General features: G+C 46.0%; 2 long non-coding RNA genes across 4 annotated transcripts; both read left to right on the plus strand.

Moving 5' to 3' along the window:
• The first annotated feature begins 3,155 nt into the window (after positions 1-3,155).
• Positions 3,156-5,317, plus strand: LOC111938302 (uncharacterized). Of its 2 annotated transcripts, none has more exons than XR_002868926.2 (4): positions 3,156-3,191; positions 4,365-4,485; positions 4,865-4,984; positions 5,150-5,317. It is a non-coding gene; the product is annotated as an uncharacterized LOC111938302 (long non-coding RNA). The 2 variants fall into 2 exon arrangements; XR_002868927.2 differs by lacking the exon at positions 3,156-3,191 and adding an exon at positions 3,219-3,303.
• A 14,193-nt stretch (positions 5,318-19,510) lies between these two features.
• LOC111938070 (uncharacterized) lies at positions 19,511-28,422 on the plus strand. Of its 2 annotated transcripts, XR_002868868.2 has the most exons (6): positions 19,513-19,649; positions 19,775-19,915; positions 24,653-24,894; positions 26,340-26,813; positions 27,506-27,611; positions 27,701-28,422. It is a non-coding gene; the product is annotated as an uncharacterized LOC111938070 (long non-coding RNA). The 2 variants fall into 2 exon arrangements; XR_002868869.2 differs by lacking the exon at positions 24,653-24,894 and having other exon boundaries at positions 19,511-19,649.
• The last annotated feature ends 36,670 nt before the right edge of the window (positions 28,423-65,092 follow it).

Below are 65,092 nucleotides of genomic sequence, written 5' to 3' on the forward strand. Positions count from 1 at the left end.
CCGATCCTGCAAACTGCTGCTCGCGTTCCTCTTCCGCTCGAGGATTTTTCAAAGACCAGGCTTCCCACAGCTGATTTACAGCGCTTTTTAGAGCAAAGGGGCGATTCCAGAGAAGCCACCAATTATGTTGATGAAGAGCCTGACAGTAAACAGTGTCTTTTCTCCCTCTAAAAGAAAAAGACACGGAGGGAATTCAGCATCTTCCCAACATCAAAGCTAATAACAGAAGTGAAGTGAGACTCTGACCTTTAACAGCCTGCCTGTTAGTGTGGATTATATCATGTCAGCAGCCATCTGCAATATAAACTATACCTGGCTTTGATGAGACCTCTTATAGACCTTTAAAGGGGTGGAAATACTGCACAGCTTTCTGCAGAGAGGAAACCACTGGAATACCAAGGCTTTAGCTCTGCGGCACATGGGATGAGGGTGTCCTGCCAAACTGCAGGGTCGGCAGGGCTGCTGGGATCCTCACGCAAATCTGGCTGGGATGCTGGAGCCACAGCAGGTCGTGGCTATGTTTGCCAGTCCCAAGGCTCAGATATCATGGAGTTTTTGGGACTCTATCACCTCCTGGGACTTTTCCTGAGAGCAGAATGAGGTTGTGTCCCTGCTCTCATCTGGAGAGGTTGGATATCTGGAGATTGTAAGGATTTGTCAACTCTCTTGACAATAAGCCAGCAGCCTTCATGCCTATTTTAATTTTTTTGTTTGTTTGTTTTTTATTTTTTTAATTTCCACCCAAAATTCCACCCTTCAGATGCTTTGGGGATGGGCAGGCACCCATCCCCAAATTCAGAGATTCAGCATCCATCTCCCTGCAGTGTTGCCTCTGACTCCATCAGGTGCTGCAGTGAACCTCAAGTTCAAACCCAACTTTTGGCCCCACCCTGCGTTTTCTGGGGGCTGATTTGTGACCCTGGCAGCTCAGGGCTCAGTGATGGGGCACCCTGGCACTGCTCTAGTGCAGCAAACAGGGTGTAAAAGGTCTGAATTGAAACCTGGGGGTACATAAGGGCAGGGATTGCAGGAGATGATGGCAGGAACTTGCCTTTCACACAGAAGCATCTCAGTGCTTTGGAAGGTGATAGCCATTGCTCCCCAAAGAGGATTCAGAAATAACAGGTCTGATGGAGCCACAGAACATCACTGGGAAGATGATCTAATTTCCTAACATGTTGAAATATCTCACCAACTTCTCAGGGGACTTATCCCTAGAAAGGAAGTTTTCTTAGCCATATCAGGGAGAAAAGAAAAATGGAGGAATGAAAAAAGTCATCATTACTCTGACACCTGGAGATAACATTCAAAGCTAAGTGCTGGGCAGGATAACTCTGCTCCTAAACAAAGCTGATTTATTGGGAAAACTCATCCGTTTACAGTTCATAAGTTAAGGGCTCGGGTTGTGTGCACAGAGGTGCTGCAGTCATCAAGGAATAGGGTAATACTGTTTTATGGAAATGTCTAAGGCTTCCTCTCCACGGGGCCCTGGCCATTGCTGTTATGAAATACACAATGCTTTAGCATCTCGAGGTCCTACACATTGAGCCATAAAGACAAACATGAGTGATCTTGTATCTTCTGGGGTTTTATGGCATTATAAAATATGTTTTATGTTCCAATCAGCAGCGACAATTTATGAACAGAGAGGCTCGAAAAGATGTAACATCAGACTATGTATTTTAATATAGTTTGAGAGAACTGTAATGCCTTGAATGACATTTGCTCTCAGCACACATGGAAAATGAATAGTAATGCAGTGGAGATTGATGGTTTATTTCATCACGGAGGGTCTTCTGTGCAAAGAGTTTTATGAACGTTATAGACAAGGAATAGTTGGCTTAAGGAAGAGGATTTATCGGCTGTGTGGCCACCTTCTCCTGAAGTGCTCGCATTTTCTCAGTGTCTTGTCTGTGAAATTTGTTAGCATCACTTCCAGGAGGTTTGAGTTGTTTTTTTTTTCCTGCTTGTGAGAATTCAAATTAGAGCTGGAGCTAGACACCAAGCGTTTTTATTAATGCTTCATTTTATTTATACAATGTATCAGTTATAAGAAGGTGTTATGGTGTAACGCTAAAATGATCTATTTTATATGCAACTCCTCTGGGGAATGAAAATAAAGCTGCTCAGAAGTGGAAGAAAGGCAGGCTTCAGACAAGAGTTAGAACATGCTCCTGTGGAGTATTGGTCACATTTAAACATCCTGTTCTTAAGATTATGCTGAGAATTTATTGCTAGTGCTGGATTTTTGTGAGTTCAGCATGTTTCGGTAAAAAAAACCCTTCAACTCTTCTGTTGTAATTCATCTTTGGTTATGCATTGCTGCAAAGGATGATATCCAAAAGGATGAGCAGGCTGGCAGTGGCTTGGAGGATTGACTCTGCCAATAGAAAGCAGCTGTTGAGCCTGCAGTGACCAGCCTGTTCCTCTGCTCCTGTGCCCAAAATCTGGGATTTTTTACCCAGGTGTGGGGAAATTTTTCCATCTCACACCAGTTCATCTTTTTCCTGCCATTTACTTGTGCCCAAACCACTAGCCAACACCATTTCCAAGAACCCTGTGACAAAAAAATGTCATCCCCAGTCTCATATGAAATTGCATCCTTTAGCAGGGAAAATTTGGAAAATGTGTTTCTTTAAAGCCTCTTTGTGAGAAAGCAGGGAGAAAGACGACAGCACTGAGCTTTTGGGGATCCTCTGACAGGACCAGCTGTGATTTGTGGAATGCTGGGCACTGCAGATATAACTTTTTAGCCTGCAGTGAAGCAGAGGAGAAGGTGACTGGTTTCCATGGAGGAGAGAGTGTTTGGATGCTGGTGAGCCATTGCATGGGCAGGGATGGAGGGAACAGTGTGGTTTTTTTCTCCTCCTCCTCAAGCTGTTGGAACAACAAGCTGAAGATGGCCAGGACCTGTCCCATCACAAACCCACCCTGGTTGTCACCCCTGATGCATTTATATGAAACATCCAGCACCAATTGCAGATCAGTTCTTCCAAATGACTGGGAAATTGTGTCAGGAATCAATGAAGAGAATCTCAGCCCTGTGGTAAGGGCAGCATTTCAGGCATGGAGAGATTTTAGGCAACAATGGGCTGGGTCAGCAACATCTCACAGGAGAAAACATCCATGAGACACTGGAGAGCTGAGATGTCACAGTGAGATCCCAGTGTCCCCTCAAGGCAATGCCAGAGGTGAACATTTCACTCCCTAATGTCCCCCTTATTGTACCTCCTGGTTTATTTTTACTCTCAGGGTTTTATTAATGCTGTTGACTGTCCTGTGCTTAGTACCTGCCCATCCACAGTAATTAAGCATTAGCTAAAATCTGCTCATTGAAAACCATAAGAGAGCTTTATTATAGGGCAGGAAAAGGCTTCATTGATTTAGAGGACAGTTCAGGTGGTAATTTCCATGCCACCTTAAAAATCACTGCAAAGTGATCTCTAGAAAGTAATAAACAAGATGCAAAATCACTGTGATAACATAAATCACCTTGAACTCATTTGATAAGGACCGTGCCAGGGATCCATCCAAGGGAATTGCTTTGTAATGCAGTAGCAATGTCCCATTATTTTAAAGTGTTACTAAAGTTAAAGGGGAAATGGGGCTCTTTACAGGATATGTGGGATTTTATTAAGCTCTTGTGTGTGGAGAAGAATGGGAGTGCATGGATGGATGCAGCAGTGATGACATCTGCCAAGGGTGATCAGTTTATCCTTCCAAACCTCTGTCACCCGAGTCCCCCCATACAACAGCCTGTCCTTAAAACCAGGGCAGGAGAAGCTGAACCAGAGAAAATATTCCTGGACAACAACCTTGTGGCTCCAGAGCCCAGGGAAAGGTGGAAGCACCTCCTTTCCTGGCCTTGGGTGCTCACAGTGCAGCCCCAGATCCCGGGATGTCATGAGGAGTTAGGAGCAGAGGAGATGGATTAGGCTCTTCTGGCTGGCATGCCATGAATTATGTGTTAGCTCTACATCCAGCCATTCATTAGAGATTTACCAGCTGCTTTTTGCCTAAATATTTGCTTAAAACCCTCTGCATATTTCATTCCATAGATTATTTTTTCCTACCAGTTATGAATCAGGGCTAAAAGCGTTTTAGAAAGAAAACACACTTTACTGAAGTCAGATATTGCATTCAGTCAAAATACATGAGAAACTTAAAACCAGTTGGAAATATGAAAAGGGTTGTTCCAAATTTTGACTGGGACCAGTGACTGGGACAGAATCGGTTTGGACAGATACAGACAGAGTAAAGATGAGCTTATTTCTGCAATTTTCAGGCTCTTCTATTCCAGCCCAATAAGTAAGAAAAATTTTAATTATAATATTTATTTTCACCGTGTTATTTTTTATTTTCAGTGGCCTAAGCCAATTTTTCTGCCATTCCTCCACAAGGATTTAGTAAATTGTGCTGTCAGTCTGGGAACCCTTCTGCAGCAGCCTTGGACTCTCAGTTGATGCACATCTTCTCTTGAAAAGGGTCTGTTGAAGGCAGTTGTATTGACCTAAATTGTGGTTGCAATCACTGTAATCAGGGATATGGAAAGGCTGCTCCGTTTTATATATCTATTTAATTTTGTTTCTGTTATAAACTCAAAATTACAAATTTGAACTGAAGTTATTAATTCTGCCCAGTAGTGGCAAACAAACTTGTAAGAGGTTGAAAAACCTGTGCATCTGTCTCAACTCTCCTTGGAAATTTCTGAAAAGAGCAAAGTCTGCAGCCTTGTTTAGTTTAATCTGGTTTAAAATTATTTCAGGATAATTAGATGAATAAATAATTTTAGAAGGTTGGTTTTTGGTTTTTTTGTTTTGTTTTTTTTTTTAGTATGGCCTGAATTTTTATTCCATTCCTGCAGAATGAAAAGAGATGGAGACAGCTCAAAGAAACTCCAAATTCCCAATAAAAACTTCCAGAATTTGCATCCAAAGTCAGGCCTGGTTTCCAGACTCGGTGAGGAACCAGACTTTTCTCTCGTGTAAGTCAACACACCCATCAGGCAGGGAAGCTGGATGAATTGATTTATGGAGCAATGCCAATGCTCCCAGAGTAAGGGAACTGGTACCAGCGTGTGCTGCAGGAGCTTTCCCAGCTCAAACCAGCTGCAAATCTGCTCTAAGTGATTTTCTTTTTTTTCTTACAGGTCCTTAATCCACTGGGTTAAAGCTTTACAGTGAACAGAGTACTGAGCAGGACAGAGCAGCACTTCAGATTGCAGCTGCTAAAGGCAGCCATCCCACTCATCTCAGTGTTTGAAATAAATCCTTACATGGGGATCTGAAAGAGCTGGACTCACTCCCCAAAGCATTAATGGGTGTTAAGTGGTGTGCTGAGATAAGAGTACATCCCATTGTTAGGAGTGACCGATAGAGCTCAGGGGTCAAGTGAAATTGGGCTTATCAGCTGGCAATTCAGCCTTTTTTCTTCCTGTGTTTGCTATCTAGAATTTTCTTTTGGGGGAGAAAAAGGGGGGAAAAAAAAAAGGAAAAGGAAAGTGTAAAGCAGCTCATATTTTAATCAGGAGTCAAGGAGAAGATTCTTCAGGGCAGATGGAAGACAGACACAGCACTTTGTGTGGAAAAGCAGGGAGGTGCCTTCCCTGCATGGTGAAATCCTTGGGACCATGGAATATCCCATGGAAGGCAGACTCCTTTCATGAAAACAACAGTGCAGGAGAAATCCTTTTTCCATTAAACACGAGCAGACAGCAGTCTCCTCATTACTCTGTTTAGTGCACAGGAGCTGGCACCTGAAGCTGCCAGCTTTCCTGGTGCCTCCTGGATGGCTGAACCTCCCAAGGATGCTGTGGTCAGGCTCTGGATATGGCTTCAGCTCTGGAAAAGCAAGGACACTGCAGCAATCCAGAGAAAAGCTCCACTTTTCCACACTTTGCTGGGCTCAAAGCGTTTTGTAGCCGTAGCCAACCTGTTTTGGAGTGAACTGGGTGGGATCAAGTCCCCAGATCTGGAATGGACTCGCTGTTCTTGGCACAGCAAAGTCCATTCTTGCCACCTGGGATATTTGCCCAAGATTTGAATCAAAGGCTGATGTAACCAGAGAGAGAGAGAGAGAGAGATGACATTCCTATGGACTGGGATAGGTCCCAGCACATCCATTTCATGAGTCTGGCTTTCAGAGTGAGCAGTGGGAATGGTCTGGGTCTGCCTTACCCAAGGGCACCTTCACTGCTGTTTCAGGAGCACCTTACCACTGAGGTGACATCAGAAAAAAGGAAATATCTATAAATTCTGCTTTTGTAGAAAGGGACCAACTTTTTTTTAATATGAGGAACTTGACATCACAAATGAAACCAGCAGCTGAACTCTTTATTGTGGTTCTCATGACAAAAGCATGAGGGGTTTTGATCACTGTGAAATGGTTCAGACTGTTGGGCTGTACACAAACTCTTTTAAATAATCCTCCCTGGTTTCCCAAGCTTTGCAGTTCTGAAACCTAAATCAGCAGTTAGCTGGCTGGGAAAATTCTCAATCCCACTGAGGTCAAGGGATGCTGTGCACTCACCTTCAACAGTACCAGGATCTCACCTCCTTATATTCTACTCTGTTTCCCTGCTGGTTGCCAAACCAGAAGGTTCCTAGATTTGTCATGACCACAAAAGTGCATTTTAACATGAGTGGTCTAATTCCACACTACCAGAGCTGAGTTTTGAGCTGTAAATGCAACCCTCTGAGCTCTTGACTCTGACCCACTTTCTGCTTAGAGCACAGCAGGAAGGCAACAGCTCCATTCCTCTCTCACTGGAATCAGATGGATCCCTAAAATATATTATTGGAAGGCTAGAACAATTAATTGTGTTCTTCCCTGAGCATTAAAATACAACATCCATATACAGTGGCAAAGAACAGGTCTCTCCAACACAGTGTGTTAAAAAAAATTTGATTATAAATCTGAAAGGAGCCCAGGATTTCCCTGCATCTCTCTAATTTCAGCAGTGAGGGAACCCTGGAGTGTTGCAAAGCTGGGTAGGGAGGCTTTTACTGAGCTATCAAGTCTGAGAGCAGGAATAAAAATGTATATTTTCCTTCCTTCTGATTAATAGTTCCAGTCAACAGCAGCTAACTTATTCCTATTGACAGATCTATGAAATACTTGCAGAATCAACAGCCATAAAGTGGATGGCAAAGCACTGGCACCATAAAGCCGTAACATCCGTGTCTATTGCAATCAAGGCTTTTAAAACCTAATTACTTCTGTGTGACATCAGTCATACATTTTCATGTGAAATTACAGTGGCATGCAAGTGCCCAGCAAAATAAAAGAAAACAAATGATGTCCTATAATAACAGAGAAGTGAACTGTCATTTTTAATCTGGCATGAAAGCTCCAACTGATGAAGCTTAATACAACTTGTTAAAACACCTAACAAGTGAGGAAGTGATTAAGTATTGTCCTTTTGCCTCTGGGAAATGGGATCTGCTCTCAGCAAGCACAGAGTGACTGAGATAGCCCTTTGGAGCTGATTGAGCTGCACATAAAGTAACTTCTAATGATCTCAGTCCACTTTGAGCCATAAAGATTTAGAAGGGACAATATTTTAGAAATGATCAAGTTCCACTCTTTTTATTAGCGAGGATAAAACACCTTTGTGGAGGAAATTAAACAGAATAAATTGCTGAAGCCTTCTGCAGCTTCCCTCATTTAGTGGTGTCAGAAGAGCACAGCAGACACCATCCTAGAGCAGGAGCTCTTGCACAGCAGAGGGCACTGAGGAGGGAAACTGCCTTTTGCTTCCAAAGAGCTTCCAGGCTGGGAAAAAGCCTTTGTGTGGTAAAATCCTTTGGAACAACTCCACTCATCTGATGATTTTAGGGAAGGGAGTGAAGACACCTGGCAGCCTCCAGCTCCATCACTTCCCGTGTCTCCATCCCTGTGGGGAAATGAGGGACTGGGGAACAGCAGTGGGGTTTGGGGCTGGGCAGGGCAGACAGAGCCTGTGCCTGCCCAGGATCCCTCTGCAGCCCTGCTGATGGAGCAGCATCCTTTGGAGCAGCAGGGATGCTCTGCTCTGCTCTCCAAATTCCTGTGTTTCTGCCAAGTCACCTCCAGCCCTAATCCCTCCTCAGGGACAAACCTGCTGAAGTTCTCAGCTCCTGCAATGGACCATGGCAGAACCCGCTACAGTTTGTGCTTCTGGCTTTTATTAAGGACAAGTTTTTCAGGAGATGTTTCTTTTATGGTGCTTAAATTAAGTTTTCAAGGTTAATTGTCCAATTTGATGACTTTGGTTCAATAAATAATTCAGAGACAGTTTACGTCCTCCCATGTAAAGATGCCTACTGAGGTTACAGTCTCAGCCAGGCACTTCCTCTGATGTGCTATTAGCTAATGTGCTGGAGGTTTTTCCACTTCAGTTTGGAAGCATTTATGCTCTTTGAGAGGAAATTTGAATGGAACTGAAGTTCAGTGGAAGGGACCATAGTGAAGACAGCCAAAGTCACCAAGTTATCAATAAAGTCATTGCCAATGTCCATTGTCCGGCGATTTTCCTGTTGTCATCCACCAAACAACAATAGCACAGCAATAATTTTAGGTCTCAATAACAACTTCAGTTCAGCAGGTCAAATTGAGAAGTCTTTACCTGCTCCTTGGGGACTCATCCTGGAGCAGCTAATTCAGACAAACCTTTTCTCTGAGGCTCTGAGATGATAGAGGTACCATTAGAAGTTTCCCTGCTAAACTGCCGTGTGGGATAGATGAAGTTGCTTCTCTTAGTCACATTTTTATAGCTCTCTTGCAAACAATCTACAAGACTGGTTTTCCTATTGGCTGTGTGTAATGGGATCATAACCCTACTGCGAGTCCCAGGTATCAATACAAAAAAATACCCTGTAAATCATAAATATTCCTGTAGTGTGTTAGTGTGAGTAGGGCTGGCAAATCTCAAGGGAGGGTTGCTGGGAATGGCGTTTGCTCCTACCCCAGGGACCTGGAACTGACAAAACAGAGGGATTCTGCTTTTGTTACCAACATTGGAGGAATCTTGGGGGACCAATAAGTTAATATCCCTGCCATGCTACCAATAAATAAAGCAAAAGATTTGCAGTGCTTACTAAATACCATCTTCTCCCTGTTAGTCAGACTCCACAGGGAGTTAACAGCATCAGATTTTCAGCAAGCCCACGTCCCTATAGGTGTCTATAGGTGCTTGGCATCCTCCAAACCCGCTGTCCCCCTCCAGCAGCAGAGCAGGGCTGTGGCACCACGCTCCCCAAAGCGTCAGTGGGATTCAGGTGAGAGCTGGAGCAGCCCTGCTGCTGACACTGCAATGCAGCTCCAATGCAGAGCTCCTGGCAGAGGGACATTGATTCAATGGTACACTTGCTGTCCTTTAAAGAAAGGTCACATTGCAGGGCTGGCTCTGCCTGTGTGTACCCAGAGAGGATGGCTGGACCAGGAATTGAGTTAGAGCGAGATGCTGGCCCGGTGCTTGTGCCAGGGCTGGGGACATGTGCTGGGATGGAGCCCGTGGTCCATCCACCCTGTGCTGAGGATGCAGAGCTCTCCCAGCTACCCAGCCAGAGGGCACAGGTTTGCCCTCACTCTGTGAGGACTGGGGGCTCAGCACAGCACAATCTGCTACCTAGAGGATGCTATCTCCACAGCTGTTTAGTCACCCCACCACTTATTTTTGATCTACTCATGGAGTAAAAATATAATCTGAATTTCAACTGCTAGAGCAAATTGTGGCTACAAATATTCTCACTTTAAAAAAAAGAAAGAAAGAAAAGCATCTATTGGCAACCTGGCTCAGAGCTGAGCAGGGCTTGCAGAGCAGCAGACTGTGAGGTTTGTTACCGGCAATGTATTCAGAAGGCATCTGATCAAAGCTATAAAAGGGGTAAAAAAAAAATCATCAAGGCAACATTGTAAAAGATGATAGTTGTTAAATCTAATTTCAATACTCTGTGTGCATAACCTCTAACTCGGAGGCATCTAAGCATTCCAGACATGGCCGGTGCATTGTAATTTTTGCATCGTTTCACATTACTCACAAGGTGCATTAGATGGACACTGAAGGATGAATTATTCTTTTCAGCAAAACATTTTTGTGGAGTAAGTAAATTTATCTTGCGGGGAGAGTAAAAGGAAGAAATATGGCATTAAAATGTGCAGATCTGAGTTGAACACATCTCTCTTTTACAGGGAAACCATGATTTAAGTGCACTCTATTACTAATGTTTAATAAAAGCCATAATTCAGAATGTCAGGCTGAGGCTGTGTGCATTGAAACTATGATTTGGGGAAAAAATGACACGGCCATTTTTCAGTACAGTAGCTCTTCTTTAAGCCATTTGTCTGCAGGCCTAAATTAGCTTTGAAGTGTACTTTATCTTTTCCAAAAAAGGCATTGATACAGCGATTATGCTTTATCAATTAATTTTACACACAGCCCCAGAGAGGACAGAGGTTCTTGGGGCTGGGTGCCTGTCCCCTCCCCATCCCAGTGCAGGGTCACATCACCTGCATCCTGCATCACCCTGCGCTTCCAGGGACCCTGGGGCAGTCTGTGAGTGCACAGGCTGAACCTCCACCTTTCTGTGAGATATTCTGCCCAAATATTTGCCTCTCAGTGGGTGTCTCCCAGTGTTCCCAAGGTGGAGACCCCCTTTGCTGTCTGTAGAGTTGGCAGCAGACTGTCCATTGACTAATGACTGCCTAATGAATTGACTAATGGAAGATGGCTCTTCCTTTGACTTCCCAGACCTGCAGCTGATGACCATTGTTCTGAAAAATGTGAAGATTTTGGTGCAAAGTAAACCCCCAACAGCAGCTGAGAAACTGCAGAGCAGCAATGCTGAGCTCAGAGCTGCACTGTGGTGTTGCAGCAGCTTGGTGGGACACCAGCTTGGGAACACAACTGGAGTGCTCTCTTCTCCAACCACACCACAGCCAGGGAGTGGCCAGTTCAGCTGGAGGTCCTCCTGCAGCTCCATCAGACCCTCACTGATGTCTGCATGTCCCCCTGCAGGGGTCAGTCAGGGTTATCAGGGCCTCAGGGATCATCAGATGATTGTCAGGTGGGAGTTTGTCGCACCCAAGCTGCAAACAGGCTGGGAAAGTCAAACTGGAGCCCCAGGTGTTCATGGATGAGTTAAAAACATTCTGGATTTTGTTCTGCTTTCTTTTCTTCTACTTTCCCTCAATGACAACCTTTTCTAGATTAAATAAAGTAATAAACCAGCAGCTTGTCTGATGCCTGCTCTGCACCATCACGTGTGCAGCTGTCACTGAGCCTGCCCAGCTCCTGCTTCTTGATGCTTTGCTGAAACCCAGTGCCTTAACCAGGCTGGGGACAGCTCTCTCTTGCTGCCTGTGACATCCCCAAGGGCACCCCGTGCTGTCCAGCACAGCCCTCCTGGGGCACTGTACCAGCTCTGCAGATGGCCACAGACTCATCTGTGTTTTCATCTGAAAGTCACACCATGAGGAAAAAATCAAGTTCCCCTTCCCTCTCCTCCATTTTCCTTTTCCCAGGGTTCAGGGTGCTGGGTGCCTTGGGGTGAGCAGGCAGACCCTGAGGGGTTCTTGTGCATCTGCTCAGGCTGCTGTGACCCCAGGGGGCTCCTTGCAACTGCTCCATCCTTGGGAGTGTTGTAAACCAGCATCAGGCTCCAAAGAACTTCCCAAAGTCATGCCCACAGGTCAGTAATACCTGCATTTAAACCAACCCAGAGCAGAACACAGGGCTGGTTTACACCAGTGGAAGATCTGGGCCATTAAATATCACTTTCATTTACAATCTGACCTGCAGCCGGGACATTTATTAGAACAAACCAATTCCCCTCGGGGCAGGCAAAGCCTCAGAGCTGGATGCTGAGCCTGGCCCTTGCTGTCTCCCGGGGAAACACTACCTGTGCTCCCAGGCACCCCAGCGCCCGCAATTAAACTCTCCTTAAACTTTAAAGGCACACTTAAATGTCTGTTTATGGCCCCATTACTTTCTCTTTATAGCCCGAGGTGAAGGCTGGAATCCTGTCTGAGACGTCTTAAAGGTTATACGTACAATTAGCTGGTTCTCATCACGTCCTTTAATATTTCACTTCATAAGCCCAAAGAAAGCCCGGTGGATCAGCTGGTGGCCACAGGGAGCGAGGGGACCAGGGACTGTCACCCCTCCCGGACACCGAGAGGTGGCTCAGCTACAGAGAAAATGATGCTGGCTGAGAGCTGGAGCTGCCTCATCGGAATTTCAGCCGGGATTCAGGCTCCCCTCTGCCGCTCCCTGACCTGCCTGTGATGTTGGGGCAGAGTCATTAATGACAGATGTGTAAACTTTGCATGGAGGGATGCCAATATTTTGCATACTTACACAGTGCTGCCATAAATATTAATGCGGTGCTAATATGGGAAGTTCCACCAGCTGTGTCCATTCTCGGGGGATACTTCAACTATTTATATTCGGGGTAATGAGCAAGCTGTTATTATATAATCAGGCTGTTGGAGAAGGCTTTGGAATAAAAGTCTCACTGAGAATTAACCAACAGCAGGAGCGTGTTTGGAGCCACGAGACAGCAGAGATTGAATGATGGAAGGTTTGACAGGGCAGAGGCAGGACAGGAGAAAGACAGGACAGGAGGAGAAAGGTGCTGAGACTGAAGCTCCCGAGGAATTAATGCCAATTGAGACGAGGGGTTTTTTGCACCCAAACACCAAAATTCTCTGCCTGCAAAGTAATCCAAATTTCTTGTGTGAAAGATTAAGTCACCAAAGGAGGCAAAAATGAGCAATGTTTGCTCAGTGCTGAAAACCACAAGCAAGAACAAACTTTGTTACGGTCTCCTCTCTACAAGCACAACCTGCTTGCTTTAATCAGAGCTGGAATGATGCTGCTTTCATCTGACTCGAGAATCAGCCTCTCCTCTCATACTGAAGTTGGATTTGTGTTGATTTTATTACTGTTTTGGACTCCCATAACACAAATGACTGATGAGCCAAATCTGTGCCGCATCCCTGGATGTATTAGGCTCCTATTGTCTTTTTTGCATCAAATCTATGCTTTTTATAAGGCAGACTTCTTCTTCTTTAAAAAAAAAAATAAATCTGGAGAACCGTTTGGAAGTGATTTAAATCCTCTCCCCCCCTTTTTTGGGGAATGATGAATATTTAATTGAGTTGAAGGTGGATAAATGATCATTTTCTTCATCCTATATGGTAGTGAGTAGTAAATTACTTTACCGGGAAACCCAGTTATAATTGCAAAATTGATAACAGAGGTGTGAAAATTTACACCTGTGATAATAAAGACTAGCTTCCCATCGTACATCGAGATTATATCTTGTGAGTTATCTCTTGTGCATGATCTAAATATTTCATATAACCCAGCAATCAGAGCCTTCAGCTCGCCAAGTAAGAAATAACCTCCTTTTATATTTCATATGCATATATATATATATATGTATGTATTACAAATAACAGCACGTTCTGCATGCACCTACACACCTGCACAGCAGTGCTCCAAGGGTGGCTGTTCGTGTTCCTGAAAACTGATGGAGAAACCCAACATTGTGCTGCAATGCAGGGTTTGGAGGCAGCATGGCAGCGAGGGGTGGGCAGAGCATCACAACCTTGGGCAGACCCAGATTAAAAATTGCTATTTGGCATCCTCCAGCTCTGGCTGGACCCCGGTGAGCTGCTGAACAAGAGGAATCTGCCTCCTCCTGTCCATCCTACCAGCTTTTCCTCAGGAAAGTGCTGAGTAAAGGGAAGCATAAAACTCATGGTCAGTTTTGGCAGGGGCGGCTGCGCTGGGGCAGAATGAGGATCCCCGAGTGCTCTGGGGTCCTACTCAGGGCTCAAGACCCCTCAGGGGCTGGCATGGTGCCACCACATGCTAAAGAGATGATATTCTGCTGGTAATTAAGCACTGCAATCAGTGGAGCTCTCAGCAGAGCCCGCTGAAATGAACCCTGTGCAGATTGAAATTAATACCGAGCATCCTAATGGGCAGGAGTGCACTCGCCAGGATTAACCTACGAGGAAATCAAACCCTTTAGAGAAAGCTTTTGGCAGCAGGAATCGCCCCCTTAATATCCAGCAAAAGTCTCAGTGTTAATTCTGAATTAATCCATAATTTGGGAAGAATTTCTCAAGGTCAAGGCTTTTTATTTTTTTTTTTTTTTTTTTCCCTTTTGCTAAATCTGGGTGCATTGGATGCAGAAAGGCTTGGACATTTCTGGGGATTTCCATGGATTTGGGGTTTGGAACAAGTCTGTGGCTGGTGACAGGTACAGTCATTAAAACATAGGGATTAGAGCCTTCAGCCTGAATCTGAGTCTAATCCATTACCCTGTTCACAGGGAATCACTAGGAGCGGGAGCTAATTCCCTCCATTTAGGCTAAAAGAGATGGTCACTTTTTAAAAATTTGGTCTGGTTAACAGTGTTATATCCAAGATCTCTGTTAAAGAGGTGCCAAAGCCATAAAACACATAAATTACCTCTTTCTCCTCATTTTAGCATGTCATTTCATAGATATAGATAGGCTTTTATACAGATATATATTTTATTATGCACTGTGTGTCTTTAGATATCATTACTTTTATCTTGGCCAGTTTATTAAAGATAATTATATGGAAGTTCCCATGCCTTCTCCAAGATTGCAGTTGGCTGAGCTGGATGTGAACATTATGCTAACAAGAACATATTTTGCCGTACATGAGACAATCTTTTTTGGGCAGGAAGAAGTGAATCATTCTCCTTCTCTTTTTCTGCCTTCCAATATTTTTCTTGAAGCTCATTTCAGTAGCAAGACATCTCCAGCTTCCCCTAGACTAAAGCAAGAGACAAGATGCAAGAGCCATTGATTCACCTTAGGGAATACTTTGGAGAGATCAAAAAGTGCTTGTGTGCAAGCTGTTTCCTGTGGGAGGAGCATGGCAGTACAATCAATCCATGAATGCATTGTAAAATCAATGCTCTGTATAATTAGGGCACTTCAAGGGTAAAAAAAAAAAAAAAAAGAAAAAAAAAAGTAAAAAAAAAAAAGAAGGGGAATAAAAGGGAAAATTGAAAAGGGAAGATCTTCAGTGTCTACCAGGACCCTTGAAGGCTGGAGGAGTCACAAGCACCTGAACAAACAGATTTTAAGCCTTTTTTCAGAGGCAGTGAGGGAAGATCTTGGGGGATTGATGCAAAAACCTTTTGTCTTGGTGCTGGCTGTGAAATGCCAAGAGCCTTGGGAAGATGATCACAAGTGAGACAACCTCCTCGGACCTGGGGCTTCAACACCCTGACCACCACTTGAAGCTGCCAGTGAGAAACCTTTGTGATGGCAAACCCCTTTGGCAGCAGCCAAAAATGATCCGGGAGGAAAAAAGAGTCCAGAAAGCACCTTGGCTGTGGGTGGGGTGGCCAGGATCAAACCTTCCCCTGCAAATTCAGCCCTCCCCTCTGCACTGGTGGTGGTGATGGTGGAGATCCTCTCTGTCCCACCTCCACACCCAGCAGTGCAGAAAGGCTCTGACCTCAGAAGATTCCTTTGGCATTTAAATATTTTCAACTGTTTCTCAGAGACCAAATGCTCGTAATTCCCAGCTAAACACAAATGTTAACTATAGATCATGAAATACAGTAGGGTATAAATAGTTCTCTTTTATAAGGCACTAAATTGTAAGTAGAGACAATTAAGTTAGAAGACAAAAATTCCTTTAAATTAGCAGTCACTTTTGCAAGCTCTTGGCAAAAGCAATAATGTGTTTCTGCTTGAAAAAAATCACTTTTTAGGGTATGTAGAGGCTGTTGCAGACTGCTGACCCTGCTGGAGCCCACTGTAACTCTTAACTAAGCTTGGCTTGATAAATAAGTATTTTAAATTTAAAGTCTAAGCCACCCTTTAGCCTGATTTTTAGTTATTCAACACTAAAAGATCTCTGAAGATCCAACTCATCCCCAAAGATCCTCTCCAGAAATCACACTCCCAAGCAGGGGGGCAAAAAACAAACAAACACTCTGCCTGGAATGGCCACAGTGCTGGTTAATGTTCCTCAGATGGGTCATTAGGTCTTTTATGGATTGTCAGCATGGAGAACTGATCCTGGTTCCAGGGCAAAGAAAACTACATCATATTAAAATACATGGCTCTTGTGGGACACAGCACTTTCACAGGGCTGCCTGCGAGTTTGGCAAGAGCCTGAAGTTGAGAAAGACAGATAACCCTGCAAATCAGAAAAGGCAGATTTTCATCAACAGAAAATTACAGATCCCTGCTGAGAACTCGCATCATTATCTATCAAGAAATAAATTGGTCTGAGTTCCTCTTAACTGGCTCATCTGCCGGGATGTCGTGGTGGGAAGGACCTTTGTCTCCTGAGCAGCCACCGGTTCACCGGCTGCTTTAATTGCTTGTAGGAATAACTATTGATGGACCCGTGGTAAAGGCGCTAATGCCCCAGCCTCAAAGAAAAGGGTTTTTTTTAAAGAATTCACCGGCCTGGAATGCTTTGGTGACACAGGTGGGAGGGAGAGGCTCTTTCAGGGAAGAGCGGCAAAGACTATCCCAGTCCTCATCCATATGAAAACAGCTCCAGGAGCAGTGCTGCATCTCAGAGCTTCGTTTTCAGAGGAGGATGAGGAACATCCTCAGGGCTGTGAGAAACACCGCAGGGCTGCGGGCCAGCTTCGCTGCAGCTGCTTTCAGCCTTTAAATCCAGTCTTTGGGAAATGCAGGGATCTATTCCAAATAGAACACCCAGGAATGTGGAATGCAGGTGTCCCTAACCCTTTAGGATACTCAAGGCGTGCTGGATGTCTGACAGAAGGACAAAGTTTGTTGGCCATCACCCAGCTGACAGCTCATGGGCAAGGGCAACCCTTCCGAAACAGGGCTCCATTGGCAGGAGAAAGCTGGCACGCCAGAAGGATTAATTATGCCCCAAAATAAATGTAAGGGTTCGTCTGGAGAGAAGTACCACCGGCAGGATTTCTGGCACCGAGCTGTGCGCGCACGGGCCGGGGGGAACGGGGAGGAGACGGGAAACATCGCCTCTCTTAAAGCTCGGCATCCTCCGTCCTTGTGTCCGGGGCGGGCACGCGTGGAGAGGAGCCTTTTCCAGGAGAGGGCACTCGTGGGAAACAGCAGCTCCAGCCGCTCCGGCCCCGGGCAGCGGGAGCGCTTCCCCGGCATCCCGCATCCCTCCGAGCCCGGCGGCGGCACCTCCCTTCCCCGCCCCGCCCGAGCCTCCGGCTCAGAGCCCCTCCATCCCCCGCATCCCTCTGCTCCGGGCTGAGCGGGATCCTCCTCCCCCTGCATCCCTCTGCTCCAGAATGACCGGGATCCTCCTCCCCCCGCATCCCTCTGCTCCAGAATGACCGGGATCCTCCTCCCCCTGCATCCCTCTGCTCCGGGCTGAGCGGGATCCTCCTCCCCCTGCATCCCTCTGCTCCAGAGTGACCGGGATCCTCCTCCCCCCGCATCCCTCTGCTCCAGAATGAGCGGGATCCTCCTCCCCTGCATCCCTCTGCTCCGGGCTGAGCGGGATCCTCCTCCCCCCGCATCCCTCTGCTCCAGAGTGACCGGGATCCTCCTCCCCCTGCATCCCTCTGCTCCAGAGTGACCGGGATCCTCCTCCCCCCCATCCCTCCGCCACCGGGAAGGGGAATCTCCCGGTCCCCGCCTCCTTCCGGGATCCCCCCGGTTCCCCGCATCCCTCTGCCACCGGCTGGGCGGCCGAGCGATTCATCAGGAGAACATGAATCCTCGCTGATCCATTTGGATCCTCTCCCATTCCCCGTCCGCGCTGGGAGGATGCCGCTGTGTGCTTCAACAGCTATCAGCACTGAAAAAGAAAAAAAAAAAAAAAAAAGAAAAATAGGAAAAAAAGGAAAAAAAGGAAAAAAAAAACCCCGATGTACAGGGGAAAAAAAAAAAAAAAGAAAAGCCCTTAGGCCAGTGGTGCACTACGTGAGAGGGAAACATCTTGTATGCTAATTGGCTTTAGGTACTTACAGCAAGATTGAGACTTGTAGCATTGCCACAGATTGTTGGAAATTCCTCCGATAAGCTGACAGATGAATGTGTCTCCCTCATGGAGAGGTGAGAGAGCAGCAAAATACTTCCAAGAGCACAGGCAGTGAAGCAGAGATATTTCTGGCATGTCAACACGCCGGGGCGGTGAGAACGCTGACCACTCGCTGCGGGAAGGATGGGGGGAGAGAGGGAAGAGAAGGGGGGGAGCAGCGGGCAGGCACAAAATGCTGATCTGCTGGCCACGTCCTGCCACCTGCACGCTGAGAAGCAGCTTTTTGTGTGAAGAGCTCCATCAACTTGAATTACCGCTTGTAAAGCAAGGTGGGAGCGAGCAGGAGTAAGACAGCCAGAATCCGGCCCGCAGGGTTTCGTGCTCCTGGCCAGGAGAGGTGTAGGCTGAGATTAGTGTCCCAGCACAGCTTATTGCTGGGACCTGTTTAACCTTAAACCGTGTTTATTTCTTTGGCTGAGATTTTGAGGGGTTTTTGTCACAAGTTTCAGAATTAACCATTCCTTTTAGCCACGGGCAGGGTTCATTCCCCCTGGGTTCCTGATGTTTGGGTGATGCTGGAGGAGCATCACCCAGGCAGAGTTATGCTGAGGTTTCCCCACAAGCACCCACCCTTCAGACAAACCTTCACCTCCTCTCTGTGCTGTAAAAAATGAGGGAAAAAAAATAGCCTTGAGGCCCAGGGGCATCATGCATCTTGCACCACAGCCCTACACAGCAGCACAGTCACAATCTGGTCCTGAAAATGCACCAGACCCCATGGTTCATTGTGTTTATTCCAAAACACAGGGAATGAAGCCCACAGGAGTGCCAGGCTGGTGTCACACAGGCAGGGTACCCCATGCCTCTGTCCCACTCCTGCTGCCTTCAGCTGCCCCACCAGTTCCCGTTCTCCCTCTGCCTGCAATATGTGAAAAGTAGTTTCTAGTGGTTGAGATGGGAGTTGCTGTTCAAGGCTTTTTGCAGGATATTTGGAACTGTTTCTGAAGATTTTAAATTGTCTCCTTGGGTATCTTTGAGTGTGGACCCTTTGCTGAAGCAGTGTCCACTCCTGGCCACGGGCCGTGCCTGATGCTGGCTGTGGCTCCCTCCTCCCCATCTGGGCCAGACTGAGCCCTGGTTATTGCTCAGGTCAAACAATGCTGCTTCTTCTCTCCATCTACCTGAAAGCGTTTGCACAGGTGATTTCCTGTCAGTTCTGAGTGTACAAGGAGCAGAAATGATCCTGTGGCAGTTTGCAGATCCCCCAGCTTTTAGACTGGGGTTCAATTTTTCAGTCTTTGAGACAATTCTGCCTCTGACCTTGAGCAAGGTCACTTTCAGCTTCTGTGCCTCAGTTCTCCCAGCAATAAAATAGGCTTAATAGCATTTCCTTTCTCCAAATTTAAGTTTTCCTCACCATGTCCTGCCCACAACTGCACACTGTGAATCCAACGGGACCCCTAATTTAATAAGCACAAGGGAGCCTATTATTATAACCTTCATGCCACAGCTCTGTCTTTATCTCTGCCTGCTATTTGCTGTAGGAAATATCACTGCTTTCTCATTCCAATTGCCATTAGCAATTGCAGCAGCTGCGGTACAGGACCCAGGGATTTTCAGCTGAAGTCTAAATGCAGTTGACAACTGTATGAATCTCAGAGCCAGGGTAAGTAGCTAATGCAAATATCAACATTGTAGTAAGAAACACTCAGGAGCAGTAAGTGACTGATAGAAAAGTGATTATATGGACTTTATGTTGAAAAGTAAATATTTACTCTTCACCATTGACAGATGCTTCAAGCACCATAGATCTAAAAAAGACATTGATTTGCTCTCCTCCAGCCTCTCTTATCTCCTACTTATGAAAATATCTGGTGAATAGTACATCATCTGCTTGCTCCACAGCCTAAGTGCCTCAGAGCAGCCACTCAGGTAATTTATTTGGCACCCAACAGTGCAATAGTTAATTGTAGTGCTTGTGGAATTGCGTGTGGGCTCTGCTGTAGGCTCCTGAAATGCAGTCACCCATTGCTGCTCCTGCTTCCCTGATTCAGAGCTTGGACTCTGGGCCAGCTCCTGCCCTCCTCGGCAGCCACCCAGGCATTAAAAATAAGGACAAAAAAAAAAAAAACACCAGAAAAGAAAAAGGTTTCGTTCTGCAAGAGATTTTATTCCTTGAAGAAGAAGTAGGAAAGAGAATGACCTCAGAAAATGCGGCTGTGCTCTTTAAGAACCGGCTGGCCGTCGGTGGCTCCCTGTGCCGCTCTCCTCTTTGCCCTCCTGGAATTGCCTTGAAATAACTTAAATGAAGTTGAGCCACTTGGAGGCTGTCAGGTTTGTTGGACCTCCTTGGCAATCAATTTAACCTCCTGGAATAACTTTTTTCTGCCGCCTGAAGTTGCTGAGTCAGTGATGGGTGTCTGGGGGCTGCCTGCAAGGCTGCTGCTGGTCCCTCTTCCCCGGGGAGCCACCCAGGAACATGCCTGTGGGCAGATAAGGTGCTGTCCCTCTGATTTGCTATTTTTGGAAGGGACACTTATGGATGGTGTGTTTTACAATGACCTGTGTGTGACTGTGCTTTCACCAGCTGGGGGTGGCACCTTTTTGAGGACAGCTGTGGCTGTGTACACCGAGTGCAAACTGCCTCAGTCTTCCTGCTCCATCCTTTGGGATGCTTCAGCATCCCTTCCCCCTTGGGTGGAGCAGGCATTTCAGCCTCCCATTGGCTCTAAAGGAGAGAAACACACTCTGCTCTCTCACTTTTGTCCCGTTTTGGGGTTTGCCTGTCTTTAGAAGAACCCTTGTAGCCGAAGGTGGCCTTGGTTGACATTGGCAGGGCGCGTCCATGAGTGCATCCCTCCCGCCCCTTGGAGCTTCACTGCACTTCACACTGCAGCGGCTTTCTCTTTACAGTTGATAATTACTCACCTCAGAAATAAATAATCTCAAAGTGGAGGGTACAGAGAATTGTTGACAGAAGAGGAGAACTAAAAACTTTGCCTGTTTCTCTTGCGGAGCCTCTGCATTGGCCGGAGGGATCTGCCCAAGCTGCTCCCTGAATGTTGTGCTCAGTAATTACTGACTGCATAAACATTTCTCTTTTATTTAATTTTGCCTGATGATAATTAGGTGTGAGAGCCTTGTTTAGCAGCCTCTCAGTGCTTCCTGCTCCCAGTTGTTTTCCAGCCTGGAACAGAGGATGGAACCTGCCTCGTAAGGATGTTACCCGGTAAGATGCCATCCAGCACGAGCCCGATACCCTGGGAAAAGCAACCCAGCCTGAAAAATCCTCTAGATGAATCCCAAAAGCCAGCTGCAGTGTAAGGCTGCCTTCCAGGGCTGTCACCAGAAAAGCGTTCAAAAGAAGAGGAATAAGAAACACATTTGCCAAGTTCATAAAACTGTGACCTTGAGACAAAGGTCACCAAAGCATCACTGGCTTTCGGTGGGTCGTGGCACAAGGGGACAACCACAGGACCTGGAAAGGGACCTTTGGTGACAACAGACATTTCAAGGAGAGATTTACTGATAACAGGGAGTTAGAGCACTCAAAGAGTGTTTGCAGTGCTTGGATTCTGCTTTTGCTTTCTTAGAGCCTCTGAAGCCAGTGAAGTAAATGAAGTTAAAGGTGTTCTGCTGCCGTGTGGGTGCCTCAGTGCATCCCTGTCCTGCAGTGGGTTGGGGCTGGCTCTCCACATGTCCTGCACCCACATAATCTGCAGGCTGCCTGTCCCTATTGCTCTCCTCCTCCATCAAGTCCCTCTGCCTGCAAAATAACTCTGGAGACTTTGATTAGATTGTTCCTGTGAAGGAGACAGGTGAGAAGGAAGCCCCCTCTCACAAAGCCAGTCTTTTTTTCCCTCTTTTTTGTGCAGGTGCTCTGGTGCCTGCAATCCTGCTGGAAGTCTATGGGCCAGGACCAACACGTGTGTAAAGTTCCATTGCCACCAGAGCAGAGGTGTGTGGATGGAGAATATTTTCTTCACACATTTAACATTCAGGTTTCTTTTATTTCTTTTTTTCCCCCACTCTTTGTGTGCTGCCAGCAGCTCAGAGAGCTGCTGCCTGCAGCCTTAGGTGTGCATTAGCTTCCATTTGATTGCTTTACAGCAACTCTTCTTATCTTTGAAAATTAACCATTTCATAAGCAGAGAGGAGGTGTCTCACAGCATGAGCGTAATGCACCAGGCATTGCACCAAAGACTGCAGAGTGCACCACTCTTTCAGTCAGTGCTGAAGCTTTGACACCTAAGAGAAAAAGTATATTCCAGCCCTGTCAGATGTACAGAGCAATTATGCAAAACTGTCTTTAAGAAGATATCATTCTTAGGATTTTTTTTTTTTTGTAACAAGCAGTATTTCACAAAAATCCTCACCTTTTCTTACTTATAGAATTCAGTGCCACTTACAGTAAATTATATTTGTGAGGTTTCATTATCACATCTATGTAAATTCTACTGATAAAGTATCCTCAGACTTTAAGATGGAAAATGATTTTGTCAAGATAGGGTATAAGATAAAACAAAGGAAAGTAAGCAAGGTGGTTCCTTTTTTCTGCATTGACTGCATGGATGTTAATGAGAGTCATCTCCATGTACAGGTCTAGCATCTGGTTGCTATATTTATTTTAATTGTGTGGTTGCTTTTTTTTTCAGGGAGAAATCCAAATCCCATATGTGCTCTCTTATGACACAAACCCCTGAAAAATCAGAACAAATCTATAGATGTAACATCCATGTGCTTTTTAATTGCTCTCTTCTCACTAACTAAATATTGTGGGATGTTTTAGGGTGAGATGTGAACTTCCCAGCTTCATCTCTTTTCCACTCGTGTGTTGTCCTAGCTGCCTGCTGCTGACTCCTTGTAGGTCATTTCCAGCAACATAAGCAAGACAAGCAAACAGCAAAATTGCAAGATGCAAATGCCCTTCTTTTTTGGCTCTGAGTCAAAAAATAATAAGTTGACAATAACCCTGCCAGAATATGCAGCAAGGGTGACTGCATATTTCTTCCTGTTAGCGTGACAGTACAAGGGAGCTGGTGACCAGGAAGAGACGAGCTTGTGCTGCCCTGGTCGCTGCAGCATGCACCTTGTCTCAGGTTTTAAAGGTTTTTCTGGGGAAAGAATAAAGAATTCCACTCAACCAGCAGCTCATTTCCACTTCAGCAGAAAAAGCATGGGGGGGGAAAAAAGAAAGAGGAAGGAAAAAAGCAGGTGACTTAGTTATGTTAAAATAATACTAAATGAAGCACAGCTTGTTTTATAAAAGCTGCTGTGGGTGTAGGGAAGAAATGCTTCTCTGAGTGATGCTCGTGGTGGAGATGGGAGGGCAGGTGGGAACCCACAGGGATGGAGCTGGGAGCCTGAACCTGCACTGAGCTCTGAAAGGAGCCTGAACCTGCTCTGCCAATCCCCAGCCCTGCACTGAGCTCTGAAATACCACCCTGTCACCTCATGGGCTCCCAAACAAGTGGAGCCCTCTGTTTTAAAATATTTAAGAATTTGCATCAGCATCTTTGAGGTTAAAGGGTTTGAGGTGGCTCCTCTGGTGTCCTCCCTTCTGTCCAGGGAGCCACAGCCTCCCACCCCTGCCTGTGCCCTGGCACAGGTCACAGAGCCTGTGTGACCCTCAGCAGTGCTGATGGGAAACCCTCATGCTGGGGATAAACTAAACAATTGCAGGAGCTCCTGATCCCTTTGGAGGTCAAGATTTGGAGCTCAGCAACTCTCTCAAGAGCTTGAGTTGAAAGAATCAGGGTGCTGCTGAGATATTGCACGCAAGAGGAAGAAGCAGTGAAGTCTGGCCATGGAGGGATGCTCATCTTTCAGAATTACTTTTTCTCCCAGCTAAGCCTATCTCTGTTTAGCTGAGGTTCAGCTCCAGCACCAGAGGCTCTTCATCTCCAGCCAGGAGAAGACAGTGGAGGAGAATCCTGCAGTGAGCAGCACTTTGGGAGTTTGTGATAGATGCCATCTACCTCATTACTGAGCAATGGAACTTTTTTGTTCCCTCTCTTCTATTGATTTTTATGTCTCCAAAGCATGCTGGCAAACTCTGAAATGAGTATCTGTCAGAGGAGGACTGCTGCTGCTGATCTGCATCTTTGAAGTGAATGTCCATGGATCAAACCCTGGATCAGGTCCTGCTGCAGGAAAGGAGGGCTTCCCCTGGGCTGAGAGCTCCAAAGGTTTGTCCTTCCAGTGCACCTGCCTGAGAGAAGCCTGGATACCGACAGATCCAGTGCACCAGAACCTCTCTGCTGGGAAAAGGCAGCATTTTGGCCAATATCCATGCAACTCAGCACAGAACTTCCCAAATCAGCTTGGCTTGGAGTGTGAGGCTCCATCAGTGGGGGCTTCTCTCTGCCCTCCAGCCTGGAGAAGTGCTGAGCCTGGCAGCTGCTTCCATGGGCTGGGCACTGGAGGGTTCCCCACATCTCCACGACACTCTTTGGTGTGCTGCCACCCTGCCTGCAACACCAGAGTAAATATCTGCATTATTTGTTTCCTGTTTGTATGTAGCCCTCAAGCGAGGAAGCTTTTGCCCTGCAGTCCCTACACATATATCCGTGAACTTCACAAGTAGTTAATATTTTATGCATAATTCATAAAATTATACTACATTTTCTGGGAGTAATTAGCTGACTCTGTACCTCTAATGAACTGCAGGTTCAGCTATGACAAATACGTGGGGCGACTCTGAGGGATAGTAACACGCAGGCGCCTTTAAGCAAAGTTCAAGCAGCTCCTAAATTAACCGGAGCGAATCCCCGAAGATGCAGTATTTATGCACTGAAGCAGGAAGGGAGGGCTCTCATCTCACCACTCTCATCAGCCATCACAGCCCAGGAAGCAAGAGAGAGAAAATAAGAGTTATTTACCTTTTGCTAATTGGGAGCTGGGCAGCTCAGGTGAGACTTTCCTCCTTTTCCTTTATTTGGTTGATTGCGTGGAGTTGTCATGGAAGTGATCCCCAGTGTGGAAATGGATGTAATTGGCACTAAGATTTTCAGGCTTAAATTGCAAATTTTTTCTCAAAATTCTGTTCTCAGTTGGAGGAAAGTGAAATCCATTTGAGCTGTTCTGGTTCTTAAAATAGAAACTGAGCAATTTAATCAAAATTCTTATTTCCAGAGCATCAGCTCTGCCTCTGTGGATGCAGGGCTGCCTTTTCCCAGGGCTCAGCCCCAGCCCATTTAGGGCTGCCCACTGAGGCAAAGACAGCTCTGCTTTTGCCATACACCCACATTTCCCACTTTTTTGTGCTGTGTGAGCAGTGGAATTGGAGACACAGGACACAGCCTTTTCCTCTCAGGTCTGCAGCCTCTCAAGTCTGAGTTACTGGAGCAGCTCCAGCACCCAGCCACTCCCTGGGACCCCTGCTCCTCTGGCATCCCCTGATGGCATTAAACACAGCACAGTGACCCCAAAGCAGGAGAGCACCTCCTGCTGCCCTGCCCAGCCTGGCAGCTCCGCCTGACCCAGCAGCAGAGCCACGACTGGGTGGCACCACTTGGGATGCCAGCAGCACCCCCAGGACACACACTTCTCCTCCCAGCTCCCACTGCTCCTGCTCATGGCAGTGGGCAGAAGGAAGCTGCTCACTGATGGTGACCTCAGAAACCTGGACATCTAATACACTGCTACCAGCAGTCTCAAATATTAAATTTTCCCTCCACAGTGTGCTCCCTAAAAGGGAGAGCCCATCCTGCCACAGCCATTCCCACTGCTGGGAGACACGGATCCACTGCCAGGAACTGACTTTAAGTGCAGGGCTGCAAACTGGTAAATGTATTAACTTCAGGTGCCTCTCTGACATTTTTAAAAAAAAATTAAATTTTCAGCTCTGTTGTAGGTACAAAGGGAGGCACAGAGAAGAGCTGCACGTGTCAGGGGGTGAGCACATCAAGGCAGACGATGGTGACACCTGTCTGGTTGAGTTTAGGCTGACAAAATTCAGCAGAGAGACCTCCGTGGAGGGAAGAGGATGCTCGGGAGAAGCAGTGCTGCAGGGCCCTCCTCAGAAGCAGACCTCATTTTTTTTAATTAGGTTATAACTTAATTATGGATGCAAGGCTCTTCATTCCTGACAAGTTTTCCATAATCTTAACTTGATCTCATGTCAGAAGGGTCCCATACTCTGATAACCAAGCCCAGCTAAGAGTTTAACTAGAATAATAGCTGATTAAAAGGGGTTAATAGATACACCTCAAACAGAAGTAAATTAACGGGAGACGCTGTCTCTTGGCTAATGGGATCAGAACAGTATTTGTTTAGTTTATGAATGATTAATCTCCCTCTCTCGGCATTCCTGGGATGCTAATTGCACTTAGGGAGCCCGTGTTTGTTTTTACAGGAGTTGGAGGTGGCAGAAGGAAGGCGATGGTTGGCCCAAAGGGGAGTTCATTCACCCGGGTAATGGGCTCTTGGCACAGCCACGGGCAATACGGGAAAGCCACGCTCTGGGATTGGAGATATTGTTAAAGTCGAATTAAAGATGGTATTGAAGTCACTTTGGTGTGTTTTATGAGAAAACCTGTGGGGTTCACAAAGGCACCGAGTGCCGAGGCTCGTCTCCCCCTCCCGCCCGGGGAATTTCCACCACAGAAATGCTCGGATTTTTCCCTGTGGAAATTCTCCAAAGGGATCACAGCAAAGCTAAAAGAAAAGGCCAAAGGAGGGAAACCACTTCTCGTGGCAACTTTTGCATTTGACAGTTCAAAGCAGGAGAGCAGCAGCATTTGTCAGGAGCGCTGGGAGGGAAGCAGTAATTGCCTGGAAGCAGCCACAGATGCAGGGCTCACTCCAGCTGCTGCTGCATCGCTAAGAGGTAACCAAATCATTTTCCTCTCTACACACTTGTCAGCATTTTAATCCTCCATTATCTTTGTACCTAACAACACAAATGTGCTACCTCAGCCGTACTGTGAATTTACTAGCAAACAAACCATTTCAAACCAAAAAAAAAAAAGAAAAGAAAAGAAAAAAAAAAGAAAAGGGTTTTCATCCCAGGCTCAGCAAGCATGAGGCGTGTGGAAGGTCTCCCTGCTCATTGCAGGGATTGGAAAATGTGACCTTTAAAGGACCTCTTCAACCCAAAATATTCTATGGTTTTATGATTTTCTAAATAAAGCCCTTCCAAGTGGGGTTCCTGATTCAGCAAGGTACCAAGACACGTTCCACCAAAGTCAGCTGGCACCACTCATCCCAAACTTCTAGCGTGTTTGCAAAGGACTTAGTGAATTTGGAGGCAGGAGGAGCAGTTTTGAAAGGCAGGTGCCCACCCTGAGCACAGGATGCTTGCAGTGACCAATCAAATTATTTTTGGCGCTCTGGCAGTTGTTTGCAAGACTCAAAATTTGGGCTGACCAAATGACTGAGTTGTGATAAAGGTCAGTTCCTAATTCAGTTTACTTTAAAATGTCCCAGATGATGGCAGGGTGTGACTTTATGGATGACTAGGGCTCACTGAGGGGAAAATATGTGTTGAGAAAAGTTCTCAGTCTGTTCCTGGTCTTCCAGTCTCTTCCAAGGGATGGATGTTTGAAAGATGTGAGGAACATTGGGAAGACCAAGAGAACACTTCTGCAATAAACCTCTTTTTGAGTCTGGGATCAATTGAAATTAGGTGAGAGGCTGTTACCAAAACTGCATGCTAAGAAAGGGGATGCTCTTTTACTATTCTCCATAAATAATGTTACTTTGTGCTGTTCCCAGGTATTTCATTCATCACTGGATCGTGTAGAAAGCCTGAGCTGAATAAAACCTTCTGAAAGAAGATGAGGAGACACACTCTGCCTTGTAGATCATTTTACAGCTGCTGAAGCCATTTGTTTCCTCTGCCTGTTTTCCAAAAACTTGGAAAATTAACCATGTACCAGGAGGTGTATCATCTACTTTTTTGCCAAATCACATGGAAAGAAATTCCTTATTAAGGGAGCCACCTAAGAATATTTACTTTAAGAATAAATTACTGGATGATTTGCTGGAGGAGCTCCAGCAAGGCAGGTTTGGGCTGGGGTCTGAGGGCTCTCAGGGCAGGTACAAAGCTGTGAGAGCCTTTTCAAAGCTGGGGTGGGGGATCCAGGTTTTGCTTGTTGCTGGAATTTGGGAGCATCAGAGCATTCGTGAAACTCCCCCACGCATCCCCTTCCTGAGTCATTCAATCCCCCAAGCTACAGGTATTTGTTATCCAAACCCTACCCCAGCTGAGGTCTCCTGGGAGCCTCTGGCAAAGCTGCTGCCCAAAACAGTGTTTGTAAACCCAAGGAGATATTTGTGGGCACGGGAAGGCTGCCCAGACACGGCACCCAGCAGGATCCTGCCTTCCACAGGGATCCCTGCCTGCCCCTGCCCTGCCGAGCCAAGGGGGCCTTTGCATGGAGGTACAAGAGGTAAAAGCAGATATGGGCACAGGTGTGGATGGAGTAGTTGTGCAAAAGGGATGGAGACTCTGCTAAACTCTTCTCCAAAAGCTATCCAACTCCCCCAAAGGCAATGCTGGAGGAGCGGGTGAGACGTGGTGACAGCTCTGTGTGCAGTGGCCGAGCTCAGGGACCCCGTGGGTGGTGGCCAGGGGGAAGCTTGGGGCGATGGGTGTTCCTTGTAAGGGGCTGGTTGACACGTGGTGCCCTCCAGCCCTTCTCTCCCCTGCTGAAGACCCAGGTCTGCATCCAAAACAGCTTTTTGTACAGCCAAGGGCAGCCTCCCAGGCAGCAGTTTGAAAACGCTCTGGCTTTTGCAGATGCTTACAGCTGCAGGTAGGTGCCTAGTGGGATTCTCAGAGGTGCCGAGGCATGTAAAGCACCTCATTCCCAGTGCAAATGCCACCAGGTGTCTGCCTGCATCATTAGGCACCTAATGGCCTCTGAAACCTGGCTCCTGGGAGCTGGGATGCTCCTGCCAGCAGCACCCCGGAGCCAGGCGGTGCCGAGCTGGCTGCTCTGCAGCACAGCTCCCATGGGAGACACAGCCCTGGGCCCCATCCCAACACCCTGGCTCCTGGCAGCTTCTCCCTGCCTCAGTTTCCTCATGCAACAGCTGAATTATTCACGTGCATTGTGAAACACTTTGTGATCTCCCGCAGATGAGCCGTGGTGGGAGAGTGAGGTGGTACCAAAGGACTGATTATTGCTAAAATAATTATTAAAAACCCTTTTACCTTCAAACCCAGAACACAGCATGGTACTGACTCCAGAGAAGTGGGAGCAGGATTAAAACACATCCCAGCCTGTCTGTATTTCTACCTTGTCCTTGCACAGAGGGGCTGCAAGGTGGGGAAGTTTTCTCTTCTCGTGCAGTGACGAATGGTCTGACCAGGTAACAAATTCCAGGCTGGAATATGCCTCCTCAGCAGCCCAACGTGTGATTGCAGTGGGCATTGCATTAATTCCTGAAATGTCTTTTTTAAATTGGTTTTACAGTTCACTGGGAGCGTGAGGCTGCAGCCTCTATAGCCAGTGCTGCTCGCACACGACTGGGGGAAATAATCCTAAAAATTGATCCCTGCTGCTGACCCACATGGCTGGGTCTGGCAGCACAGAGCAGGGATCAAGCCAGGTGTGAATTAATAAATACATTTATTTGTCAGCAGAGAGCACACTGTATGCAAACATGAAAAAATACACAAGTGCATTCAGCATGGCTGAAAAGGACCCCTGCTAAATTCTTTGCTCCTGTTTCGTGAATTCCACGAGCGTGCAATGCTGCAAGGTGGGACTTTGTTCCCAAAAGATCCAGGCAGAAACCGTGCCCAGGGCAGAAACAGCAATCAAGGGATGATGAGTGCCCAGCACCGGTGGGGACAGCTCCTGCTCTCAGACCAGCTCAGGGGGTCAGTGGGATCGGGGAGTTGCAGGGATCGTACAGAGCTCAAGAACCTGAAGCAAAGCCACAGGAAATCCTTCTCTTTTAGATGAGTTGAGCATCACCCCTGAACAGCCTAATCAAAGAATGACCCAAACAGCCCAAACTCTGAGATACACTTAGGAACAAACACTGGAAACTCTTGTTAACTCCTCTCCTGTCTGGAGGAAAGGCTCTTTCCCTGCTGAGCAGCACTTGTTTACTCTGGGAAAGTGTTAATGTAGGCTTGTGCCATCAGCATCTGCTGGAAATACCCACAAAAGAGCTGGTCCCTGCCACGTCCTGCTGTTGAACCCAATCAGGTTAAAGTGTGGTCACACATCAAAAGTTCCCTCAAAACCAACAGCTTCCTACAGATCTGTGTGTTCATCCTCAGATCTGCTGACTTTAGGGATAAAATATATCTCTTACTACCTTTTGCCCCTGTAAGCAGGGCACAGCCACCCAGCAGTGATTTCAGGGCTGGATCTGCCTCCCTTCCCATCACTCTGTCCCACTGATGGGAAGGGTTCTGGTTCCTCCTCACCCCCAGAGCCTTGTGTGACTTTACTGAGCTTGCAGCCAGGAAACAACCAAGCAAAATTAAAAAAAAAAAAAAAAAAAATCCCAAACAAAAGAAACAAAACCCCTTCACATTTTTCTTGTGGGTTTTTATTAATGTAGAAAATTAACAAGAGCCTATAAGCCCAGAATCCCACAAGGGCAGTAATGGTAAGTCACTTTTTGGAGTGTAATCACACTGGGAGAGACAAATATCTGCAGCATGTCTGCATGGGCAGGATTCATGCTCAGGAGCCACAAGCCTCCTCCAGCTTCTTCAAACCACCCAAAGGCTTGGAGAGGCCTTGGCACCAGATCCTCCTTGGTTGTGGTTTACTTTATTTTTCTTCTCTCAATCAGACAATGCCTTTGGGGACCGTTTGCTCTCTATTCCAATTCTCTGACCAGGCAGGAGGCTGTGCTGATCTCCATGCGATGTGTCTATCATTTTCGTCCAGGCATTTTAATTTACACTGCAGTAAAAAATTTGGCACCCGACGTTTTCTGCTTCGAGCCACAACGGAGAGGCTGTTCCAAAGGTTTGACTGTGCTGGTTTCCCTCCTCCATTCAGGGGGTGCATGTGTGGAGGAAGGACATGGGAAAGAAAACCCCCTAAACCTGGGATGGCAGGTTTTAATCCCGTCAGCCTGGGATCTCATTGCTGAAGTGATTCTGTCAGATGAGGATCTCTTTGTCTGTCCAGAGGATCTTTGCAGCACACAGAAATACAGATGATCCTAAATAAATATATATCTATATCCTAAAGCATTGACAGAGACTGTCTCACTCCAGGACAGGTAGAAAATAGAGAGTTCTTTACTCGAGGAGGTCACTTCGGTACACAGGGGCTTCCCTACACCCTTGCACAGCCTTCAGAGCTGGCTTGGGGAAACCTCTGCTGGAGACAGGAGGCTCTGGGGGCCCGGGACCTTCCCCTGCCCTTTCCCCCACGGCAGAGCGAGCTGCAGGCTGGTGCAGCCCCCGCTGAGCTCCGGGAGCCGCGCACTGAGGGGACTGCTCTGCTGCTGCAATGCAGGGCTCAGTGCAGGTTGCAGAAAACGAAGGACACACAGACACTGCAGAACCAGGTCCGGAGGCTGGAGGGGAGGATCAGAGCCCAGCCCTGTGCCCTGTTCTCCTCCCCATCTGTCTGCCTTTGGCTCTGTCCATTTTAAGCCAACACCATCCATACCCGAGCAGCCAGCAAAGGGCACCTCGGGCAACAGCAAATTTAGGAGGTGAAGGGGCACAAATGCAACCAGGAACAGGCAGGGCTGATTTGTATGGTCCTATGCTGCTTATCTAATGCTCTGGCAAGAAGCTGGAGCCAATTCATCATTGTTTATCCCCAAAACAGCTACTGCCTTTGCCAGATAATGTCTGGGGAGAGTCACTTCTCCTCCCTCCTGGGACCATTCCTGCTTTGCTTTTCAGGGAGGTAGCAGTAATTCTGCTGGGCACAGGGAAAATGCACCAAAAGGAACACACTGAGCCAAAATTCTTAAAAAAAACTTCTGAAAAGAGCAAGAAAAAAGAAAAGAGTAAAGCAGTTTTCTTTCTCTTTCTTCTTTATCACCCCCACTGTTTTCAATATAAAACAAGGAGAAGACAAAAAAGAAACACTGTAAATGAGCAAACAGCAGCCTTTCAATTACTTTTGTAGACATGAATTGTTCTCATGAATTAGGATATTTTTGTTCTGGACAAGTTACACAAAATTAGGAGGGGTGAAAGATCAAAAAAAGAACTTCTTGTATCAAATTTCCCAAGCAGGAAGCACTTTTCCTGCTCCTCTTTCCTTAGCTTAGTCTGGATTCTGTTTGTTACCTCATGGCTTCATTTACTTCTGTACATTTACAGAGCAAACCTCCCTGACATTAACTAACCCCAGCCTTTTTTTTTTTTTCTACAGACCACCTTCAAAACCAGTATAAATGGGAATTTAAAAATGAACACACCTTCAGAAGACAGAGTGGAAGATAAAAGACACGGAGCAAAGCCGTGGACGACGTGTGTTTGCTGTTGCACAGAGAGATGGGGAAACAAGCAGCCACGAGGAAGAGAGTGAAGAATTGGAGCCAGCTCGGCAGGTCACACACTGGCAATGCCTCAAGGACAGGAAACAAATGATCGACTGCTGTGTTTGTAATAGGATGGAGGGGAAGGGATGGCAGGCAGGCAACACACTCCCGTGGATGGGAGGAGTAGGAGGGAGATGCTGGTGGAGGCAGGAAAATCCACCTGCTGAGTTACCCTCTGAAGAACGTCATTCCTTCATTTTTCCATGTCTTGTTGCTGTCTTGATGGAGTTGCCAGGGTTCTGGGCATCCACAGAGTGGGATGGAAGGTAACGGAGGAATGGGATAATGGCACTGAAGACCCAGGGGTCAAGGAGAGGAGGCTGCTGAGTTGTGGGACATGAGGTTCCTTCAGAAAACACCTTGGAGTTTCCTGGAAAGAAGAAAGGCTGAGAAGAAAAGGGACAGAAACCATCAGAAGGGGACACAGTGGGTGATGAGTGTCAGGGAACCTCAGTGTTATGGAGCACAAGGGAAGCAAGAGGGATATGGGCAAAACATAAACAATAATAAATATTTCAGGACTTGCACTACTCCTGACAGCTGTAACGGGCGTATATCAAGAGCTCCCACAAACCCTGGAAATTTCATTAAGAAGCCCACAATGCTTGGACACATATGGAATTATGATACTTCTCATCCTTTCCTGTGTCAAAATCCTCCAAGCCTCAGCTGCCTTAAATAGTTGTTTATAATAAATACATCTTCTTAATGCTACCATATAGGGTATTTTCAGCTGGATAGATTTGACTGATATAGCACATTCTTTATGGAGATCATTCCTTGATTAAAAAAAATATTTTTTCTGTGTCAGGCTCTTTCTGTCACTATCGACCATAAATCAATTTGTCACGTAAATGGTAATAAAACAAGAGGTGTTTGTTCTCTGAAACACCACACAAGTGGGTTTTGCAGCATGGTTATAGCTCTGCTCAGATGTCAGGCTCGGTGGTCCTTGCCCTGCTGGTCCCGGGAGGGCAGCACAGCTCCATGGCACTGGAGGGACCGGGGGAACTCTTCCAGGCATCACTGGTGTCACAAGGGTCACAGCTGAGTCCTGGGCCAGTGCTCACTGCAGACCCCCCCAGATCCAAACAGAATTGTTTCAAATTCTGGGTGTCCCGTCCTGGTCAATGGTGCTGCAGAGCCTGGGTTTGTACCTGTGAGTGTCTCTGTGTATTTTAATAAGAAAAAACCTTTACACTCACTGTGTGACTGCCAGACTCCCACAAAGTGATGCTGAAGCTGCTTCTCCTTTCTGTGTAAGATTCCCAGAAATACTGCTTTGCAAAAAAACCACTTTCTCCTAGTGAAACCTTCTTATTTTTTAAAATCTCCTAGCCTGGAAACACGGCACGAGTTGTCTGTGCTGCAGGGACCCAAGTTGCAGCCTGACTTGCCGGCCATGCATCTGCCACTCCTCACTTTCCGAGCGTCTCCAATTTCAGCCTGGCATCTCTGATCGTAAGTCTACTTAACCATTTTAATAGCACTAAATGGAGTCTGTGTTCCTGCCCTTATCTGCTCTCTAAGTCTTCCGGGTCATACATGCTTAGTTTACTGTCAGAGACAAGTTTTTACTGCTGTCAGCACTGCAGCGTGCGGTACCTGCAGAGCAGCAGGCTGCGGGCTCTGCGCTGCGTCCTCGCTGGCAAGGAAATTACCACCCACAAGCTGATTCCCCAACATTTGTCTTGTGGTTTCTTAATTGGTACCATCAAGGAAAAATGCTGGAGGAAAAAAAAAAAACAACAAAAAAAAAACCCAACTCACTACATGGTGCAAAAGAAAAGGTGATGTTATCTATTTACAATCCTTTTGTGCAGCAGTAATAATAATTAACGTAACAACAATGGCTAATAATTAGGATTGCCTGCATTGAGTTAAGGACATGATTTTGTTTTCCTTTGTGCACATGCAAATCCGGACTAATTTTCCTCTTGTCACCAGAGGAAAAAAGTGGGAGAGAAGAATAAGTCCACAAGCAGGGAACATGCATTTGTCTGGGCATATTTAACTCTGGTTACCCCCAGACCCTAATCCACTGCTGGCAGGGTAACCCCCAGCACATACCCGTGTTCCCATGTAGGATGCTGGGGCTGTGCATGTCCTCCCCATCATATTTCCCACTTGGAAAACCTGGTCAGCTGTCTTTAAAACCATATCAAACAGAACAATGCAAGTGGAGATGATAAAAGATGCAGAAAAGATGCACACGTGGCTTCATTCTCACCCCCCTTCACTCTGAGCCCTGCAGGCTGGATCTGCAGTTCCAGCAGCTCAAGAAAATCTTTGTCAAATTAATAGATTTAAAAGTAGAAAACCCCAGCTGAGAGTCCGGGCACGCTCCTGAGATCACCTGCTCGGGTTCTGCACCAGCAGCACTGATGGAATTACTTTTGCTTTACACCAGCATAAATAAAAGCAAGATCAGTTCCACTATCTGGAAGGTAAGGATGAAGTTTTACAGCCTCCTTTTTCCTTATCACACCCAGACTTTTTAATACCTTGGAAGTATAATGAGCAAGGTTGTGCCAATGCCTGGCTCTCTGGGCTTGTAGGCACTGCTTGTGCTTGGGCTCTCATCCCCTTTTCCTCTAGAAATTTGGGATGCGAGCAGCAGTGGGGCTGGAAAAATGATCAGTTTTTTATGAACAGATCATTTATTAAATCCCCTTGGCTAAAGTAATTCCTGCCAGTGTGCAGGTACAACAGAGTGAAAATGAATAATCTCTCCTGCAATTCTCAGGGGCGAGGGACCACACTCCCTGCGTGCTCTGTTGCTATATTTAGCAGGGATACAGTAAGTGCATTCCTGCATGGAGCTGCTCTCCCCAAAGAGCACTTTTCTGGATCAGGAGTGGCTGCAGAGCAGCTGGATCTCCCTGGGTGTGTTACTGGGGTGGGTTCTGCTGCAGGATGGTGAGCACAGTTACTGTAAACTGAAACCTGGGGTGCAGAGTGGGAGCCCCTGAGCTGGGATAAATCAAATGGAACAGCTGTGACTTACCCCAGCGGTCACTCCAGCTCTGGAGTTATCCAGTTACAGGCACATTGCTCCTGCTTCATCCAGCCCTGGACCTTAATATAACTTTTAAATCGTTGCGAAATGAACTTTGCATTTTATTTCCTTGGACTCTAAAAAAAATACATTGCTGTATCGTGCCTTGGGATAGGGACAGAGACAGCTATTTATATAATTTCCAGCAAAACACCCTATGAAAAGTGAAGGAAACTGGAAAATCAATAATTATTATTACAGTGTCTCTGGGTCTGGGATGTGTGGGGCACTGCACATCCCTGCTCCAGGATCCAGCCCCCGCTCTGAGCATTTGCAGCCACGTTGGCAGGGATGCAGTGTGGGAAGGAAAGAAAGAAACAGGGAAACTGAGGCAGAGAATTGTTTCTAAAGAGAAGTTTATGGTGCAGAAGAATTTCTCTATCCTCACTGCCCAAGGGCCCTGCAGGGAGCGTGGGTGTCCAAGCCCTTGGGATCGTCTCTGCAGCATGGAGCGGGGCTGATGTTTTGGGAGGTGTGAGTTTCTGGCAGGGATGTAAACCTGCTCAGATGATGCAAATGTGCTCTGGACCATTTTAGGACAGGCTTATGTGCCATGTTCCTCCAGGCTTAGCTCCTTTAGCCCTGTCCTGCTTCCATCCTCTGTGCCTGCAGGCAGGGCAAGGCAAGGGAGCTGGTGTTCCTTCCAGCAGGATGCTCATCCCTTGGAGGGGCTGAAGCTTGGCTTGTGTGCCACACCTGTACAAAACCTTCTGACAGAGACACCAGAGATCACATCAAGGCTGGGAGGTGACAAGGACAGGGATCAGCACTGCTCTGGCTGCACTAATGCTTATCATGCTCTAAAAACACTGAATTATGAAACTCACTCCACCACCCAAGAACCTTCTGGGTAAAGGAAATCACTGAAGTGAAATGCCAAGGGGATTTCAAAGCTGGTGGCACTCACACATAGCTTTCAGAACAGTCTTCTCTCTTTTGGGGGCAGTACTGCAGGAAAAATCCCATTACCTTTTTTTTTTGTTCAACCAGCACCCATGTCCTTGCCATGACAGGGGGCTCAGGAGGGAGGTGAACTCCATGGTGGGGTGTCCATGCTCTTCCCTCCCTCCTTCCCCTGCATTTTGGTGCAGCCTAGAGCACAGGATGGTCTGGCTGGCACCTCCATGGGTCAGGTTGGGAGCTGCCCCTTGGCCTGGCTTTGTCTGGAGGGTGTGCACAGAATAATGGCCATTGATGTGCTGCTTCCTTCAGCTTTAGGTTTCCTGTCAGCTGAGCTGCAGATAAACCATAAACACGAAGAACAAACAAACAATTAGCCTCCCTCGGACCCAGCACACAGACACTCTGCTGAGGTTTATAGATGTTTTCCAGCTTTACTGCCGGGATAAATCTTTCACCACCCACTGCCCAATCAACCTCAATATAAAAAAGTTGTTTGTTCTGTTGGTTTGGTGTGTTTGTTTTTATTTTCTTTTTTTTTTTTTTTTAATATTTTCCCCCAGTAGATATTTGATTTTTATATTTAGGAAACATTAAAATAAGGGTGCAGAGAGAGGTGGGGACTGACATGTAAATTCTGTATTGATCCAGAGGATATGCTGGCTTGATTCTTCCTGGTGTGGGACCAGATGAGAGGCAGAACAACCTCTGCTTCCTCTGAGCTGTGTTTTCCACCACTGCTGGACCTCCATGTGCAGCATCCCTTGGCCCCACATCCACCATCACCCTGCTCACACACCAGTGGGTGCATGAGGCCAATGGATGCTGCCTTCCATAAGCCCCATAGTCTGCTTTATTACCAAAATTTATTCTTCAATCTGAAAAAAAATTAAGTTAAATCTGTTTGTTTTCCATCCTGCACTTGTATATGGCCCCCAGGTAGGTTTTCTTTTGTCCCTGGGTAGAAATTCCCTTCACGGTGTCACTGGTGCATCACTGGCATAAAAGGTGATTCAGATTTGGTGGTAAGTTACCCTTAGCTTTTTTTGTTTTGTTTTTTTTTTGGTATGACTGTGAATTTTGTCAAAACTTTGTGTGGCAGTTTCATTTTGTGTCTTTATTGTCCAGTGAGGGGGAGATGGGAGTGTTAAATTAATTTCTGTGGTGAGACCAATAAATTCAGCTCTCCTGCTGTAAAAGATACATTAATTTTGCTACATTCCCTTTTTTAATAGGCACAAAGCCACCTGGATAAATACAGGTAGCTCAGAGAGAGCAGCCATGGACCTGGGCACAGAGACTGTCAGCTGAAATAAATAAGCCAGACATTAAGAAAACAGTATATGCAGGGAAAATTCACTTTCTTGTTACTTTGGTTTTTAGCATTTTTTTTGTGTGTGAGGTAAGGGGAAATGGTAGGCTCCAATAATTTCATCTACCATGAAGATGTGAAAAAGAGATGAAGAATGTCCTCTGGGTTTAAAATATTTAGAGGTTTTAATGTTTAATGTCAAATACATTGGTTTTGATAAATACGATAAAGGATGTATTAATCTCACACGCTGTACACTTGGACAGGGGGATCTTCCCTCATTATGGCTTCACTGGCAGTGGACAAACCTGGGGACCATTTCTCAAGGATCTTCTTGGGGATAAGCAGGGATACCTGGGAGTGTTTCCTACAGGAGTTCAGGGGTGACTTTCTGTTGAGCAGCAGAAGCTGGCTGAAGATCACCAGCCTGAGTGGGAGGACAGAGCCAGGATACCCCAATGGGTGTCATATCCAGAGACAGATAAACCAGACACCCAGCCCACCCTGGGAATATGACTGGATTAAATATATGGGGAGAATGAGGAATTTGTGTTTGGAGTGTGACTTGATGCTCCCATGGCATTCCCTGCCCAGGGCTGTGGGAAACCGGAGTCACCAACATTGGCAGCTGAAACACATCAAACCACAGGCAGAGGCTTTTGCTGGAGGTGCAGAGAAGACACAATCTGGTCATTGTCACACTTCAAGCTGTGCAAACAGCACTGGCCAGAACTGAGAAATGATTTTGTCGGGGGGAAACATCTTTTGATGGGCTCATTGCAAAACCTCTTTTCATATTGCAGCTGGAAGGTAGCAAATCTCAGGCTGGTGGCTGCTGAGGGACATGGCCCTCCAAGGTCAACTAGTTCAGAGCTGTAGATTGGTAGAAGGGTCTCAGAAAATGCTAATTTTATCATTGGTTTTGAGCCCAGTTCTGCTCTGGAGGTGATCTTGTTATGGCACATTCAGAAGTCAATCAAAGATACATTGAACAACGTTTTGGATGAACAGTTGGATGGCTCTTTAGTCCCTGAGTCAGAAAATCAAACCCAGAGGCCTCCAGAGGCTTGCTGAAGTGAGGACAGGCAGTGGTGCCAAATGATGTCTGAAAGAGCTCCCTCCACAAGAACCCTGCTCACAGCAACGCGTTCCCATTTCTTAGACGGATCTGTGTCCTGGGCTGTCTAGCCAGAACATAGATTTCCTGCCAAATTCTCCTTGCTGTGCTATTACCTCATCCCTCTGACACACTGTTTGTCCAATTGCACCATTTTTTCTGCCCTGTCTGGAGGGTGAGCTCTCCGAGACAAGGACTTTGCATCCCTTGCAGCTCCACTTTGTCCCCAGACCCTGTGGATGGGGCATCCAGAGGTTCTGCAGTGATTTCTCTGCAGAGACACAAGAAACTCTTTTCTTGTGTCAGTCTTAGCTGGTTTGGGGTAGGTAGAGTGAGGTTGCACAAGCCCACTGCCAGGGCTTGTCAAATGCAGCAGGACAAAACCCACAGGACACAAGGTCCAGCCACGTTTCCTTGCAGCTCCTTCCACGGCTCCATCACCGCCAAGCAGGAAACAAAGCAAAGGAAAAAACCCCACGGACCCTGTAGCCCTTGTGTGGCACAGCAAACACCGCATGTAAATCAGCATGCAAATGAGGCTGGCAAGGCTCTAACGAGGAAAAGTTACCACCAAGCCTCCCCATGCAGCCCCAAGGCGAAGAGGAGTATTTCACTGCACACGAGCATCCGGAGCTCAGGCGCAAACCGCGCTCGCAAGGAGCGGAATAAAAAAGGGCAATTTAAGGCAAGGGTGGCTGTATGTAGCAGATGAGAAAACACAATAAAAGGGAAGATTTCTTACTCTGCAAGTGAATCCATTTACTTCAAAGGTACTACATTTCTTTGATACAATAGCATAACGTTTTTATTGGGGACTAATTGAGCCAGTGATATAATTACGACAGTAAATTAAGGCCTGAAGTATACTTTGAATTTAGGAATAAATTCGTAAATACTTCCTTATCAGTGGCATGTAGGAAAACGACCAGACTGATTTAGCAAGGAGGGATCCTTATGTATTGGCCATCTCAGGAAAACGATGAGCCCTCTTTCCACATAAAAATGAGTGACACATTAACTACTTTGACTGCAGCCTTTTAGTCACTGCTTGCTATAATCAGTTTTACTAGTGGGTTAATAAAATTTAATTAATAGTTAATTAAGGCTTACAGTCAAGTATACCCATTTTTGATTACTTTATCATCACAGTGTTGACATGAAGGTGTAAAGCAGAGCCCAAAATTCATCTGACTCTGAGCACTGCTGAGGACAAGCAAGGGAGAAAAGCTGCATTGCCTTTGAGCCTTGGGAAGGGGACAGAGGTGATCAGAAAAGCTCTTCCTGGGATGACAGGCTGTGTCTGCATCTTTTGCTTGCAATTCTGCAGCAGAGTTCCTTAAAACCCCAGCATTCCTCCAGTCTGGCTTTCTTTGCTGGTTCCAGCCAGGCCCATCTGATCAGCTATTCCTCAGGAAAACAAAAAAGCAAATACCAAAGAAGTGCTCTCAATCAATTCATCCTTTCCCCATCACTATTCTGCCAATTAGTGTCCAGATATCCTCAAAGAGGATTAATAAATCCAGCTTTAGCTCCAAAACTGGACCAAGCCTATTGATGTTCAGTGACAGTCTCCGTTTCTGATATGTTGAAGACAGCTTCAACCAGATGTACACCGAGCAGAAATTGGATATTGCAAAGGAGAAAAGCCCTTGAATAATGTGTTTAATGCAGAAAAATGCCACCAAACTGTTTTTTATGGAAGTGTATCCCTCAGAAACTGCTGACTTCTCCTTTATTATATTTAGCAATACAAATAGCTGAGAACTGTGTTTGGGCTCATTGCAGATAAAGTGCTGGAAAGATAGTGGTGGAGTGAAGGGACATTTATTTCTCTTACTGAGACCTGCACCGTGCTGCCACAGCTGGTGAATCTTATCTCTAAGGCTTTTCTTGGGAATAAAGCATTTAGCCTTTGTAGCTGGGTCTTGTTACAAGGAGCAGGAGAGAAGATTCAATTATGTGCCCTGGCACGGGGAGAGGGAATGAGCAACAACTGAGTGCTGATGCAAAGGGAGGAAAGTCATGCAGCAATCACCAGTGCCCTGAACAGCACACAGGAGACCTGATTGACCACAACAGTGTGATCCCAGAGAGAAAAGGAAAGATGAGAGCCTAGAGTGCCCTCCAAGACAGATATGATCTTGGGAATCTGCAGATGTGCTGTTGCATGCTATCAAGATATCTCTAGTGTTTCTCCTTGGAAGGGTTTACAGATAAAGAAATACTGCTCTCCCCAGAGATCATCCTAGGAAATAAAAGCAAGAGCTCAGTGAACCTCCCTTCCTCAAGTAAAAGAGTGCAGCACAGTCTTTGGATTTATTATTATAATTGCTACAGGAATTACTGATATCCTTGCTGTATCCTTGCTAACCTTGCCTCAAAGCCAGTCAAATATCAGCCAGGGGATGATACCGCACGAGTGCAGCCCTTCAGGCAGTTTTACACTCTTGCAGATGGGCCTGACAATACAAATGCCTGGCCAGGTTTGGCCCAGTGTGCTGCCAGCCCCTGACTGAGCTGGAGCCCTGCTCAGAGGACGGCGTTTGCCCCGAGCTGCCAGCGTGCCCCGCGCCTGCTGAGCCTCACCTCCACGTCCAGGCACATCCAGGAGCACGGCAACCTGCTGGGCTTCCATCAAAGGCTCATTTATCTCTTCTGCAAGTACATGACGTATCAAATGCTTTGCCTTGATTAATGATGCTAATTAAGCTAATGGATTTGAGCAATTTTACAATTGATATTTTTATGTAATTTTGTTTTTGCTCTGCGGTAGCCAGAACTTACTGCCCTGTCAGCTTCCCTCCGTCATGTTCAACATTATGCACAGACATCATCTTTAAGGTCATATAAATAAACAAAGCAAGAAAGCTCCCCAGATTTATCCCAGCCCTCCCCCTACCACTCGCTTCACACTCACAGGATGTGCAACGAAGCACATTTCAAAAGCAGAGAGCAGAGTCACCAAAAGCAATATCCCAGCAGAGAAAAAGATTGAATTTGGGGGGTCAGGAGGTTGGATTTGGCTTCTAGAAACCTGGATCCTTGTCTTAAGTCTCCTGTGAGTCCTTGGGGGCCATAAGGAAGCTACTTCCTTCTCCATCAGTAAATTAGATAAACTAGTAGGATGCTGTCTTGCAGGGGAGGAGGCTGCCAACACAAACACAAAATTCTGGACTTGATGACCTTAAGGGTCTTTTCCAATCTAAATCGTTCTGTGATTCAATTCTATAGCACAGATGTGTCAGAGAGAGGGATGCTGACCTAAATTTGGGGTCTGAAGGAGATGCTGTGACACTGACTGAGGTACAGATCAGGTGGTGCTGCAGGGAGAAACTGTTTGCATGGCACACACCAGGAGCAAAGGACAAGATCTGGACATGCAGTTTCCTCAGTGCAGTATTGCACACACTGAGGAGGCTTTAAAAATCCTCTTGTTTTTATGGAGTGCCTGAATCCCCATGGGTGGAATTTGTGGGTCTTTATTTGTTTACAGGACACCATCAACCAGAGAGCCATGTAACTACTGACCATGTAATTACACTGTAAGGCAAGTTCCACATGTTGACAGGGTAAATAAAATTGCAGGTTGTTTTTTCCTGCCTGCAAGGGAGAGGATTATCATGAGATCTTACGGCTGCAAATTATGTAGTAATTATGGCTTCAATAACCAGGCAACTTCTAATATCATTACCAAGTGATTGCCAGGGAGACTGTCACGTTCTGGGATACATGAATCATGGATACTAGAGAATGAATGACCTGGCAGCTCCAAGCACCAATCCCACCAATTCATTTTCCACTTTTGCCCAGTGTATTTTTAAGCACCTCACAGAAGGGTTTCCACAACCAGCCCTGGGAGATGCTGCTGCCCATCAGGAGGAGAAATGCTGGCCTTCATCCCTGTAGCTGGCTATTTATGCCCCACACTCCTCACTGCTAACAACCACCCTGGCTCCTGGATCAGCCTGCTGAGAGTGCCTGAGTCTGATGGCTTTGAAGGAGCCAAGCCAGGAGCCAAGAGCAGGAAAATCTCTGTGGAGCCTTACTCAGTGCCCTGCTAAAGCAATAATTACCTATGCAGAATTCCAGCTCAGCTGATAGCACTGGGCACTATCTGTAAGCCTAAATCTTGGCCAAACTTGCAGAAATGTATAATCTCTCATGCTGAGCATGCTTGCAGGAAGAGGCACACCTGGAAAACGAGAAGGCTGTGTGTGGGTGAGAAGAAGAAATGAATAATGATTTGTAGGGTTTCATATACTTTAGGGTTTGTGCCTGAAATGAAGCAGCATTTGATTACTTGTATGTTTAGCGAACCTAGAAACCAGGTCAATGGGTCAGCAAGGAAATAGCTAAGAGGCATTTGGGTGTGTGCCCTGCTCTGCATTAGGACTCAGAGGAAGGAGGCAGGAGTTAAAGCTTTGGCTCTGCCAGAGCTGCAGTAAGATTGCACTGTGGGATGCAGTCCATATTGCCTGGACAGCCCAGTCCCCTTCCCAAGGGAGGGGCAGCCTGGGCTGATGGGGTGTCCAGACTGCACAGACTGTGTGGAGGAGGTCTCTGCCTTGGCAGATGGGCCATGGCCAGGTCTCTGCTGAAGATGATGGAGCTGTACCTGAGCTACTGCCCTGGGGTATCACACAGCATCAGACTTATTTCCTGAGTATGTGCCACTTTTGTACAAACAAAGCCACATATTTTTCCTTAAACTCTACAGCCCTCTAATTCAATTTTTAATTATTGTTCCTTATCATGCTCAGTGTGTTTCTGCTGCACTTAGGAAACTGTCTCTTGTGGTTAATTTAACACCTGCAAATTCCCAGAGCTGTTAACCTAAATCTACTGGATAAAATCTTTGCCATACATTTAAAAGATCACGAGGTCAGGTCTACTTGGGGCTGAACTTTTGTTACCAAGCACATAAGTGTCTATTTTACTTCCTCTAGAAGACAGACCACTGTAGGCTTTATACTTATTTATCATCATTATCGGAGACATTCTGCAGTTGACTGAAATGTTATGCAACAGACAAAATCTCAGAAGTGAGTGCTTTTGGGAATATTTCTTTACCATACCCTGCCTGAGAAGGACAAATATTGATTCAGAGACTTTGGGTACATCGATTATCCTTTTAGGGAAAGCATGATAGCATTAATAAATCTTGGAATTTTACTCTTTGTGTTTCTGACTGTATTCTCAGCATGATCACATGCTGAATAACTGATTAGGGTCTCTTTTATCGGTTTTGGGGTTTTCTCTTTAACAGCACAGTGCCAACTCTGTTGAAATGAATGTGAGCCTTTTCTCTGCCATTGCATGAATTCTTCCCTTTCCCCCTAAGCACATGTACAAGAGAGAAAGGGCCACTAATCAGAGCTCATAAACCTTTTTCAAATGACAAGCTATTACTTCCCTGGCCTGGAAGAAGTAAGGCTTGGCTGCCCTTTTTCTTAAAAATGGAGAGGGAAAGAAAAACTTTGAGGGGTAAACCAAGGCCAAGAATTTCAGGTGGTTTTGGATGAAAAGGGTTTAAAATTTCAGTGTCCAAGGCCACCACTCATCAAAAATTTCTTGCCATCCTCCTCTTCATTCAAACTAAAGAAGTGGTAAGTTGATTGTCTGAGAAGATCTTTTCATCCCCAATAATTGACTGAGGAGACCCAACATTGCTTCAGACCTGAGGGGAGGAACTGTGAGGTTCCAGCAGGGATCAGAGGAGTGATCCCATCTTCTCCCTGTGAAATGTCAGATCAACATGCCCTAGACCTTAACTGGCCAAGAGATCAGCACACTTACAAGCTCTTAGGAAAAAAAAAATCCCAGCATAATTACTCAAAAACCTACTCCTTCCACCTTCCCTGAGGGTATGGAAAGAAGATGATGGGTCAGAAGGGTCAGGAGGAGGCTCTGATGTCTCCTGGCAGTGGCCCTAGAGGAGGAGCTGTTTTTCCTCAGATGAGGAGCCAGCAGGACAACCATCACTGTAGCAAATTACGCCTCTCTCCTTGAGCCTAAAGGAAATCTTTCAGAGGACACCTGTGACCCTGACAGATCAATGGCAGGTCAGATACCACTCAGAAACATGTATGATATTGGCACCTTCCTGGCACGGTGCTCCAAGGAAAACCACCCTTGGCCAATTCCTCCTGAAGACAAGGCAGCTAATTTGGCTCGTAAATCACGGGTTGGGGGGAATCACACTGGAGGACCCGGCTTGCAGTTCATTCTTATCAGTGTTTCTCAGGTCTTTGCTCGTTGTCAATAGTCCTCCACTTGATGTGGCAGAAGGCATTATCATACAGCTGTAATTACAGTCCTCTCATTTTGGAGGCTCCTCAGCAGTTATAAACGTGTGTTTAAATCAAAGGAATTGCGCTGATGTGCAGCCGATGAGGATCTGCCCTTCAGTTTTAGAGGCACCACTTATAATTTGCTTCTATCGTTTTCCTGCAGGGGAGCACCACGGCAAACTATCTGCACACAGATGAGAGGAAAACAGTGTTTTCTCAACTCTGAACAGATTTAAGCATGTTGGTTTAAAGCAAGGGCAAGTTAGGAGGTCCAGTCCAGCACAAACTGTGCCACCTTCCCACCAGAGCACAAAGCACAGTCCCTGCTCATGTTTTCTCGGTTATATGTGGCACTTTACACTCAAAACCAAAGCCAATAGGAGGCATTCCACAATACATTTGGCCTCTAAGGGAGTGGGAAAGATAAACTGGCAGAGCAATATTCAAACCTGTCTCCTTGTGTCCTGCTGAAAGTTGCTTGGATGCCATGATTGAGCTCAGGGAAGGAGCAGCACTTGTATCCCCAAACCCTTTCTGCTCAAAAAACTCCCAGATTTGCAGCCTGTCAGTGCTGGGGCCAGGCTTTCAGCTGGGGTGACTCTGTGTGATGCCACCATGCCTGTGACAACTGAGGAGATGCTCTGTGGTTGGCAGCTCAGCCCCCACAAACACGGCTGCCCTTCCCCAGCACTTGCTCTGTCCCTTCCCCGGTGAGGAAGGAAACCTGAGAGCACTTTCTGGTGAGAGCAGCGGGCTTGACAGGCTCATAAATATCCCACCACATACCCTTTCCTTTCTGTCCTTTGAAAGAAAAGACTGACACTAAGGAAGCATTTGATCACATTGGATTTGTGCCATTTTGCGGCTTACTTGAATGAGCTGAGGGCAAGAGCTGGGAGCAGCAGAGCCTGGGGAATTTCATGGGTGCAGCAGGTTGTTGATGCAGAGAAAGGGCAGCCAGGACTGAGGTGTCAGGCTCCATCGCTCAGGCCAGCTGGAAACAGCCCCAGTGCCTGCTCAGGACATGAGGAGGAGGGAGCAGAGCAGGGCTGGGTGCTGAAGGTGTCTCAGCTTGGAGAGCCCAGTGCTGGTGCATGTGGCTCCTGGGTCACCCTTTCTGGTGAACTGAAATGAGAGGGGACAAAGAGACCTCTGAGAAGGGTAAGGAGTGTTTTAATCCACCTCATAGTATTTTCATCTCTCCTTCTCCACTAGCTAGACCTGTGTGTCACTATCATGCACAGGTTGCAAAACAATATACAGTGGGATTTACCCCACTGGCACAGGGCATTCAGTGTCTCTGCCCCATATAATACATTTCCAGCCCCATTTTTCCACACTGAATATCTACACATGAGAGGGATCAGTGCTCTGCCTTTGAAAACTGGTAAAAGCTGGTGTTAGTTTTATTTTAAATAGCCAAGGCAGTTCTAACAATGTAACTAAATTCTCTATCTAATTTCTCATTTTCAGGCTTTGTGGCTGTAAATCTGAGCTCCAGACACAATCTCTAGTTGGGACAGATTGGCCTTTTGAAAGCCATTCCTGCTCTCACTTTGGAGCTCTGCTTTGCCCTAAGATATGGGCTCTTAGTTTGCAAATGCAGTGTAAATTTATAGTGCTATGTAGAAGAGAATAAATGAGTCTTTATACCGGGTTCTTGGATTTTTTACAGCTCCTATGAATAAAATACAAAGCAAGTTGAAAGGCTTTATTAAATAAGAAGGTGGGAGTCTTAAGAGCAATCAGTTATAGGCATTGTGTCAGTGTTGCGAATTGTTGGTTTTAAAGCCTTTGGGGCAATCTATAGTTGATCCAAATGATAAAACCTTTGCAGGCTTCAGGGAGCTCTGACAGCTCATGCCAGCTGGGGATCTGTCCCACATTTCCAATGAGGGTTAGTATGGTGCTGCATTTTTGGCTGTGTTTTGGTAATGGGATGTCCCCTAAGAACCCGAGGGGAAATCAGTTTTGGTGTGAGTAATGGCTTGGGGTGTGACCACTCTGGGTCTGCTGGGCCTGCCCCTCCCTCGTGGGGGACAGGAAAAGGGTTTGTGTGGAATAGCTCTGGAATGTGCCAGCAACAAGCCACTGCCTCTCCAGGACCTTGGGATGAAACAGAGAAGCTTTTCATTCTTTTGGAGAATGTCTCCTTCCCATGTGAGATCAACTTCATCTATGAAGCTGGTTCCATGGAACAAAGCCTCATCCTGGCACTAATCCCGAGGCAGCCTGTTTGCCTGTTGCCTACACCATGGCACAGCTTCCAGTGTGCTCTTTTCTCCTTTGACTTCTTTTTCTGTGCAAGGAGAAACCCTTTTTTCCCTTTTCTTTCTGAACTGATATCACCATTTGGATGAAAACTGGTTACCCCAGCACCAGTCTGGAGCAGGATCTGGAGCTGAGGGTCCCCACCAGCCTGCCAGGGCAGTGACAGTGACAAACCCAGCTCGGCAGCTCTAGGCCAGAGTGGAGAGGAATATCCTTGCTGGCACATCCTGGGGTGGGGTGGGATGGGATGAGGGCTCCTTGCTGCCCTCCAGCTCACAGTGTGCTGCAGGAATGCATGCCAATGAGAATCTCTCCTGGCTCCTGCAGCTCAGAGCACAGAGCAGCTTTTAATTACCCACGAAGGAGAGAGATCCACAGCTATACCATACTAATGATGACCGAGTGTCATCCTCCACACCACCTTCCTCTCTGAACCTCAGGGTATCTGTGGAGAGCAGCAAGTGGGAGACAGGAATATATGCCTGGCATATGTTGTATAGGTGTATAAACATATATATCTGTGTATAAATATATCATACAAATGTTCTGTCTGACAGGGTGATGATGCAGTCAAGTGACATGAAGAGCTAGCAACAGTAAATAATTTTGTCATTTTTACCACCAAAAAATATTTTCATTAGTAGATGTGGAAACACCATACAAAGACTTCACTGAAAAGGAGGCTCCCCCTCCTTTTCCTTTTTCTTTTTTTTTTAAGGAAATAAAGAATTGAAGGATAAAGTAACTTTGCAAACATGGTACCATGGTTGACAGATTCACATCTTACCTGCAGAATAACTCTCCTTTCTTTCTAGGGAAATCCCAAACTAAGCTCTTTCTTACTGTGTTTACCTTCTTGTCCAATATACTTGGTTTGGGTTTTTTTTTTGTGTTTTTCACATTATCACTTGCTAAATATATCACAACCCATCATTTACTTTGCTCTGGTAAAGTAAATGATCTGGTCTCCGAGACCTCCACATGCCTTTCCCTCCTCACAAAATGAATTCCTGGCTCAAATATTTAAATATTAAAAAAAAAAACCCAACACCATACAGTATACAAGCAATTTGTTATCACAGTGTGTAAACAAGGCAGAGAGGGGAATATGCTAAAGTAAATTTTATGTATAGCTACTGTGTAAATTTGACTATTTCCCAAGAGTGGTATTGTCACTATTAATCGTAATGGTGTTTCTAGTATGGCATATTTCCAATATTTTGCCCTTAATTAGGATTCTGATCATACAACCCCATTTTATTTCTGTGGTGCTTCCCCTTGGCTACGTGAAACCTGCCCAGCTGTGGTGTGAGGGGTCACGGCTGGTGGCACAGGGGAGGAGCAGCCAGGGGCTCCTCAGCTCTCCGTGCCCACCTGAGTCCCCAGGCACCCTGTGCCCACCCATCATCCAAGGACAGTCACTGTGCCTCTTGCACCCCTCCCGTGTGTGGAGCCCTGAGGCAGCAGAAAATGGCCCCAGCCCCTGTTTTCAACACCAGAAGGGGAAGTTTCTGTGAGCTGAAGGCTGTGGCCCTCGCTGCGTGCTAAAATGTTGTGTACGGGTTTAGGGGAGAATGAGAGTGTTTGGAGAGCAATGCTAGAGCGATGTGGGAAGGGAAAGGGAATAGGATCCTTTCCAAGCTGGCTGGGATGTGAGGGTGTCCTTGAGAATGACTGTGAAGGGTTTCTGCCAGCGCTGATGTAGCGCAGCCGCTCCCGTGGGCAGGAGCCTGGGGACTGCTGCTCCAGGTGAGCTCCACAGGCCAGGGCAGGTCAGGGACTCGAGGTGAGTCTTTGCATCAGCCACCAGCCTAAAGGATGAGCAAACTACTGCCTTGAACTGCTCTGAAGTGCAATTCCCCTGCTTATGTACGCATGGCTTATCACAGGCTGTCCTTCCTCTGCCTAAACCCCGTGGTTCCGTGAGAGCCTGGCACACACGCTCACCTCAGGCTTTGCTGCTCCAAAAACACCTTCAAAAGAAGCAGCATCCTTGCACACAGCTCATACAAAGCACATGTGCCTTCCTGCTGCCAGAGCCAGGTACAGGATGCTGATGCTGCACCACTGGAGGGTTTTTTTTGGGGGAAGTGCAACCAGATCAATAAGCCCCAGTTGAAAGGAGAGGCAAGACAGCAAGTGGCTGTGTGCTGGTAGCACTGGAACAGTTAAAAAATATAATCTGGTTTTGTTTAAAAGCTAAAGTAAGTGCTGTAGGAAACCTTCACATATTCTCTTGGTGGGAGGGTGATATTTTATAACAAGCTTGGTGAGCTCCTGCTCTGTGGTCTAAAGCAAAACCTTTAACCTCCTCCACGTCTGCCTTCTCAGCATAGAGAACACCAACTCACCCTGCCTTGGTAAAAAGCTTCAAATGCCATGGAAGAGGTGTATAAAAGAGCTTCTTGTATCCCCATGAGATGAGAAGGGCAGGGCAAAAGATCTTCACACACCATGGATCAGGGGAGCTCTTCTGACTTCAGTGGAGCATCACCAGTTTGTCTCTTCTCCCGTTTCATGCCCACCTTGGAAAGGGCAGAAAATGGGTCATTCTCAGCTGGGCTTGACCCAGTTCAGCCAGGACTGGGGCTATTCCAGCAGTTCCAGTATTAACCCTCCAGGGTCATAAACTGTTCTTAGGACAGAGCTAGAGCAGATTATCTTTTTTTTTTTTTTTTTTTTTTTTTTAACTCCTGAGAAGTGTGTGAATGGAACAATTTACAAGGCACCAATAATTACCTGCAGTCCTTTCAAACACCCAGAAGAACCATTCAGGATCCAGTAAATAAAAACAGATAGTGTTGCTGTGACCCTTCCCAGCCTCTCTTGGTCTGAGTTACCCATTAGACACTAAATAAATAACTATCTCTTATATGGCTATTTTTTTTTTTAATAAAAACACTTCAAACTGCTTTGCTTTCCCTTAATTAAAAACACATCAAGCCATGGATAAAGCATTGTGGAATGGCTTGTTGTGGCATTGCCTTTTACAGCTGGGAAGCAAATTTCTAATAAAATGGTTTTTGAAAGGAATATTGCCTTCATTCAAATCTCCTATAAAAACTACCCATCCATTAATTCCAATTAATGACACTACAGCATTTCCACTAACACTGGTAGTAATTCTTGGCTAATGGATGATTTTCAAGAAAATCAGAATCAATGTTATTTTGGACAGGACTCTTGCAGAATTAATTTACTGCCCCGATGTTAGTTAAACCAGCATATAAATCACAGTGGTTTGAACTGGTTTCTCAGTGCCATTGAACACAGACCATGACATGAGTTTCCTGTGGGCTTTACAGGGAGGTTATATAAAATATTTTTAAACCTATATAAAATAAATATATACACTCCATTCCCCAAATATATATATATATATATATATATATATATATATATATATATATATAATATGTAATGTTTGTTGCTCAGTCACCAAAATGGAAGAGGAGAACCAATTACACACTGAACTGGTCAGGAAATATTGAGTAAAAATGAATTTTCTGTCTGATAACTTCTTAGGAAAACTGAGGAGCAAAGCACATGAGACAGTGATGAGGACTGCATGGGAATAGAAGGTTTTGACAGGCAGGCAAGGAAAATTTCACACTGCCCCTAATAAGAGGCTTCACACAGTGATGGGAAGGGTTAAGTCATTTCTTCCTCCTCCTAAAGGACTTTAATTAACAGCTGATCATGTTGCTTAATCTATGCATCTCTGCCTACCTGCTGCTGTTCTTTTGTCCTTTTGGAGAAAGGGTGGTAAAACTTAAATTGTTGACCTTGAAAAGCAATCATTCTGCAATCACCTCATTGGAAGAACTAACAGCATCTCTGGAAGCTCCACATAAACACCAAAAAGGGTGGACAGCAGTAAAATCAGGATGGGCTTGGACCAAGCAATCCCCTTTCCCGCTTCCATATATCATCAGTTTTACACCCTTACCAGCGACCTTGCTGCAAATGGAAACCTTTGTGTGTCAGAGCAGAATAAAATGCAATTAATGTAAAACTACCTGATTATGTGGCCAGTCCTGAGTTAATTTAAGTCACTTCACCAAAATGAGCCCATCGCCAGAGCAGGAGCAAGGCAGCCCCTGTGCTGAAACCCACTGGCAGCGTGTCAGCGTGGCCCATACCCTTGAAACGCCCCAAAAACGTTGAGCACATCCTGTGACTGCTCATCTGTGGATTAAAAAAATTCCCACAGTACACCTGGAAGAAGACCAAAGAGGTGCCTGATGGGATGACAGCACATCCCGGATGGTGACAGGACAAATTTCCTAAGCTCATTGACCGTCACTGGCAACTTCCAGGCCAGCGGATGCTGAAAATGGTCTTATCGGCAAGAGGCTCAGGGTGATCTGGGATCGAAGGCTTAAGAATAGAAAGGGAGGTTATTTATGCTTTATTTCACGTATCAATACTGTGAGAAAAATGCAGAGAGCAGCAACATGAGAGATTTCTGAAAGAGAAAAGACACAAAGGCAAGCTGGGGGATCACTAATGTAATTCTTTTCTTTTTTTTTTTTCCTCCCCCAAAGCATTCATTTTCTAATGATTCAGCCGGGCAATTCAAGTCAACTCCCCTTTTGTGTGGTGGATTTAGGTAGAAAACCCAAAGGGTGTTTATTTTGCAGTGTATTACAGAGAAATGACACTAACAGCCAGAGGTACAAGGATGGCATTAGCCGCTCTCGCAGCAGCGCGTTGGAGGGCTCGGCTGGGGCCCGCTATCACCATCCCTCCCGCCGCCACCAGACAATAAGGCAACTTAATAGAAGCAGTTTCCAAATCACAGAGCCCTGTAACCTGTCATTTTCTGGATGGCTTTATTACAGCTTTCCGTATCTGAAAAAACCCCAGGTTGATCCTTCGCCAGGTTAAAGGGATTGTGGGGTTTCCCGGCTGACGGTAACGCCGTGCTGTGCGAGTGCTGGCAGCTGAGGAAATATTATTTCAGCTGATAATAAGGAGCATTAATGAAAAGAGCTACATCTGCTCGGTTGTAGCAGCGTCTCTAAATGCAAGCAGGCTCCTGGAAAACTTCACCTTTGCCCCAGGATGGCTCAGCCTCAGATTTTTGGGGGCTGTGGGGTGCAGGCCATCACCCGTCCCCCCATGCAGGGGTTTCCCAGGGAATCTGTTCTCACACCACACCTGGATGCTGTATTTTGAAGCCTTAATTCCAGCTCTCTCTCAGTGGAAAATGTGCTTAACACTGAGCCATTCAATATGACTTAAGCACTTGCTTAAAGCTAAGCAAATGCTCAAGCATTCACCTGGCTAAGGATTCTTCCCTGAACGAGGAGTGAGACATGGTGTTTTTTAAACTGATTGATATATTTGGAGTAAGTCAGTATTAATGATCATGTAAATTAAAATCTGGAAGGCAGCCAACTTTTTAAAAGCTTCGTCTGACACTGCAACTCCTTGCAAATCGACTTTGTGTTCCAAAGATGCCGACATGGAAATGCACTTTTACTCACAAATATTTCTGGGCACAAGATGCTTTTTAAAAAAGCTCCAGCAATTACCCTGAAGAGGTGATCACGAGGGTCGAGTGACATTAAGACCAGTTTGGAATTTATTCAAAGCAACCAAAACATGCCCATCATTAATGAATTCTATTAAAAAAATAATGATAATATACACTGATGTTCTTAGCTTTATTTGCTTACTCCTTACTGTGGCATGAACTGGGCTACAAGGAGAGCTGAGGATCTGCTCTGAATGTGTTGAAAGAAAATAGAGCCAGGGAAAACAAAACTGACGTGAAGAAAGGCCTATAATTCTGTGTCACGTGTTAATCTCAGTGAGAAATAATGCTGTCAGGTTTTACCCTCACTGATTCCCATTTGGTACTCATCCAGGGAAGCTCAGCATGCCAGGAACCGGCACGTTGCATTAGTCAGGGCTTGTTGATCAGCCCCACTGAAGGACACAGAGCTGCCCTTATGTCTCACAGCATACTCAGATTAATTCACCTTAACAACATCCTAAGAGCAAAACGTGACTCTGCCTCCTTCGTCCTGCCAGTGCAGCAGGGAGATGAATGCTGCTAGTGATGACCCAGCTCAGAAATTCAGTTTTGTGGTGACTGGGTGTGTTTCAGGCTCCACCTTTCCTGCAATCCATGTGATGTTTGCTGTGCTTCCTCTTCCTCAAAGGAAGAAGTGACCCATGTGGGTGCAAGGATAGACAGACAGGGAGCTGGCATGGACTGCCTCAGACCAGAAGGTGGGGTGGCACCTTCCAGAACCTAAAAGGGCTCCAAGAGAGCTGGAAAGGGACTTTTTACAAGGGCATGGAGGGATAGGGCAAGGGGGAATGGCTTCAGACTGACAGAGGACAGGGTTGGATCAAATTTGAGGAAGGAATTCTTGTCTGTGAGGGTGGTGAGACCCTGGCACAGGTTGCCCAGGGAATCTGTGGCTACCCCACCTCTGAAAGTGTTCAAAGCCAGGTTGGATGGGGTTTGGAGCAACCTGGTCTAGTGGAAGGTGTCCCTGCCCATGGCTGGGGATGGGATGAGATGACCATGAGGGTCCCTTCCAACCCAAAGCACTGTCTGGTGCTGTGATCTGCTCGGGATGGGAGGGTTTGGGGTTTATCCCAAAGGAGGGCAGACACAGAGGGCTGGCAGAGTGATGCACAGGAAAGCCACCACGGCACGGCCACGGCTTTGTGCTGGGTTTGACAGTGGTCACCCCAGAAAGACAAAAATATCAGGATTTGGAGCAATCCACTCCCTTCCTGCATCTTTGCTGCTGACTCCACCAAAAGCCTGGATGCCCCACTAGTGCCAGAGCCACCAGCTCTTTCCCCTGCAGCACATCTACATGCCAGGGCATTGCCCCCAAGGGCGCCTGAGAGCCCCAAATACACCCTTAGTGCAGGTATTTTTCACATCATCTCTGTCCTTCAGTGATGTCCCCTTGGCTCCATCTAAAGCTTTTCCAAGAGAGAAATCCCGGGGCTGCTGCGTAAACTAATCTTGTAAACGCTCCTCATTTTTGCCCAGGCTATCAGAGCAAAATGTCTCTACAGTGCAGTACATTTATTAAAGTCCTAATGGAATTAGAGTCCTCCCACCAAAAAGCCAGATGGTTGGTGTTTTTATGTTATTAGTTAATGCAATTTAGTATTAAAGTTTTGAGTTAAAAACAGTGTGTGTTGTTTTCTTTATGACATCTGCTTATATTCTGCCAGCAAGATGAAGTTATGTTTAAACAGGGCCTTTCCTTTATTAATGGAGTCAATTAAAAGGATGACCCAAAGGAAGGGGATATTCAGTTTTGGAAGCAATCACCTTTTATTACTGCGGGCAGTGCTGGCTCTGGGAGCTGCAATGCTGATCATACCCTGGAAAAGGCCCTCAATGTCCATCGTGTTTAACAGGCAGGGGGAATAAAACCTGCAGAGTGTCGCAAGGGACTTCATGTTTTTGAGGCCGTAAAACATCTTCCTCACAGTGACTGGCAGCTGCCAGCAGCGTGCGTGGGTTTGAGGAGGGATGTCCTTGGGCGAAGAGCACTCTGATGGCCACAGGTCTGCTCGGTCCTCATCCTTCATTTCCAAACCCATCACACACGGTGCAAAGGCAACTCCAAGACTATTTCTCAGATGGGCAAAAGGCTCGATTGCACGCAATGCTGCTCTCTGCGTTTTATTCTCTCTCTTCTTTCTTCATTTTATAGGTGTGTTTTATGATGTAGTGGCAAGGACAGGTCCCTCTCACTGATTTTAGCACAGTATTGGGAATGGAGAGGTGTTTCTGATCGTGCCAGGCTGCCCTGATGGTGGCAGAGAGAATCTGTAAGGGGGAGGCAGGATGCTGTGCGGGAGGAGTGGGCACAGCCTCCATTCCCAGGCTCTGGCTGCAGCAGGACAAAGCCCAGGCTTCCCTGGCCAGCAGGGGTGACGGCTCCCTCAGCCTGGGGTCACCTACTTCCCCATGCTGGAGCTGCAGCCTGATGTAAAACTGCTCAAATTTACCAGCAGTCTCCTCTATATCAACCCCACAGCCCTTTTCGTAGCACTGTCCTTGCTGACCTTTCACATTTAGATTTTGGCAGAATGAAAGATAAAATCTTCATTCAATTCAAATAAATTTTAGTCTTCTTTTTATTCTTTATCTTTTCTTCCTTCCTTCCTTCTTTCCTTTCTTTCTTTTTTTTTTTTTTTTTTTTAAATGCACACATCCCCAAAAGCCATCCAAGCAGCAGCAATACCATGAAGCAAAAGCTCTCAGCAGTTATCATAGTTGTTCTGGAATGTGAAATTGTGAAATACCCGCAGCTATACGCTGGAAATATTACCATAGCATTTATGGACAGACACTGCCAAGAGAGCTGGGCCAGATTTTGGCTGGGTTAGTCTCTAATCTCACTGAAGCCAGTGAGAAAAAGTCAAATTAAACCAGTGAGCACCTCAGCTGTAACTTGGTTGCTGTTTCCTGCATATTAACATTGGTACTAAGTCAGTAACTATCTATTAATTAGAAAACTAAGAAAAAAATTCTGATCCATCTCAGAAAGACAAAATGAATCATCAGAATAAAATGAAGTGAGATTTGTTTCATCTGCCTAAACATCAACCTTCTCCTGGCACATTCAGAGTGGATTTCATGGCTGCTGTTCTTAGAACAGAAAATGGGGTTCATTAAAAATGGGGATTTATCTGTAAAGCTGTTAACCTGCAAAGTACAGCTTGATGCACAATAAGTACATATAATATTTTCTATTCTATTCTATTCTATTCTATTCTATTCTATTCTATTCTATTCTATTCTATTCTATTCTATTCTATTCTATTCTATTCTATTCTGTTCTGTTCTGTTCTGTTCTGTTCTGTTCCGTTCCGTTCCGTTCCGTTCCGTTCCGTTCCCCACCCCTGACAGTTCTCCTTGCCATGTGTGCACTAAGTGGTGCAGCTCACATCTGTCATGCATGGCAGGTTTCCTCTCCTGCCTCCTCTCCTCGGGCCTGGAGCTGGTTTGCGGCTCGGTGCTTTGCATTGCTAATGATCAGCTTGTTAGATTTGATGTCTGTGCAGGAGAGGAATCCTCTGTGGCTGGGGGCTGTGGGGTGTTGGACACTGGGGTGGTCTTGCAGGGGGTCCCTGTCACAGTGTTCTGAGAAGTGTGTGAAAAAGCTCACACCAAGCAAAGAGCAGGTCCCTGCCTCTTATGGGCTGCTCAGACCTTGCCAAAGCAAAGGGTGACTGGTGGTTTTAGCAAAGCTTTTGGGCTAAGAAAGGTAGGAATGGTCATGGCTATGGAGTTTCTGCATCTGGGAATCTCAAGCAGCTTGATGCTATTAAGATGAGATTCACTAGTGCAGAAAAAAAGCAGAGCTTAATTTATCTTTTGCATGCCAGAAAAGCTTCAGCTTGGTTTTCCTTTCCTGTTTTCATATTCTGCAGCAGCTCACCTTGGAGCAGGCCTTGGGGAAGTGGTGGGGTGGCCCTGGGGCAGGGGGCACAGGGGCTGGGGTGATGCTCAGGGGACACAGGACAGTGTTCCCCTCCATGTAGCTCTCATTCCACTCAATGCTCATCTCCACAAATCCCTGGGCTCCTCATCCCAGCAGCAAAGGCTCTCCATGAACCCCCAGCTAGCTGGGAGTCAGGCTGGGGACTTCTGGCTGTCTTGGGCTCCTGCACTCTTCAGGGGCTACATCTTGGCAAGAGAGGGTCAGAAGAAGCTGCCTGAGCTCCCTGAGATGCCCACACCAAGGTTTGGGCCCCAGTATTTGCTCCTCAGTGCCTCTGCAGCAGGGAATCTCATCTGCACCAGCCAGGCTGCCCTCCTGGTGGTGGGGATCAGGCAGCTGATCGATAAAATGGAGCCTGGCCAGACATCCAGCTGGAGATGAAACTCCCTTCTCCTTGGAAAATATTCTTTTTTTCTTCTCCCTTCACTTGAAGCACTTCCTGTAAACCAGAAGATATATGGCTGTTTCAAAGAGTTTTAGTACTTTTACCAGTAACTCCACGGCGCTGCTCTGAAGAGGAGAGGCACTGCGGGTGAAGGAGTGCTTGGCAATTTAGAAGATTTAATAGAAGTCGATTTTACACTTACACACATTAACATTCACACGGTCTTGATAAGGAAAAAAAAAAACCACTGTCCAGTATTCTTGCAGCTACATGATGCTGTTTGCCAAAGTCTTTAGTTATAATTAGTCAGATTAAACCCCATCCATAGATAGCTTCAACTCCATCCAGAAAAGCTACCTCACTTTCTATTTTTACAAGCCCTGCTGACAATAAGTACTCTCACATCTGACAGGATATATTGTCTTTGCCCATTGCCTCTTATAACCTGACAGTGAAAAATGTACACTTCAGCATCCAGGGAGTCGTTTGTTACCTCTCCACTTCCTTCTAATTAATGAAAACATAAGGGAAGAAACAATAACTGGGTCTACTGTTCAGGCAGAAAATGATTATTGCTTGGATGAAATAAAAAAAAAATATTTTTGGCACCTGATTGCCTCAGCAATGACATAATCAGCAGGGATTTTTACTGACTATGCAATAAAGCTGCATATAACTATAAATGCAAAATGCTTAAAGGGTTTCCCCCCCCTCCTTCCTTTGCATGGAGTTACACCTACCATAAAGGCTATCTTAAAGGTGATAAAAATGAGGTGCTTTGTAGACAAATGGTCTTGTTACAGAGAAGTGAGAGATTGGACCCAAAAAGCAGTCTAGCCTGGCTTCACTCAGGGAGATGTGTGGTTTGGCATGCAGCACTTAGATTGCTGTATTTGGGCCAGGGAGAATATTTTTTGTACTGGTACATGGGAAAATGATTGATACAGATGAAACCTGGAATCCAGCAGAGCACTTCCCAGGCTTTAACTCCAACACTAGTCAGTGGAGGGCCTGGGGGCCATGGGCCTTGGGAATTAACGCTCCTTGACACAAAATGAGTTTCCCCACTGGATCTGGGGTTTCTTCTGTGAAAGGTGGGGATTTCTCAGCCTTTTTTTTAAATCTTGTTGCTTTTCATGAGCCCTAAACCTGGTCAGAGCATTTCTGCTTGGGATCTACCTGCAAAACATCTCTAGGGTATCCAAACTTGTTTCAGAAATCTGATTTTTCCATTCATCACCCATTCCTTGAGACTTTTCACAGAAATGTCCTGAATATAATGACTGTCCTGACCTCCATAAACACAGGGCAGTATTTTCTCAGTTGATCAAAATTGCTGAAATGCTGCTATTCCATTTCCCAGGAAGCAAGCTGCAGAGAGCTATTGGGATGAGAACAGATGTCTTCATTACCCACCAGAAGTAAATGGAAAACCAGTGCAACCAAGGGAAAAGAAAGAGAACAGCAGTGATATGTTGATATTCTGGTTGTTGCTGAGCTGTTCTTTATTGCCTACTCTTGAAGGAGACTATGAACAGTGCAAGATGCTTTAGGACACCCAGGTGCTAAACCCAGGCCTCAAGTAACCTGTGACTGTGTTTCATCTTCACTGTAAATCCAATCTTTGGCTTGCATCAAAGTTTAAGCAACATATCAAACTGGAGAAGTGTGATTATTGGCTGGAGACAGTGGCCTGCGAGGATGGATGCATGGCTACCTATGAGTAACTCACCCAGAAGAGGCTGAAAGTCTTTTATACTGTCAGGAAGAGGGTGGGTACTCAAGTTAATAATTGTGATGCACAGCCAGAAATAATTAGAGACTGCAAGACTGGCAATCATAAATTACTTTTCTTTTAATAACATAACGAAGGTAGAGTTGCAGAGGTAATAGAAAAGTGCAGCTCAAGCAGAGAAGTTCAAATGAAAAAATCAAGGCCAAATCCATTTCTTTAATTCCTTTCTCTCACAAAGGACAATAAAATATTCACGGTTTCCAATTAAATAACTTTAACTATGGGTGATTTTTTCCACAGCTAACTCGTCTAAGGGAGAGGAAGAAATAAAATCTTAAAGGGGAGCTCCACAGCCTATTTAAATGTATTGAGTATGGCACTGGAAGGATTTCCTCCACATCTGCAGGGGAATGCCCTGACCAGGTGATGGTGGTTTTAGGCAGGAGTGGCTCTGGTCTATCAAGCTGATTCAGGTTTGAAATTCCAGGAGAAATTCTGGATACTGGCCAGGGATGCTAATGGGAGCACCAAAAGCATTATTATCCCATGGGGTTTCCTTGGGACTCATCAAAGTGATGGTTCTGGTGTTGCTGGAGACACACTGCCAACCTCCTGCCCAGCTTGCTCCCAGAGCCAGTGCAGGAGACATTAACAGGCTGGACACAGGTGCCTAAGCTGGCATGGGACAAGCTATCCCTGATTTAGTGCCCGTCTTTAGAAGCTGGATTTGGGAGAGATGAACCCTGAGAGCAGCAGCATGGAGACTGCTGGTGTTTCAGTTCAGTATGCAGAGAGCAGCAGAGTTTGGAGTGCCAGAAGCAAGATCATTGGAATCTGCTGGGTTGATGTTATCCATTGCAGTGATTTTCTTTAATTACAGCAGAAGCTGAACATCCTTTTGTCTGTACAGTATGACAGACTTATTAAATATAATGTAAAGCTTGAAATGTAACAAAAGGAGGTGAAATGATTCCTAAATCATTGTGATTCCTTTGGAAAAGAGGAAAGGCTTTGCTTCTGTGCCCAGACCTATCTTACAGAGATAATATCAGTATTTGAATTACAGCAGTATCTTAAAGTCCTGAACTCGAGGTTCAGTTATCTTGGGTGGCATCAAGAAAAAAAAAAATACAGTCTTTCTCATGGATATAATTAAATATAGTTTAATATATTTTCCAGTATGAATGTAAACATGTCTGAGCCAAAAAAGGGCTCAATTTGAGTTTTACAAATAATGTAGGCTGGAGGTTCCTGTGTGACTTTTAAGTAGGAGTCTGTAATTTGTTCTACTTTAATTTGACCCATCCATCTTGATGGGTAGTCTCATTAATGCAGCAGAGTTTTACATCAGAAATATCCCCTTTGAATGATATGAAGCCTAATGCATTCCTCCCATGCTGGAATAAACATTACATGTGGTAAATATTACATCTGGTGATCCTTAACATAACTGATCGATCATCAATTTTCAAAAAGGGAAACCATCATTGGGTAGAAAACAGATCAGCTATTGAGCCAGGCAATTATCTTCCTCCTCAATGAGATGCTTCCTGCCAAACCAGAAAGAAATAGCTATTTGGCAGACCAGTAAATGTAACTAATACCTCCAGGACATGTTGGACAAAATTCTGTGTTAATAGTGCTCCAAGGACTGGAAAAGGCTCTGGGACCGAGGTACATGTCACATTACTGGCATGAAAATCACTTCATGGTGGTGCAGGGCCCTGCTCTGAGCAAAGAGCTGTCACCACTAGGAGTGGAACCTGTCGACTTCAAGGCTTCTGGGAGGACCAGCAATGTCCCCCCTGCCTCCATCGGGGCAGTTTCCAGCACATGGAACATGGTGTCGAGACACATTGCTCCTGGTGGCACTGGGAACAGAGATGGGTGGCAGGAGCAGGCAGGAGTGGGTTTTCCATCAGGAGCTCATTCCCATTTGGCCACCTACAGCACCAGCACCAGCCCATCCTGGCTTTCTTTTGCAGGACAAAATGAACCATGTCTTACCTGAGTTTCCTGAGACTGTCTGCAAGTGCCGTTCTCACCAATAAGAGGAGAATTAATCCTCCTCCGTGGGTGACTGGTTGACTTTCTCTACAGGAATTTCAAATGTTTGGCTCCATTCTCCTGCCCCTTGAGTTGTGGCTGCTGGGCTCAGCAAGCTGCTGCTGCCTCCAACTCGTGCTGGAGACCTCAGCCTCCAGCTAAAGGCAACATGAAAGAAGTCCTTCACCAAAATGAGATTATCAGGTGTCACAATCCGGGTTTCTCTTCTATAAAATGTATATAGAAGAGCCAAACCCTTTGCTGGTTACTGAAATATACCAAAGGGACACTGCCAAGGGGTTTTGGGCCATGGGTTTGACCTGCCTTAATGTAGCTCTTATTAAATGGGATATTTCTTTAAAATCAAGATTTTTTTGGGGTGGTTTTTTTTTTTGAGTAAACTTGCTCTTGTAAATTTGATGTCTGCAATTAAAGAAACATGGTGGGGGGGAAAAAAAGTCCTGATTGAAATAGAAAGAAAAATGTTGTGTTATCTTGTTAGGGTGCACAGCAATCCAGGCATTTCTCCTTTAGCAGCCCCAAGCCTGAATAGCTGGAGCAGCCTGTTGCAGGAGCTGCACTGTCATCGCTGCTGAGCCTGATACACACGCACAGAGATTCTGGCATCAAGCTTGCTTCCATTAACATATTTTTTCTATGAATGGCACTGTTTGTCCTGCAGAGTGGAAAATCCCTCTGCCTGAAAAAATGGTCTCGAGGGACCACCTCTAAAAGGGGAGGAAGAAATTTATTCATCCAGGCTCACACGGTCTTGGTCCCTCTGCTGAGAATGACAACTAGTGTGACTCTGTGTGTCAGCAGAGGTCCTGGCGCAGGAGCTGGGATGAGAAATATGGGGTAATTTGAAGTTGACATTAAAACCTGTCACCATCTAAAACAGCAGGGAGGGAAAAAAAAAATAAATAAAAAAAAATAATAAAAAAACCAAACAACAATATTTGCTAAAAGGCAGGAGATAAAATCACTAGATGAAATTGCTGCTTCGGAATGACCTTCTAAAAATACCTGCGGTGATCCGTCTGGGTGGCTGGAGAGCTGCGAGCCGGGGAGGTGGCGACTCCGGGTCCTCCCTGGAGGAAGGCAATTTGCACATTACAAAAACAGTGTCCCCAAATAAATTACGGCTATAATGAGCCACAAAGACAGCGGACAAAAGGAGCCCTTTCCTTGTAAACAAAGTAGCGGGAGGGAAAGCTCCAGCTCCAGCCTCAGCCAAGAGTCTGGTCGTTATCTCTCATTAGCACAAAGGTTAACGAAGGAAATATTAGGCTGGGGATGCAGTTTGGGCAGACCCAGGCAGTTTCTCTTGGTGCAGCTGCCAGTGTGTGTCCCAGGCATCTTCCCTACAAAGCAGGCAATGATTCAGCTGCTGCTCCACTTTCCCTGCATCCAGTGACACCTACTTGAGTTTCCCGGGGAGCTCTGTGCCGCAGGAACTTGTTTGCACTTCCCACTGCCTCCCAACAAGGGTGACATTCCTGATGGACTCATGGCAGGGCTGCACTTCCTATTCCTCGATTAAATCCCTTTTCATTTCACAGCCTCTTTGCTTTAGGAGCACAAATATGCCACTGGGTACAGATCACCCCACGGGCCCACGTACACTCTTCATTTCCAATGCATTAGCAGCACACTCCAAAAACTCCATTCCAAGACACAGACAATAAAAATGAATTAACTGAACAGTCATTAGGATATAATCTGGTAGCGTTAAGGTGAGTCACAATATAATTACCATTATTTCTAATGGAGTTATCGTGCCATTACTGCAGAACAACACACCTCACCCCTGCCATGGAATGGGCACACACCTCACTGCACTCACTGTGGGACACACTCAATTCCAGGACAAAATTCAAGGAGACATCCAGGACTTGTTTGGAAAACAGTAGCCCCAAGTGCAAAACTCACAGATGCTTTCAGAGGCTGGGCTTAGAAAATCTGGGTCTGTGCCACTGGCATCAAAATGAGCCATTTATTGACTGCAGTGAGTTTTGGATGATGACCCTCAGGCTCCTTGGCATGGATTCCTAAATGAAGGTGGATTGGGCATTCACAATCTGTGGGCATTTCACTAAGTTTTGAACATGAAAGCCATATTTAATCACATTCATGGGAGGAATAGGCAACAGAAGGACTTTGACTTCTATCTATGCAGCAGCAGATGTGGCTGAGGAAAAGGCTGAGGCTCCTAATGCCCCCAGAAGGAGAAGGTTGGGGCAGCTGCTCTCTGCTTCAGCCTCCAAGGACACCTTTGGCTTTAGCATTGTCCTTCACAGGTCTGGGTTTTTTTCTCTCAGGACTCCTGGTTTACAAAGTGGTCAGTGAACTTCTCAAAATATTCATTTCTCTTCTAGTTTTGGGGCCTGTTGGCTGGTTCCTGAGGGATTCTCAGGAATAAGGAGCTGGCAAAAACAGGAAATATGGATAGTGACATAAATGTATTCTGCTAATGCTGTAAATTAGTCATCTCAAATATGTATTTAATATAATAAATTTGGAAGAGAGCTTCTGTAGGTTAAGTGGCAAGTGGCAGCACTTTTAATGAGGATTAATATACATACAGGTCCTGCAGATTTGTTAAAATTCAATAAATATTTATTATAATCCACCGGTTCTTAGCTTACACTTGAATAAATTGGTTAAAGTTAAATAAATAGAGAAGCATGACCAAAGGAATGGACAAAATCCCTTTGCTGACACTGTAAATTCATGGCTCACGAGGGCTATGACCCAACTCAACCTGGTTTACTTAGGTTTCTTGGATCTTTCAGAAGAACTTTCCCCCGTATTTAGTGATAAATTACTTCCTCCTGTCAGTGCAACATGGTGCACACTCTGCTGTGGCACTGCTGCTCATTCCCATCCTTCATGGTTCAACTTCTTCTTCCCCATCATTACGTCTTTGCCCATGATAACCTTTGCCATGACACTGTCTCACTGATATTTTCTTAGCCTTCCTGGACCCTTTTCCTACTGCTGTCATGCACAGGTTTGCAGTGAATATTTCCTCATTCCCATGTGACAGATAATAATGTTTTTCTTAATTGCTAATCACGTCTATTAGTGAGTTACTTGCAGGAGAACAGTTAATTCCAGATCGCTTAGAAATTCTGCAGAAGGGCTGAGGGTACGTGCTGTGCTTCCCAGGTGACTCCCAAACCTCAGGCCCTGTGAGCTGGTGAACCCTGCATGCCAACACTGTGTCTAGAAGTTCTGTGGCTTCACTCCCAGCCCTGCAAAGGGACAAAAGAAGAGAAGATATTATTTGTATGGGTGAGGTTGACCCCCAGTCATAGCCATGCATACAAGATACGTGCATGCAAGTATCATGCATTTGGGTGGGAACACAGACCCTGTAGGAAAGGTGAACTTACAGAGGGTTTGGTCTGAGCACTGGGCACAAAGCTGCAGGCACAGGTCCCTCAGAGATGTCTCACCTGCTCCTGGGCAAGCAGCAAAGCCTCACAATGCCCCTGGCTGCAGGGGGTGGCTTGCTTTTAATGCCACGGTGCTGCTGGAGTTCCTTGGCTCAGACACTGTGAGAAACTCAGAAATAGTCTCCTAGATTAGATAACGGTGGTGGGGTGACCCTCAGAGCCAGGCAGTCCCAAGAACTTCAGGAAATTGAAGTGAAGGCAGACATAAGGGCTGAGTGAGAGCCTGAGGCATCCTCAGCACAGCCTGACGCGAGATAACGGCGGGGGAGAGAGAGGCAGGGAGGGGGTAAAATGAAGCAGTGAGCATTTGTAAATGGGACTCCTCAGGAACTGAACATGATTGCCTAAAAACTCCTGCACTGCCTCTGAACAGCTGCTTTCCCTGTGCTAAATAAATCATGCGTCTTGTTACCTTAGCCTGTACGCACGGAAAAGATGTGTTTGAGCAATAAAGCGCAGAGCCCTTCCAGCACTCTGCTTTTCCCACCAGCCTGTGCATCTCCCATCTCAGCTCCTGATCCCGTTTCTCCCCATCCTCCCCCAGTTT

The sequence above is a fragment of the Cyanistes caeruleus genome, chromosome 16 (assembly GCF_971803275.1).
Source record: "Cyanistes caeruleus chromosome 16, bCyaCae1.hap1.1, whole genome shotgun sequence".
Taxonomy (NCBI): Eukaryota; Metazoa; Chordata; class Aves; order Passeriformes; family Paridae; genus Cyanistes; species Cyanistes caeruleus.